This window comes from Henckelia pumila, unplaced genomic scaffold (genome assembly GCF_033568475.1).
Source record: "Henckelia pumila isolate YLH828 unplaced genomic scaffold, ASM3356847v2 CTG_461:::fragment_3, whole genome shotgun sequence".
NCBI lineage: Eukaryota > Viridiplantae > Streptophyta > Magnoliopsida > Lamiales > Gesneriaceae > Henckelia > Henckelia pumila.
The window spans coordinates 1,800,368-1,872,456 of NW_027331831.1; the positions used below are offsets into that span (position 1 = coordinate 1,800,368).

At 37.9% G+C, this 72,089-nt stretch overlaps 5 protein-coding genes across 8 annotated transcripts; 4 read left to right on the forward strand and 1 right to left on the reverse strand.

The window, feature by feature from the left end:
• Window positions 1-6,652: 6,652 nt before the first annotated feature.
• On the forward strand, window positions 6,653-13,372 carry LOC140871684 (uncharacterized). Its single transcript, XM_073274318.1, has 4 exons — window positions 6,653-6,678; window positions 7,262-7,303; window positions 7,386-9,919; window positions 10,027-13,372. Exons 2-4 carry the CDS (start codon window positions 7,280-7,282, stop codon window positions 11,384-11,386), a joined length of 3,918 nt encoding a protein of 1,305 aa, XP_073130419.1. The 5' UTR covers window positions 6,653-6,678; window positions 7,262-7,279; the 3' UTR covers window positions 11,387-13,372.
• Window positions 13,373-13,442: 70 nt separating this feature from the next.
• On the forward strand, window positions 13,443-33,519 carry LOC140871685 (phosphoinositide phospholipase C 6-like). Of its 3 annotated transcripts, none has more exons than XM_073274319.1 (14): window positions 13,443-13,558; window positions 26,744-27,203; window positions 28,439-28,635; window positions 29,154-29,289; window positions 29,401-29,652; window positions 29,815-30,090; window positions 30,290-30,574; window positions 30,724-31,002; window positions 31,091-31,336; window positions 31,686-31,906; window positions 32,045-32,162; window positions 32,525-32,677; window positions 32,751-32,837; window positions 33,010-33,519. In XM_073274319.1, the coding sequence occupies exons 2-14, from the start codon at window positions 26,880-26,882 to the stop codon at window positions 33,301-33,303; spliced, it is 2,868 nt and encodes a 955-aa protein (XP_073130420.1). In that variant the 5' UTR covers window positions 13,443-13,558; window positions 26,744-26,879; the 3' UTR covers window positions 33,304-33,519. The 3 variants fall into 3 exon arrangements, with proteins under 3 accessions (XP_073130420.1, XP_073130421.1, XP_073130422.1); XM_073274320.1 differs by having other exon boundaries at window positions 30,763-31,002; XM_073274321.1 differs by lacking the exons at window positions 13,443-13,558; window positions 26,744-27,203 and having other exon boundaries at window positions 28,519-28,640.
• A 1,350-nt stretch (window positions 33,520-34,869) lies between these two features.
• On the reverse strand, window positions 34,870-37,549 carry LOC140871644 (putative serine/threonine-protein kinase-like protein CCR3). Its single transcript, XM_073274252.1, has one exon. It carries the CDS (start codon window positions 37,423-37,425, stop codon window positions 35,059-35,061), a length of 2,367 nt encoding a protein of 788 aa, XP_073130353.1. The 5' UTR covers window positions 37,426-37,549; the 3' UTR covers window positions 34,870-35,058.
• Window positions 37,550-42,280: 4,731 nt separating this feature from the next.
• LOC140871478 (uncharacterized) lies at window positions 42,281-44,188 on the forward strand. Its single transcript, XM_073274010.1, has 3 exons — window positions 42,281-43,654; window positions 43,749-43,850; window positions 43,949-44,188. The coding sequence occupies exons 1-3, from the start codon at window positions 42,281-42,283 to the stop codon at window positions 44,186-44,188; spliced, it is 1,716 nt and encodes a 571-aa protein (XP_073130111.1).
• A 22,962-nt stretch (window positions 44,189-67,150) lies between these two features.
• Window positions 67,151-70,370, forward strand: LOC140871435 (zinc finger CCCH domain-containing protein 29-like). Of its 2 annotated transcripts, none has more exons than XM_073273942.1 (2): window positions 67,151-67,308; window positions 68,110-70,370. In XM_073273942.1, exon 2 carries the CDS (start codon window positions 68,116-68,118, stop codon window positions 70,099-70,101), a length of 1,986 nt encoding a protein of 661 aa, XP_073130043.1. In that variant the 5' UTR covers window positions 67,151-67,308; window positions 68,110-68,115; the 3' UTR covers window positions 70,102-70,370. The 2 variants fall into 2 exon arrangements, with proteins under 2 accessions (XP_073130043.1, XP_073130044.1); XM_073273943.1 differs by having other exon boundaries at window positions 67,218-67,308; window positions 68,124-70,370.
• Window positions 70,371-72,089: the final 1,719 nt, after the last annotated feature.

The window sequence follows — 72,089 nt, forward strand, 5'->3', positions numbered from 1 at the left end:
TTATTTTCTATCACCTGATGTCCAGCTCAAACTTCTTTCTTATTAGAAGAAACTAGTATTTCACCCGTGCGATGCACGGACTATATTTTGTGTATAATATAATTAATTTGGATTAAATTAAAATTTTGACTATGAAAGTAAAATATAAACAAATTTAATTTTACAATGAGTAATTAGAATAATGTTAAAAAAATTTAAAAAAGACAAAAACTCTTTAAACAAAAATATGTTATATGATGCACGTGATATTATTTGATACAGTTAATGATGAAAAATAATATTAAAAATAAACATTTGAATAAACAATCGAAACATGCATTATATAATTAGAAAACAAACAAATTATCTTATAAATTTTGAAAAACTTTTTTAAATACAACGTTTGTTGTTGAATTTTTCTGATTGGTCTTGTCATCACATTTCAAGATTTTGAGAATCTTAGGATTGGTAACTCTAGATACGGCGACATACAGCTGGCCATGACTAAACACGAAATTCCTCAAAAAAAAAGTCATACATGAGATAATGATTGACCCTGACTTTTGTTGATTGTCATTGCATATGATACAATCAAAGGATACTGTCTTCTTTGAAATTTAAAAAGAAGTCTTGGATCAGAAGGGTCAAAGACATTATTGAAATAAGTCAAAAGATTAATATCACGAATAATTCAAAACAATGGTGTCATTTTGTATATATTGAACGATGACTGATTGGTGATTCTACGTGACAATTTGAGGAAGAAATTAAACTCTTCACAATTTTGATGTTAAATATATGTTTATTTATACAATAATAATTGGGATCTAAACATAATTGGAATTGTATTCTTTTTTATTATTATTATTTTTGATTTTATTGTTTTAATTTGTCGATTGAAATATAATTAGTTATTTTGTTCCTTTTTTATTATGGAGATTACATAAATAAATTTATTCCTATTGTAGATAAATATTTGTAAATATTTATAAGGTTTATACATGTTTAAAAATTTATAAATTTTTGAATATCTAGAATAAAATAATTTGTTATAAATTTGGTTAATAATAATTCAAACTGAATATTTGAAACTTTGTATATGTCTGTTGTCAATAAATAATAATTTATTTATTTTTGTTCGAAATCTTTAATATTAGATTATATATATATATATATATATATATATATATATATTATCGCAAATTGAATATTTGATGTTTTATATATGCAATGATTATGGAAAATCGTCTTAATATATTTTTTTAAAATTTTAATCTTCATAAATATGATAAATATTACAAACTAAAAATGTATTGAACGTGATTATGTATACTGATTGATAATTCTGCATGAAAATTTGAAGAATAAATTAAACTCTTTACAATTTAAATGTTGAATTTATGTTTATTTATACAATAATAATTGGGATCTAATCAAAATTGGAAATGTATTCTATTGTTGTTATTATTTTTTATTTTATTCTTTTAATTACCGGTTAAAATATCATTAGTTATTTTGTTTCTTTTTTTATTACGAAGATTACATAAATAAATCTATTTTTATTATATATAAATATATATAAATATTTATACGGTTTATATTGTATATATATATATATATAGATGATCTTTTATTGTATTATAGCAAATTGAATATTTACAACTTTATATATGCAATGATTATGGAAAATCATTTTAATATATTATTTTAAAATTTGCACCTTCAAATATAATTACTGCAAGCTAAAAATTTTTTTGTTAATAATGTTCAATTTTCATTCATGGTCAAACTTTCATATTTTTAAATATAATCTTTGTATTTTATTAATGAAAAATCAACTTCCAAAATTAAAGACTTTTTAAATGTTAAAAAGAAATTAAGTGATTCTTTCACATTTTATATGTAATAATTATTAAATATTCTAATTTTATTGTATTGTTAATAAAATATATTAATTATTACAAATTTTATATATTAAAGCATTTAATGCATTTATGTAATATGTAAGGATTCCTAAAATTATTAAATTTGTGTAGAGTAATTAAGCAAATTTTAAAATTATAATTTATTTATTATTATATTTTTAGAATTTATTTATCTACATTTCAAAGTGAAAATTTTTAGCAAAACATAACGTTATAAAGTATGTAATTTTCGTAAATTATATGAGTTATCGTTATAAATTATATATATATATAATGTATGAAAAGAATGGAAAATTTCATTGCATATAGAACACAAATAGAAATAAGTTTTGTTTGTTTTCCTTTTTTAGCTAATTTTTTTGGCAGAATTTTACTATTTTTGGCAAAAAATCAGTTATTATATATATATAGATTTATGTCATTCTGTCACAATTAAAGTTCTCGATTAAGGTAAAGATTCAAAATTTTTGATAGAAAATTTTGGAGGACCGGTTTTTTTTTTTTAGGAGATTGCATTATCGAGAAACAAAATCACCTCTTACAATATTGGTAAAAAAAATAATGAAATTTCATCATTGGCAAAAAACAAAGTGCTAGGCCTAAGTAACAACTAATTGCATCTCCATGAGCTACTTGATTAGCACTCCGACGACAATGTTGAAATGAGACATCTCAGACGTGATAAAAGATAGATGAATGTCTTCAATTAGCAAAAAAAAAAAAAAACAAATAAAACAGAGTTAGTTGAAGTAAAGTTTAAATTAGCAAAGAACATCAAATCTCATAGTCGCTTTTTCTAAATAAATCAATATGATTTATTATGTATGTTAACAAAATCAAAAACGATAAGAAAAGCAAATTAAATTTTTTGATATATGGATATTGTCTAAATTGGATTTGAAAAATTTTAAAAAGTTGGATGAAAACGACGTTGCGTTACTTGGTCCATATTCAACTTGATGTAACATGTTATCGTAAAATGTTGATTATAATTTGATATAGATTGTGGACTAATACTAATAAATATATAAAAAATTCAATCACATCGTAATAAATATACAAAAATTTAAATAGTCTATATAATAATTATTTGATGGAGAAAAAGTCATCAACTACTCCGCGTAAAAACAAAGCAAGTGGACGAATATATCAGCATGATGTTTCCACTCAACGAGTTAATGTAATTTTGCAAAATATAATATGCAATATGATTAAAAAAACATAAAATTTATTTAGAATCATAAAATGTTGTATCAAAATACAATGTACGAGCTATTTTTTGGCATTAAAACACGGTTTAATAGAACTTTTATGAAGTTCTTAACAAAAATTTAATAAAATTTCTTTTTTTTGTTAAAAAATAATCGAAAATTATTTCCTAAAAATTCTCATGCACACATAACATGAAAAAATAGGAGATCGTGTCAATTAGCCGATGATAATTTAATTGGTTTTTTTTTTTTTTTTTTTAAGAGAAATGATGATTTCATTATCACCAAAATCGATTAAAGATTACAACATTTTTCTCTCCTCACATTATTGGAACACATGATTTATACTATTATATTGTAAATCACACATCTATATAAAAATAATAATAATAAAATTGAAGCATGTTGTACACATGAGTCTAGATATGTCAATTTGGGTTAAACTCGTCGGATTGGCTCGTCCCGTCATACAAAAAAGATGGGTTGAGTTGACAATTTTCCAACCCGCCTAAAAATTGGGTCGGCCCGCACTGCCCCGCTTAATGGTGGGTTGCGGTGGGTTGCGAGTTGGTCCGCTAAAACCCACCAATTTACACGTAAGGCCGCTGGGTTGGTCCGTCCCGCCACTTAAAATAGGTAGGTTGGCTTGGAGTTTTTCTAACCCGCCTTAAAGGTGGGTCGGATCGTCCCGCCCCGCTTAATGGTGGGTTACGACGGGTTGTGGGATGGCCCGCCCCGCCAACCCATTTTGACATCTCTTAACACATCTATGTATTATATACTTTTTGATTGTCTTTCGAATGAAGGAAACAACTTTATTTTAGAGCATAAAAATTCATCAATTGTTCACTGGAGCATAAGTGAGTTGGTAAGGTCTGAGGTGACTTTGAAGAAATCCCCCAGCGTTGCGGGTTCGATCCTCGTGTGGAGCATATTTTATGCTAAAATATATATTGTGTGGGTAGCTTTGGGGGTTGACCATGTTGCTCCCTTCTCAGGTCTTTGTCGCTCGTGTATATCCATCGATTTAACCTCATATGAGCCAATGGGCTTCTGACTCATGTGAGATGAGTCTCCTTGGGGATCAATTATGTAAAAATTCATCAATCGCCGAGCGGAGCGATTGCTTTGATGTTCTGTACTTCTACGATGGTGCAATTCTAATTGCATTGAGAGGAACATTAAAATAAACCTATTAACCAAAATCTAAAAATTTATTAATATTTCTACAGAATATTGATAGTTTGATACAAAATATAGTATATATCAATTTTCTGAATAATATTAATGCAAAATAGAAGATGCATAATATTTTTAAAAATATTGATTTAAGTTTTATCAATATTATTGAATAATATTGAACTAATATACAAAGTATATTAATATATATCATAAAAAATATTATATAATATGTAAGATTTGTCCATATCCCGGAAGATTGACATCACTCGAGAAAAAATAGGGGTGGAATCGGGCCGGGACCTGTCCCGTAACCCTCTTATCCGATTCTCGTTCCGATAGGAATTGAGATATTTTTTTATCTTCCGATCCCGCACCCGAGAAGTGTCGGGACCCGAATGTTCGGGATCCCGTCGGGTCGGGAGAGGGTAATCCCGAATAATATTTTTTTTAAAAAAAATTCTATGAAAATATTTTTTTAAAAAAAATTATGAAAAAATCAAACAATTTCTTAATACATTACAAATAAATTAAAATTTATTTATATATAACCATTAAAAAACTAAAACATTTTTTTAGTAAATTACAAATAAACTAAAACAACTACTTGATTAATAAAAAACCATATAATTATTCATAATAATAAAAAAAACAAAATAAAAAGTATAACTCAATGTTAATATTAAAAAAGATAAATAAATAAATAAATTATATGGTATATAATTATAAAACATTAATATTAAAACATATAATTAAAAAATTTTATTTTTTTAATTAAAAAATATTATTAAAAATATTATTTTTATATTCGGGTCGGATCGGAAATCCTGTCGGAAAGAGTTGCCTATCCCGATCCCGATCCCGAAATTGATCGAGTCGGGAAAAGTTCGGGACGGGAACGGGTTGGGAACGAGACGGGTCGGAATTTATGTAAAATTTGCCACCCCTAAGAAAAAATGTGTGCATCGAGATTTGTAAAGAATGATATTTTTATTTTAAATTTCGGTTATTTCAAAAAACACAAATAAACAAATAGCAGTTAATATTGAAAGTCGCTTGATTGATGAGATTCATTCTCTGAAATGTATGAACATAGTTGATAAAATGTATCATATGCAGATTAATTTTTCAAAGAAAATGATTTTTTTAAATTTTACTAGAAACAAAATATGTGTAGATTATAAAATATTGACATAGATATTTGAAAATTATATGTTACAAGTATTGTAAAAAAATATTCATTACATTTACAAAATTTTAATTAAATAAATCTTTAAAATTTTATATTTTCAATATAATTTTATTATAAAATTGATATCTATGAGTCAAATATATATCATTGTTTCAATAATTAGTTATATGCATTAATAAGAACAAGAAGAAAATATTACAAAGGATAAAAAAGAATCATATATATAATATAAATAAACTATATTTTGAGGGCAAAAAATTCTATGAGACGGTCTCAAGGGTCATATTTATGAGACGAATCTTTTATATGAGTTATCCATTAAAAAGTATTACAATTTATGTCAAAAGTATTACTTATTATTATAAATATGAGTAGAATTGACCCGTCTCACGGATGAGACCGTCTCACAAGAATGTTACTCTATTTTGAGATAACCGAAAAAACAAATGTAATTGAGATGAGTTAAACAGAAATATGGGTAATTTTTTATAAGATGACACAGATCTTATTCATAAGTGAGATTGATTTGACTTATTTTTAAAATAAAAATTAATATCTTTGACATAAAAAACAATAAACACATGTGACAATCTCATTTGAGTTTTTGTGTTGAAATATTTTAATCACAAATACTCTCGTCACACGATGTCACATATCAATTTTGTGAGACATATTTTATTTGACCTAATCCATTAAGACAATATTATTTTTTATATTAGTAGATAATAGTCGATTTAGCCTATATCATGAATTTAAATCGCGACATCTTCTCACAGGAGATATATTATAAATTAACATCACAAAAATCTCCCTTTAGACGATCTCACGGGTAAATTTCGTAACACAGATATCTTAATTGAGTCACTCATGATAAAGTACTACAGTGTTAAAATTATTACTATTTATTATAAATAAAAAAATATTTGATCCGAATTCGTGAGACCGTTCCACCATGAACGTCCATTTAACACATGTGTAGCAACGAGCAAGGGCCACGAGACAAGTTTATTATCATGGTGGGACCAGCAATAAGGTGGAGGGGGCAATTGACAAATTCATTGGCAATCACTTGGAAACCACCTCTAGCCTTTTAGTCAAGTCGTCCTTTTCTCCTTCCTCCATACAATTTCACACCATTATTCCTCCTCTTTCTCTCTACATTTCCCTCTCTGTCTTATTCCGCTCAATTTCTGTAGGTAAATTTCTTCCAGCTTTTCGGAAATATCTTGCATCTCCACAGATATTTTTGTTGAATTTGTTACCGACGGGAATCGCCGACTGCGTGTTATTTGGACCTGATCTGAATTTTATTGTTCTGTGTCTGTTTACTTTATTGATTCACACTTTTTTGGTGATTATTTGGACAGTATTTCCTGTTTTAAAGAAATTTTCCCTGTTTCTGTTGCTTCTGTGAAGAAATCAAGAAAACTTGCTGTGTATAACCGATTATAGGGGGTGGTTATTTATTTATTTAAATTTCTCGTTCTATTTTTTTTCCTGACGGAGGAGCGATCCTCGGAGGTGGTTTTTTTTTTTTTTTAGGTAATAAATTTTCTGCTCTGCTTGCCAGATTAGGTTAGAAAATTTTGTTATATTCGTATGTGATTTGTTTTTTCGTTCTGTTGGAGGAATTTGAATGTGGTTTCCATTGAAGAAATTGGAGTATGTAATAGAATACAGTTTAGATGTTCTTACTGGTTCGAACTTTGTTTCGATTAATTCTACTGTTTTGTATGTTGCGCACCTTTTTTATTCTACGGCTGCCCTGATTTCAGGGAATTGTTTCTAGGCTGATGCCGATTTCAGGAAATGAAGAGGTTTGTCGTCTGACTGTGATTAATATATAGTGCTTGATTATTTGTTTTTTTAAATTTTTATTTAGTCAAAATATATCTGCAGCCTGGGGTACTTTCCCCGCAACTGGAGCAGCAACAGCAATTTAGCAATTTCTCTGGGGCGATTCCTATTAAGAAAAGGAGATTTCCTGTCGTTCGGTCGCCATCTCCTTCCCCTGAAGAAAATACCTGTTGTTCCGAGGAGAATGTGTCCAAGGACAAAAATGATTATAACAGCCCAGATGGACGGCTATCAATTGGTACTTCTAAAGATATCGGTCATCCTTATAAAGTTGAAGAAAAAAAATCGTTTGAATTGATACTTAAAAAAGAACAAGTCACGGACACTGGGGTCGAATTGGTACAAGATAAAGTGGATACTAATTCCATGAAACTGCAGGAAGCAAATACGGGTTTTGGTTTGGGCTCTCTCGATGTTTTGAAAAATGAACAGAACATGCCGCAGAATGAAAAATCGGCCGAGCCTGACCTTTCTGGAAGTAGGGTTTGTCCCGAGATTTTGAATGTCAAACTGGAACTAGTTGGTGGAAAAATTGATGGACCTGACCAATTATCTACTTGTCTGAATAATGTTGGATTATTTTTAGGAGCAAATAAACCATCTATTTCGGCTTTGAAGCAGAAAATCAGTGAACGTATTGGTCAAACGCCTGGTAAGTCAGATATGTCATCCCTGAGTTTGGCTTCGAACCGAGAAATGCTTGTTTCACATGATAGAAATAATAGTACTATTAGTAATGTTAGCAGTCTGGCATGTGTTAATCGATCTAACTGGGATCTGAACACGACTATGGATGTTTGGGAGGGTTCTGTTGCTAACCAAGCATATGTGCGCAAGGCTCCTGGTATCGATGATGGATTTAGAAATTCTGAAGTTGGGCATGGTGTGAAAGCGTCTTTCAGCACATCACTGGTAGTTGGTGCCAATTTCAACAAGGGGAATCAAGTTTTCGATGAACATAGCCCTAATTCTTCCAGTACATCTGTACACCATAGCCAGCTGTACAAGCCCGAAGATATTCTTAGTCTTAGTCTTTCTATGCCTTGTAGAGAGTTGGATTTGTGTGGTGAGCATTCTTCTTTATCAGAAAATATGGGCTCTGAAAGTGTTGATTCGAGGGTGAACACGGGACGATCACAGCCAAATATGAATTTGACATTTACTAATGTTGGAAACGTCAAATCAGAACCTGTCGATGAGAATTTGAAACTTGATTGTAGCACTGGTAATAGCAGTAATATGGTTTTATCGAAATTTGCTTCTGTGAAAAAAGAATGTTTTGAAAAGCGCAGTGTGGAGTCTGTTATTCCCCATAAATCAGTGAAATCTGAACTGGTTCAGGAGGTTAAGAAGGACAGCTGCGAGTCCAAAGATTCTATACTATCTCAATCTGTTGCAAAAAATGTAAAGGTTATGCAGCATCAAGATAGCTCGGCATCTTCTTCCGCTTTATCAATTCCTTTGACACCTCAGAATTCATGTCCTTCAAGTAGTTTAACTTGTTTAGAGCTGCCTGTCGTTGGAGGTATATTAAATCAGTTTGAACACTCTTTACCGTCGAAAGAAGAAGTACTCGGCCGCAGGCATATACCAGATGAACATATTGATGGTCTGGTTTCTAAATATGTGAGCCAGCATGACAAACACTTAAAGTTGTACAAGACAGAGGAGTCAAGTGCTATTGATGCTGGTAAATGCCGGTTGGCTTCGGTTATCGAAAATTCTGATGAGTTGTGTGGAAATAATGAGCTAGTTGCAGACAATGAGGAAAAGATGAAAGTATCAACTAAATTTCCTGAAGAAATTACTTTTGAATCTGATTGTAAATCTTTTGGAAGCCATATTACCTGCATGGATATAGAAGAGAAGATACATGACAAGGAAGATGATGATTATGAGGATGGTGAGGTTCGGGAACCACTAAAAGATTCAGTTGGAGAAGATGCAAGGGTTGTTGAACCGAACTCAGAAAAAGAAGTACTTGTTGAATGTGATTCCAAGAATAATGATCAAAACACTAACACGCCTGTTTCTGATATAAAAGCCACCGCAACAGAAAATAATGATGAAACTATCTGTAATAAAATTAAAGAGGGTGCCATTTGTTTTGATGTGCTTAAAAGTGCGGATAAAATCTTGCAGAACCCACTATCAGACAATTTGAAGGAAGTTGATTCTTTTGGAAAGAAATTGGTCTGTGTTGTCACTCCGGAAAAGCCGCTTGATCTTCTGGGAGAAGATGTTAACAAAAGTAGTGAAAAAGAAATGTCCACAGCGACTAATGAAAGTCACTCAATGGGTGCTACAATTGATGGTGATGCTATTGATAAAGTTGTTGATATCTGTCCAGTAAATCATTCAGCTTCGTCAGAGGTGAAAGTATCTGCAGATGGCAACAAAGTTGTTCAAGATTCCGGTAGTGTGGCCAATAAAAGCCGGATCATAACTTTACCTCGTGCTTCTATTGTCAGCACTCCGTGTAAAACAAGATCGTTGTCGAGCAGGTTGTTAACACCACAAACTGGAAAAGAAAAATATTCTAATCTTGACGGGGATGCACGCCCACGATGGAATAGGTGATCATCTGTGACACTGCTGATTGACGTTCTTCTCAACTTGTATATTACTTTATTTTCTACACGAAATATTTATAATAATTCTGCTCCTGTTTTTCAATTTTCAGAGATGAACTTTATATTGATGATCCCAGCAAATGTGTGAAAGATAGGGCGCATGGGCAGTCATTTAGGAATTCAAGACACAGTTTCACGCTTGGAAAAGGGAGGGTGTTTGGTAGGTTTGGCCGCTTACATAATGAGTGGGACTCTGACCGTGATTACGAAGCAGAAACTTATAATGGTCGAGCTGATTACCGGGTCTTCAGGCATAAACAATCTTCTTCCATTGCAGGCGAACTTGAATTTAATGACTATGGTATCACACCTGATGGCACCTCGTGTAGTGGTAGGGAAAAGACAATAAATGATGAGTTGCCTTCATTACGCCGTCCATCCTTACGGAGGCTATCTCCTGGAGATATAGATGGCCAGATGACGAGGAACACTCAAATTCCTCGTAGATTTCCTAGAAACATCAGCCCAAGTAGATACGCTGTTGAAAATGGTTCAGACTTTATGGGACGTCGGCACGATGAAAAGTTTATGCGGCATTTGTCTGATGATATCAGAGATCCCGTTTTCCCTCGTCAACAAACTAGGTATGATGAACTTGATGGTCAGCTTCGAAGGAATAGGAATTTTTCTGCGGTGCATAGGAAAGGTTATCCTCGAATTTATTCAAAATCTCCAGTTAGATCCCGTACTCGCTCACCAGGGCCTTGGTCATCTCCTCGTCAAAGGTCACCCAATGGGCATCCCGACTCAACACAGCAAAGATCTCCTCCTCTATTTAGAATGGGAAGGATGAGATCTCCTGAACATGCTTCTTGTCATGATGAGATGGGTCCCAGAAGACGTGCATCTCCTTCATACATTTCCCAGCATATGAATGACTTGAAAGAATTTGATTTTGAGCGGGAGCATGTCCATCCAAGGCCTGTTAATTCAAATAGGAGAAGCCCCACTCGGCGGTTGTTTCCCCGTAGTACGGTGAGATCTGATGTGTTGGATTCTCGAGAGAGGACAGAGGGTGATGAGTACTCCAATAGGCCAGGGCATTCTGATAGATTTCAAGAGCTTTGTAATGATGGAAACATGGATGAGAGAAGAAACTTAAGTGAGAGACGGGGTTTTGTTCGCCCATTTCGATCTAATTATGACACTGATAATGGAAACTACCATTTACATCTGAATAATCGACCCAAGCCTTACAGATTCTATCAGGACGCAGATACAGAGTTTGTTGAGAGAAGTAACATGAGAGAAAGGGAGTTTGATGGGCGCATAAAGCATCCACCTCTTAGTGTGTCAAGGCGAATGAGGGATATAGAAGAGCAGCAAGATGGAAGTCACAGGCCTGGTGGACGGGGCTGGCATGATGATGGGTTCTCTGATGTCTCTGGAGTGAAAAGAAGAAGATTTTGACTTGCTGCTGAAAAACTTTGCAGCGGACCACAACTTTGGCCGGAAATGGGCTACTTTCTTCCGGTCACGTGGCACCAAATTTTCAGCAAACATCCAGCTATATATCTCAGTTTTTGAGATTAAGTGAATTGGTAATACCACAATTATTTTACATTTCTTGTTTGAGAGTACTGGATGCTCTCATCATAGAATTGTGGTATAATCTTTTAAATATTGTTCCTGATTAAAGACGGACGTGGTATTTGAATTGAAACTTGGCTCTTCATCTTGCACCGGTTGTTCCCAAAGGAAATATTGGATTGGCCAGCTCATTGGACTCAAGACTAGCCATGGATGCAACATTAGGAGTTTAACTTGTCAATATTGGTCGTTGTGAATAACTTTTTAGGAATTCCCTGACGGTCCTTAAATGACTTGTTTCACATTTCATCTTCAGTGACGAGTGAGATGGAGTTTTTATCCAAGATTTCTTCAAAGTTGCTCTTAACTTGATTCTGTATACATTTTTACCATGTGAAGGTGGAGAATTCCATCCATAAAGATCTCTTCCTGGCAAGATACTTGTGCTACGATGATTGGCACCAGCTGTTTAGCTTTTCACTCGGTTGAATGCATGCAATTATTTCAATGATTCAGTCGTCCTTTTTCTGGAAATGATTACATAGTCGGAGGACAGTCTCTTTAAAGGACCGTTATATTAAAAGCTGCTCTGGTATTTTATTTGTGAATTGTATTCTGTCCAGTGTTTTTGCCTGACGACTACTCTGACGGTGATCATGATTGTCCTAGTTTTCTTCCGTTGAATGTTGAGCTTTAGTGAACTACACCATGTCATTACATAACCTCCTCATCCAACCATACCTTTCAGGTGAGCCAAAACACTTGCTGATTTGGTCATTCGTGCATTTAAGTGTCTTGTTTTCAGCCCTCATGGTAGATGATCTCTTCATTGTTGAAGCTTGGAGCTCACATGATGCGATACCATAGACTTGAACTCAAGTTGTGAATTTAAGTTCGAACTCACATGACTGCCCATTCTTTTCACCTTTTTTACTGTGACATGGAAGTGTTTAAATGGAAGTTAAAACTACTTTTCTGGCAGCGACGACTTATCAATCACGCTACTGCTGCTGTTTTGATAATCCTCAGTCAGGAAGATAGTTGGAAATGTTGAAAATATGAATGCCTGGGATTAAGATGAAAGTTATTTGTTCAGAAGAAATTTTGTGCAATAGGAGTCTTAAGTTAATAGGTTCTAAACTTTGAGATTAGTAGCTGTGGCTACCCCTGAAACCAAATACTTTTGTTTAAACCGACAGGAACAGTTATATTTTTTGTCAACCTGTGTTGTGGGCTGAAATTTGAAGAATATTAAGAGGTATCCTGGATGGTGACCTTTTTTTGATATAGATAGAAACAGAGATGTAAAGGTCCCTTGGTAAAGAACTAGGGTTGTTTCCCTACCTTTGCAATAGGATATTATCAGGGGAAGTGCAGCTCTTTTGCACCAATGGATCCTCTTAGTCTTAGATAAGGAAGTGACTGGACTCTGTCTGCAATCTGAGAGAATAAAAGGGAGATACAAATTCATTGTCCTGAATCATGGATATGATTCATGAAAAAGCCAAATGAATGATCTCTTCCGGATATTATCGTACTGGACGACTCCTGGGTTGGAATTCGATTCAAATAATGGGGAGCCCCGTTATCTACTAAAAATGGTCCCAAAACCTAAAAGTTGGACGATATATGCGCCTTTTAGTGTTTGAATTGAATTGATAGCTGCCGTCTTCTGGAGAAGACATTCTTGCTTGCCTGTGAAATCTGGGCTCGGTCGCTACCCGGGCACTAACCTGTCTCAACTTATCCAATCTTTTACCAGGATGGTTATGAGTTATTGTTATTGTCCGACTGCCATATTTCTCACCAATCTCCATGAATTGTCAACCGAAAGTAAAATAAGAAAAACAAATCGATTTTTGATTATACGGTACGACACGAATAATTAACGAATAGCAATTAAAACATGAGTGGGTTTTGCGAGCGTTTGGAAGTGTAGCAAGCCAAGATTGGTACATAATGGAAACTAAAACATGCATGGATTTGGTTTGTTATTCAAGTGTGGTGAGTCTGGTGACTGGTGAAGTCGAGATTGGTACATAGTGGAAACAGGTACATTTCTACCGATCAGGCTTGTTATGTACGTTTTACTTGATGGTTTGGCAAAATCACATGGAAAGATTTGTTTCCTTCAAAATCATAGGCGGGATGCCTAAAAACTTGCATGCATGGGTTTGTGTTAATGTTGTATGAGTCAAACATATGGTTTACACTTTACACAAATAACATGCGCTGGAATCAATCTCTCGAGTTGACGGTTGCTTTCACCTCAAAGGAAATTATGGAAGATAGTATTTGGAAGTTGGTTATTGTTCTAGGAAAAAGCGAACAAACTCGGATCTGTGTAAAATAAACAAGTGGTTTGATTTAAGTTTGGTGCTTTATCATATATATATATATATATAGAGTAATTTTCAGCTGCCCAACCATTCCTGCCCATCTCGTCCCCGACCATTAAAATCCACTACCGGGTTTTAGTTGTTTTTTTTAAAAAAAATTTGTATCACTAAAACCCACTATGGTCGGGGATGAGTTGGGCATCATTGGTTGAGCAGCTGAAAATATATATATATATATATATGATCTATGTAAACCAACTCGATAAAACCTGATAATTTTTAGGTTCTATTTTGAACAGGTATTTTAAAAATATTCAGTGTTTTGTAAGCCGAATAAATTTAAAGTATGTGTTTGAGCAAAATTTTTATAAAAAAATTTTAAATTTTTTTAAAAAAAGGTATTTTCGAGGATAGTTTTTTAAGAACTTTGAGTTGTTTTTTTTAAAAAAATATTTTTAGAATTAAGAACAATGATTAAAAACATTAATTTTTAACTCTAAATGTTTAAACACATTTATTTTTAAAATGTTTTTATACAAATGTAAAAGTATTTTTTTCAAACGAAACTTTAGTGTCTTTGGTGTGGCGGACTTCCTCTTATCGTTTATCTCCTCTAACCGATTACTCAAATCAAAAAATTATTCTCGTTCATATTCTGGCGGCGACATGTCTTCTGTTATTTATTTATCTTATTCTTTTATCTAAAAATACTGCATATGAGTAATACCCAAATCATGCATCCAACAGTTCGTATTTTTACATATAGGCGTAATTAATTATATATTGTTGACGTGACAAATCATGAGACATTAGATCTATCATTGACATATTACTCATATGCTAGGTTGAAATCAATCATACCGGTCAAGGGAACTGGTTTTTAATTGAGTAAACTAAATTTCTTCTTTACGTATTTAATTACTTCATTCATTCAAAATGAGACTGGAGTTGTTAGAAAATTTATGTGACAGTTGAAAACGAACCAATTCAATGGAAGGGGTGAATATTATGTACTCGAGTGCAAGTGTCTGCATTTTTGTGACATACTTATCATAATAAGTCCCAAAGAATTGATTCTATTAACATATAGAACGAAAAATAAATATTTTTGACATAAAAAAAAATATTTTTGCATGAGTTGATCGATAATGAGATGTGTTTTATAAAATTAATCAGTGAGATGGTCTTTCATGAATATTTATTCGAAAAATCGATCGACTCGATATATATGTAGAGTGAAAAATAATTTTTTTTGCATAAAAACAATATATTTTTTGAGTTAGGTCGAGAAAAATATCTGTATCATAAAATTAATCGGTAAGATAATCTCACAAGTTTTTTCGAACTATTAAATGCATTCACGTTTTGGGAAAAAAATAATAATTAATTAAAAATTTAAAACTATAATTATTTCCAACTATAATTGGAGCCTAGAGGTTGTTTGGCTAAATTTTTTATTTGAAATGTATATATTTGGGTAAGGGTGTGCAATGGTCGGTTCAGTTCGGTTTTAACAAATTTCGGTTCGATGTTTCGGTTTACGAATTTTCAAATTCCTAATCCGAAACCAAACCATTTTATTTCGGTTTGGTTTGGTTATTTTTATTACGGTTTCGGTTATTACGGTCGATTATTACGGTTTGAGTAACAATTTGACTTATAAATGAAGTTGTATGTTAAATTATTTTAAAAAATATAATAAAAAAATAGTGATCAAAACAAGTTTTTAATTATCCTAAAACATCAAAATTAAGTAATAAAAATAGACACAAATATGATTTGTGTAACTAATTTGTTAGTTATTTTACAGAAATCAAAATAAAATAATAAAAAATATAGCGATTTACGGTTAACAAGTTTAGGGATTAATAGTGAAAACTCAAGAAGGGAGGAGGCAAATCTGTAAACCTAATGAAAATAACATATATTAATTATTTATTATATTTTAAATGGTCGGTTCGATTTTTTCGATTTTTTTTAAAATTCAAAACCGTAAACCGGACCGAAAAACCGACGATATCAAAAATTAAAACCAAAATCGACCAAAAAACCATTTAAACCAAACCAAAAAAATCGAAATTTACGGTCCAGTCGGTTTTTTCGGTTTGAACCGTTTATTGCACACCCCTATATTTGGCCATTTGGGTTCATGGATCAAACAAGATAATAAAACTGGAAGATGCATATAAGATATGTTTGCTGACAATTGAATTTTTTTTAAAAAAACTTATGAAAGTAATAAAATGGAAAATAAAAAATATATTAAGGTTTGCAAATATACAAATATTTAAAATTTTACATTTACAATTTGAAAAAAAATAAAACTGACGTTTGAACAAAGTAATTTAAATTTATATACAAATCAATTATATTATATTATATTATATTTGAAACGACCCTAACTCTCTAATAAATAAATATGCGGAATTTTTTTTTTTTTTTTTTTTATACTACTAAATAAAATATGTACATATATGCCCATACATATATGCACAGAATAAAATATTTAAAATAAATACATGACTAAATAAATAAACAGTTAAATACTTAAGAAAAATGCATTCTTTAAAATAAATAAACATCTGAGTCAACCCTAGAATTAAAAATATACTGCATAAATAAAATAATTAAAATATGTGCATGCACTAAAACATTTAATAAAATATTCCCATAAAACTCAACCACTAAAAATATAATAAAATGTTTCACATGACATCATGCACGGTGACTCAGAAGCTGTCACGGTCACGGGGCTACTGCAGCACAGCTCATAGATCCTCACCACCGGTAGGAGTAACCTGCTCCTCTACGTACTCACCTGCACCATATCAGTGTAGTGAGCCTAGAGGCCCAACATGCATACTAACAAGGGTTTAAAATAATTTAAATCAATTTACTACTAATACATACGTATACATGAATGAGCATGCTAAAAAAATTACATAACATAACTTACTTAAATAAACATAAATACATAATACATAACATACATACTTGAGTTGTTGAGCACTTATTTTCTTAACATCGAATGGTCCTATCCGTAAGTGTGACCCATACTTATAGTGCGACTGATCAGTCTAAGAAAACATCGTACGAGGCTGGTGGCGAACCACCCATACATAAATGGCAGAAACTGCCCATACATAAATGGCAGAAAACTGCCCATGAATGGCCACACTACTTCAATTTCCACCTAAAATATTTTATTTGCTCAACCATAGAAATTAAATCATAGCATAAAAATTGATTTCGTGAATGCATGTACTTAAATAAATTGTGTGTCCTTCATATATATTTAATTTAATTTTCTTATTAACATATAAATATTAAAATAACTTAAATGCATAAAAATAATTAAATATATAATCAGGACACATGCAATTTTCTCATGGATGGTTCTGGACTGCTGGCCCTACACTCAAGCCCATTAACTTAAGACTTGGCCCATAAATCAACCAAAGCCCATTAAGACTAACTTAGGCCCAATAACACTGTCCCTGACCCAATGGGCCCAAAAGCCCATTAACAGGCCCAATAACTTTCATGGGCTCCCAAGCCCATAAAAATTTCTGGCCAACTAAAAAAAAAAAATTTTAAATAAAATTATTAAAAGCCCAAAAATAGTTAACTTAACCCAAAATAATTTAATGGAGCCCAAATAAATTAAATAGTACTAATTAAATTTTTGGGAATTTAATTAGTCCATTTAACTCCTAATTAACTTAAAAACTTAAAAATAAAAAAATACCCGAGCCCAATTAACATAACCCGGACCCGGACCCACTTAACTTGACCCACATTATTTTAGACCCGACCCGGACCACTTGACCCGACCCGGATCCACCTAAAACCCTAGACCCGAACCCTATTTTCTTCCTCCCTCTCGGCCGCCTCGGCTGCGTGAGCAGCAGGCCATCCCGGCCTGCTGCAGCCTAGCTCCGGCCACCGTGGCCGGAGCCCCGCCGGCAGTACCTCCCCAGGGTTCTGCCGGACCGAACCATACCATGGTTCGCACCCCATGCTGCCTAACCACCGAACACGAAGCCACCTTCCAAGAACCCTAATCTGCGTACCTGCTGAACCCTTTTTCTGAAAAAGCTTCGGCCTTGGTTCCTAGCCCCCAAACCAACCATGGCCGACTCACCTAGACCACCTAGGGACCCCGTAGAACCTTAGCCAGCAGCCGTCCCAGCCATGGATAGCCAAAAACGGGAGCATGAATCAAACAAGTCAAAAAAAAATCGAAAGCATAAAAGATGGAAAAATCGAACTTGCTGTCAAAAAAATCTCAGGTTCTGATGATAAGCTCTCGCACTCATACATGCACTGATATAGATGTGAAAGATAGAAAGAAACATGCCTTAATACGGGTTTGTAGAGTTTGAAACGTGTACGACGGGCTTCGGGACGACGGGACAACGACCGGAGGACCTCGAGCTAGAAAGTTCACAGCTAAAACTCCTAGGATGGTGGTGGCCGATGATGAAGAAGAAGTATGGAGGGTGACGGCTGAGTGGGAGAGAAAGGAGGTCGGCTAGCTTAGGGTTTTGGGTAGAATAGGTTAAATTTTTGGTTTAATTAAAATATAAGCTAACTAATTAAATAAAGAGGTTTTAAAACTAAATAATAAACAACTTAAACTCTAAAAAAAAAATCTGATATCCTAATTAAAAATCTCGAAATATAATTTTAGGGGAATTTTAAAAATACTAAAAAGTCAATATTTTGACTAATTTTGGATAAAAAATGACGCCTAAAATTAACTAAAAATTAAATACTTAAAATTTTGGGGTAATAAAACTCAAAATAATATTTTAAGACTCTAAAAAGGCTCATAAAATAATTTGGCTAAAAAGTTGTCATCTCGTCCGTCCACGGTCCCGTCTACGCGATTAAATAATAAAAATACTAAAAATCATAAAATTCACTAATTATGGGTTAAATGCTTAAAAATAAATTAAATCATGCATAAATAATTCACATAATTATTTAACCCATAAATCATAAATTTAAATAATTAAATATCCTAATTATGCAGGCGGATTTATGTAATTAAAAATACCGGGTGTTACAATTCTCCCCCCCTTAAATTGAATTTCGTCCTCGAAATTAAAGTACTTACCCGAACATCTCTGGGTAGCGAGTCCTCATATCCTCCTCGGTCTCCCAAGTAGCTTCCTCCTCCGAGTGATTCAGCCACTGGACTCTGACCATCGGTATGACCCGCGTCCTAAGCCTCCGCTCCTCTCTAGCCAAGATCCGCACTGGTCTCTCCTCGTAAACAAGATCTGGTGGCAACTGTAAGGGCTCAAAATCCAATACATGCGACGGGTTGGAGACATATCTCCGAAGCATGGATACATGGAACACGTTGTGCACTGCCGCTAGCCCTGGAGGTAGAGCTAAACGATAGGCCAACGTGCCAACTCGCTCCAAGATCTCGAATGGCCCTATATATCTCGGATTAAGCTTGCCTCTCCGTCCAAAACGCGCTACTCCCTTCATAGGTGACACCTTCAAGAATACGTGATCACCTACTGCGAACTCCAAATCGCGTCGTCTGGCATCTGCATAACTCTTCTGCCGACTCTGCGCAGTCCTCATCCTCTCTCGAATCTGCGTCACGATGTCAGCTGTCTGCTGCACAATCTCCGGACCCAACAAAATCCGCTCACCAACCTCATCCCAATGCACCGGAGATCTGCATCTCCTCCCATAAAGTGCTGCATATGGAGCCATACCTATAGACGACTGAAAGCTGTTGTTATAGGTAAACTCCACCAATGGCAGTCTAGTCTCCCAAGAGCCCCGAAAATCAATGACACAAGCTCTCAGAAGATCCTCGAGAACCTGGATCACTCTCTCAGACTGACCATCTGTCTGGGGATGAAATGCTGTACTGAACAGAAGCCTAGTCCCCATAGCCGTGTGCAGACTCTTCCAAAACGCAGATGTGAATCTCGGATCTCTGTCTGACACAATAGACACTGGTATGCCATGCAGTCTAACAATCTCTCTAATGTAAAGCTCTGCATACTGTGTCAAAGTATAGTTAGTCCTCACCGGCAAGAAATGAGCTGACTTGGTGAGTCTATCCACAATCACCCAAATCGCTGTGCAACCTCTGGCACTCCTCGGCAAGCCAACCACAAAGTCCATCGTAATATTCTCCCATTTCCATTCCGGAATGGGAAGAGGTCTAAGAAGTCCTGCTGGACGCTGATGCTCTGCTTTGACTTGCTGACAAGTCAAGCACTCTGACACCACTCTCCCGATGTCACTCTTCATCCCAGGCCACCAATACAATAACTGCAAATCTCGGTACATCTTCGTACTTCCGGGGTGAATGGAGTACGGAGATGCATGAGCCTCTGCTAGAATCTCGGCTCTCAACTGATCAACGCTCGGTACCCACATCCTCCCACGGTACTGAACGATGCCATCCTCCACTGTATACAAGAGATTACCTCTGGCCTCATCTCTCTGTCTCCATCGCTGTAGCTCCTCATCAGTAGACTGTCCCTCTCTAATCCGATCTCGCAGAACTGGCTGCACTGTCAACACTGACAAGCTCGGTGCATGGCCACTCGGATAGCACTCCAAACCAAATCTCTGAATCTCGGTCTGTAGTGGTAGCTGTACAGTCAAACATGATATCACTGACGACTTCCGACTCAAAGCATCTGCCACTACATTAGCCTTACCCGGATGGTAGCTAATGTCACAGTCGTAGTCCTTAACAAGCTCAAGCCATCTGCGCTGCCTCATGTTCAACTCCTTCTGGGTGAAGAAGTACTTGAGGCTCTTGTGATCAGTGAAAATCTTGCACTTCTCGCCGTAAAGATAGTGCCTCCAGATTTTCAACGCAAATACCACTGCTGCAAGCTCCAAATCATGCGTCGGATAGTTCTGCTCATGAATCTTCAACTGTCGCGACGCATATGCGATAACTCTGCCACTCTGCATAAGTACTGCGCCCAAACCAAGCTTGGACGCGTCGGTGTACACCACTAACTCCTCATGTGGCACTGTCATAGCTAACACCGGTGCTGAAGTAAGTGCATCCTTCAGCTGATCAAAGCTCCTCTGACAATCTGGACTCCAACTATACTTCGCGTTCTTCTTGGTCAAGGAAGTCAAGGGTACTGCAATAGAGGAAAAACCCTTGATGAACTTCCTATAGTATCCTGCTAAACCCAAGAAGCTACGAATCTCCGAAGCATTCTTTGGAATCCCCCAATCCCTCACTGCCTGCACCTTGGACTGATCCACTGCAATCCCATCCCTAGAAATAATGTGGCCTAGAAACGCCACCTGCTCCAACCAAAACTCACACTTACTGAACTTTGCAAACAGTCGATGCTCCCTCAAAGTTTGCAAGGCTGTATGCAAATGCTGTGTATGCTCCTCAATACTCCTCGAGTAGATCAATATGTCATCAATGAATACAATGACAAACTGATCTAGATACGGCTGGAAAACACGATGCATGAGATCCATAAAAACTGCTGGAGCATTGGTCAACCCAAAGGGCATCACCAAAAACTCATAGTGCCCATACCGTGTCCTAAAGGCAGTCTTAGACACGTCTGAATCTCTGACTCTCAGCTGATGGTAACCAGATCGCAGATCGATCTTGGAGAATACCGAAGCTCCCTGCAACTGATCGAATAAATCCTCTATCCTCGGTAGCGGATACTTATTCTTCACTGTGACTCTGTTGAGCTCTCGGTAGTCAATGCACAATCTCATGCTGCCGTCCTTCTTCTTCACAAACAATACTGGAGCTCCCCATGGAGAAAAGCTAGGGCGAACAAAGCCCTTCTCCAACAACTCCTGAATCTGCTCCTTCAACTCTCTCATCTCTGTAGGAGCAAGTCGATATGGTGCCTTAGAGATAGGCACAGTATCCGGCAACAACTCAATACTGAACTCCACCTCCCTCACTGGTGGAACTCCTGCAACATCGTCAGGAAAAACATCTGGATAGTCACGTACCACCTCTATATCTGATAACGATCTGCTAGAAACATCTGAGGTAGTGACCACACTAGCCAGAAAACCCTGACATCCACTGCGCAACAGTTTCCTCGCACGGACAAGTGATATCATCTGAGGAATACTGCTAGACTGAGATGCAAAGAAAGTAAACATCTCACCTCCTGCTGGCTTCACTGATACTGTCCTACGTCGGAAATCAATCGAAGCTCCATTAACTGATAGCCAGTCCATACCCAAAATCAAGTCAAACCCAGTCAATGGAAGAACCACTAGATCTGCTCGAATGGAGTGTCCCTGCAACTCCAATGCCAGATCCCTGATGACACTAGTGGTAGTGATAATCTGTCCGGATGGCATGGTAACATCGTAACCACTGTCTACAACCTCCGGTGAAATGCCTATCCGTCTGATAAAATCTCGGGAGATAAACGAATGCGTGGCTCCTGAATCTAGCAACGCAAACGTGGAGTTGCCTCCAACTAGAATTCTCCCTGCACGCAGAAGATTCCCAACAATTCATACCACTATGCTCCCAAGGTTAAAACACTAAAATCCTTAATTCTAATCACAAAGAAACAAAATTCTTATTCTAGCATGCTGATAATTAAACTCATGTAACAGGCATTCAGATATAACCACAATTAAACAAAAGAAAAGAATTGAAAAAGTTCTAGGGGTTAGGTATACCGGTGATCAAGGAGGTATCTGGGTCTGCCTCCTCAGCCTGCATCACATAAACTCGCCCACTGACATTCTGCCTCTTCGGGTAGTTGGCAATCTGATGCCCTGGCTCCTTGCAACGATAGCAGACTCCTGCTCCCATAAGACACTGCCCGGAATGCATCTTCTGGCACTTCGGACACACTGGATATCTCCCTGGAGTAGGGGCCCCGCCCCTAGTCTGCTGCTGTGGCTTCCCCTGAGGCCTCTGCTGAATCGGGCCCTTAGATGGCCCTGTAGACTGCTTCTTCGCAGGTGGCTGCGAAGATGGTCGCTGATACCCTGTATGCGTAAACTGTCTCTTACTCTGTTGCTCTCTCTGGATCGCTGTCCGACCCTCCTCAGAACGCAAAGCTCGGCTGACTGCAGACTCATATGTGAAAACGTCTGCCATGCGTACGTCATGCCTGATCTCTGCCTTCAGGCCCTCAACAAACTGTCGCAGCTTCTCCTGCGGACTCTCAGCAATCATGGGCACAAAACGACAGCCCCTCTCAAACTGGCTCACGTAATCCACCACAGATCGGTCCCCCTGACGGAGACTCATGAACTCACGGATCATGCGGCTACGCACGTCCTCAGTAAAATACTTGGCGTAGAAGATACGCCTGAACTCAACCCACGTCAATGTCGGTAGATGGACCCCTCTAACTGCACCCTCCCACCATGAGGCGGCATCGCCTCGCATCATATATGTAGCACAGCTCACCCTGTCGGCGTCTGTGATCCCCATGTAGTCAAAGATGGACTCAAGTGAGCGAATCCATCCCTCCGCCACCAACGGATCGGTGGTCCCCAGAAACTCCTTAGGCCCCTTCTTCTGGAACCTCTCTGCGACGTCCTCCTCGTGGGACAGTCTGGGACGGGCAGCCCGCTGCTCCAACAGAGCAGTAATACCCGCCATCATCGTGGCACTGGCCTGCTCCAGTGCTGTCATGGGGTGCTGCTGAGGTGGCGGTGGAGGTGGAGGTGGAGGTCCCCCACGTCGGTTCACTGGTCTGGGAGGCATTCTGCACCACCACATATTTATTTACGTAAATCGCCTTGCATAACTAAGTGTTTAAAAATTAAGGCTAACTTAAATTCTAGAAATTTAAATCATACTATAAACATTAAAACTTACAGACCGGTAGCGTGGATTTCTGAGCTAGCATAGCAGTAGTGACCCCTCCAAGGACCGTGCTCTGATACCAACTGAAACGACCCTAACTCTCTAATAAATAAATATGCGGAATTTTTTTTTTTTTTTTTTTATACTACTAAATAAAATATGTACATATATGCCCATACATATATGCACAGAATAAAATATTTAAAATAAATACATGACTAAATAAATAAACAGTTAAATACTTAAGAAAAATGCATTCTTTAAAATAAATAAACATCTGAGTCAACCCTAGAATTAAAAATATACTGCTTAAATAAAATAATTAAAATATGTGCATGCACTAAAACATTTAATAAAATATTCCCATAAAACTCAACCACTAAAAATATAATAAAATGTTTCACATGACATCATGCACGGTGACTCAGAAGCTGTCACGGTCACGGGGCTACTGCAGCACAGCTCATAGATCCTCACCACCGGTAGGAGTAACCTGCTCCTCTACGTACTCACCTGCACCATATCAGTGTAGTGAGCCTAGAGGCCCAACATGCATACTAACAAGGGTTTAAAATAATTTAAATCAATTTACTACTAATACATACGTATACATGAATGAGCATGCTAAAAAAATTACATAACATAACTTACTTAAATAAACATAAATACATAATACATAACATACATACTTGAGTTGTTGAGCACTTATTTTCTTAACATCGAATGGTCCTATCCGTAAGTGTGACCCATACTTATAGTGCGACTGATCAGTCTAAGAAAACATCGTACGAGGCTGGTGGCGAACCACCCATACATAAATGGCAGAAACTGCCCATACATAAATGGCAGAAAACTGCCCATGAATGGCCACACTACTTCAATTTCCACCTAAAATATTTTATTTGCTCAACCATAGAAATTAAATCATAGCATAAAAATTGATTTCGTGAATGCATGTACTTAAATAAATTGTGTGTCCTTCATATATATTTAATTTAATTTTCTTATTAACATATAAATATTAAAATAACTTAAATGCATAAAAATAATTAAATATATAATCAGGACACATGCAATTTTCTCATGGATGGTTCTGGACTGCTGGCCCTACACTCAAGCCCATTAACTTAAGACTTGGCCCATAAATCAACCAAAGCCCATTAAGACTAACTTAGGCCCAATAACACTGTCCCTGACCCAATGGGCCCAAAAGCCCATTAACAGGCCCAATAACTTTCATGGGCTCCCAAGCCCATAAAAATTTCTGGCCAACTAAAAAAAAAAAATTTTAAATAAAATTATTAAAAGCCCAAAAATAGTTAACTTAACCCAAAATAATTTAATGGAGCCCAAATAAATTAAATAGTACTAATTAAATTTTTGGGAATTTAATTAGTCCATTTAACTCCTAATTAACTTAAAAACTTAAAAATAAAAAAATACCCGAGCCCAATTAACATAACCCGGACCCGGACCCACTTAACTTGACCCACATTATTTTAGACCCGACCCGGACCACTTGACCCGACCCGGATCCACCTAAAACCCTAGACCCGAACCCTATTTTCTTCCTCCCTCTCGGCCGCCTCGGCTGCGTGAGCAGCAGGCCATCCCGGCCTGCTGCAGCCTAGCTCCGGCCACCGTGGCCGGAGCCCCGCCGGCAGTACCTCCCCAGGGTTCTGCCGGACCGAACCATACCATGGTTCGCACCCCATGCTGCCTAACCACCGAACACGAAGCCACCTTCCAAGAACCCTAATCTGCGTACATGCTGAACCCTTTTTCTGAAAAAGCTTCGGCCTTGGTTCCTAGCCCCCAAACCAACCATGGCCGACTCACCTAGACCACCTAGGGACCCCGTAGAACCTTAGCCAGCAGCCGTCCCAGCCATGGATAGCCAAAAACGGGAGCATGAATCAAACAAGTCAAAAAAAAATCGAAAGCATAAAAGATGGAAAAATCGAACTTGCTGTCAAAAAAATCTCAGGTTCTGATGATAAGCTCTCGCACTCATACATGCACTGATATAGATGTGAAAGATAGAAAGAAACATGCCTTAATACGGGTTTGTAGAGTTTGAAACGTGTACGACGGGCTTCGGGACGACGGGACAACGACCGGAGGACCTCGAGCTAGAAAGTTCACGGCTAAAACTCCTAGGATGGTGGTGGCCGATGATGAAGAAGAAGTATGGAGGGTGACGGCTGAGTGGGAGAGAAAGGAGGTCGGCTAGCTTAGGGTTTTGGGTAGAATAGGTTAAATTTTTGGTTTAATTAAAATATAAGCTAACTAATTAAATAAAGAGGTTTTAAAACTAAATAATAAACAACTTAAACTCTAAAAAAAAATCTGATATCCTAATTAAAAATCTCGAAATATAATTTTAGGGGAATTTTAAAAATACTAAAAAGTCAATATTTTGACTAATTTTGGATAAAAAATGACGCCTAAAATTAACTAAAAATTAAATACTTAAAATTTTGGGGTAATAAAACTCAAAATAATATTTTAAGACTCTAAAAAGGCTCATAAAATAATTTGGCTAAAAAGTTGTCATCTCGTCCGTCCACGGTCCCGTCTACGCGATTAAATAATAAAAATACTAAAAATCATAAAATTCACTAATTATGGGTTAAATGCTTAAAAATAAATTAAATCATGCATAAATAATTCACATAATTATTTAACCCATAAATCATAAATTTAAATAATTAAATATCCTAATTATGCAGGCGGATTTATGTAATTAAAAATACCGGGTGTTACAATATTATTTAAAAAAGGGGTTGTTTTTTTTTTTTTTTTGAGGAAATAATAACAAAACGTGCATGTAATAATAATAATAATAATATATAAAAGAAATGGAATAAAGCCAAAGTAAAAGATTCGCAGCAACAAAAAGTATGAAACTCAACAACGATCCAGCTTCAAAAACTCCTTGAACGTAGATTTTCTTCCTTCCCCAAAAATCCTCCTCCAATTCCCATTTTCTCTTCCCCACCTTCGATTTTCATGCTGCATGTACATGTTTTCAATCCCAATCTTCCCCATTTTTCATCCGCACAGCTGATGGATCCGTCCAACCGACGCCATTAACGATGCTTCGTTGCACCAGCTTTTCAAACCATCACGATCGGATCACTTAATGACCCGCGGCCATTGATTTTCGCGTATATACATCCGGATTTGGCGGGGAAGCACAATGGGTAGCTACAATTATTACAAAATGTTTGGGTGTTTCAATCGGAAGTTCAAGATCAGCGAGGCCGAGCCGCCGCCGGACGTCAGAGCGGCGTTCGGACGGTACGCGGAGGGCGGGTCCCACATGAGGGCGGATCAGCTTTTGAAGTTTTTGGTTGAGTATCAGCAGGAGGTGAACTGCACGGCCGCGGATGCGGAGGCGATTATGCAGGGAGTGTTCCGTCACCGCCACCATTCGTCTAAACGCCCGCGCCCTGGCCTCACCCTTGATGACTTCTTCCATTTTCTATTCCAAGATGATCTTAACAATCCAATTCTCGATCAGGTTAATCTTATTTCATTCCTTTTATTTATTTATTATTATTTTTATTTTATTTTTTTTGAATGTATACAGGTGTATGTCGCGTATGTATCCACTCTGAATGGAACTATAAACGCATTCTAATTGTGAGGTCGTGACAATTCTAGTTAAAATCCATCCAAACAAGATGTTTGAACGGAATTTGGAATTTTATGCGGGATTATACGTATCTAGTAACTATGGATAATGTTTGAAATTCAGATGTTTTTATGATTTTGGACAAAAGTTTAGTGGTTGACTGCATATTCAGTGTTGCTTTTGAGTTGTAAGAATGTGTTAGATTTTAAGAGATTTACATTAACTTTTGTAAGTTACTACAGCTCATGGTTTTCATTGTTTGAGATTGTGTGTGAAGTGCGCTTGTTGTCTTTGGTTAAGGCTTGTTAAGTGGTGGGAAAAGATTATAATGCCACAATTAACTCTGCATAGAATTTTACTCAATTAGCATTTAGAGGCATTGAGATTCAGAGTAAGAAATGAACTGGTCATTGCCTAAGATATTTTGATTGTCTGGTGTGAACGGTTTCTCTGAAGAAGTATTATAGTGATGGAAAGCAAATTATACAAGACCATATGTTCTAACTGCAATAAGATTCAAATCAGTAACTTGTGGATATTGTCTAGCATTGTATCTTCTTTGAAAATCGAAGAACTTCTACTTTCTGTGAAACAGACAGTTTGTAAAGGTTTAAGGCGCAAGGATTTATCAGTGATAGAAGTACGGAAAAAAAATTAAGGGAAGCTGGAAAAGTATGGTTCTTGAATCAATATATTCTCCCTCTCTTTACCCATTCCATTTCTTTTGTCCTAGAATCAGGGGTAAGCCGTGGCATGATTCGGAATCTAAAGAATATATTCTCGCAAATTGTTCTGATTTAAGTGATCAATGAATTAATTGCATGAAAGCTGGCTCAATTTAATCGTATCATAATCTTATCACATGCATATGTGATAACATAGAGACATATGAGCTTGTCTTTCATTTTCAGCCTTATGCCTAATCATAAGCTTATGTTTACCCTTTTAAAATAAGATTTCATCGAGCAGGCAATTTCTTGAAAACACTTATACACAGTATTTTAATCAAACTAATAGATGTTAAGATGTGATGCCTTCATAAACATCGATGTAATGAGAACACAACAGGCATATGAAGTGGAATTATCTCACAATTACCTTGGCATTTTGTACAATTCCAGGTACACCAAGATATGACCGCGCCGTTGCAAAATTATTTCATATATACAGGTCACAATTCCTACTTAACTGGAAACCAATTAAGCAGTGACTGTAGTGAAATCCCAATCATTAAATCTCTGGAAAATGGTGTGAGGGGAATAGAACTCGACTTATGGCCTAATTCTGCAAAAGATAAAATTCATGTTCTTCATGGAAGGTATGGTAAGATCCTATATTCTTGTAATTCTGGTATTTCCATTTCCCTTGTCATTCAGCAGAAAGTGGCAAAACCTCCATGAACATTATTTCTAAAGCGAAATTTTGAGTAACCGAATCAAATCACACGTACTTCTGTAAGCATCTTTGTCGGCAATATACTTTTTTAATGTTAAATTCTTTACTAGATTGGGTGTGCAAACAGGTGATGTGCCTGAAACTCCGATAGAAGTTGGTTATACACCTGGTGTACGCAAGAGGTTTCTGTTACAAATACTTGAAAATGGTTTTTACAATTCATATGTCTCATTTCGAACCTTGATCAATTTTCGCTCCAAAAAAAATAAAATTGAACAGGCTTAAGTTCAGCTTAAGTTCCAATTTTTTTTACTCAAATTTAACTACTACTCAAGCAATTTGGTTTCTTCTCCCCTCAGTGTGGAAACTTACTGAATCTTCTCATGTTAATTTTTGTTGTTTCTTATTATCAAATAATTTTGACTCTGAATTGATCTGCAGAACCCTAACAACTCCTATACCACTCATGAAATGCTTGAAGTCCATTAAAGACCATGCTTTTGATAAATCCCCATACCCAGTAATAATCACATTAGAGGACCATCTAACACCGGAACTTCAAGCTAAAGTTGCAGAGGTAACATTTCTTCGACGTTGATGGTCTGTATTTTGGAGTGTTTCCAGTAACCAAAATGTGAACTTTTTTTATTGTGTTCTGATTGTGATCAGAATTAAATTTCATTCTTAGATGGTTATACAAATTTTTGGAGACTTGCTCTATTACCCTGAGTCAGGATGCTTGGACGAATTTCCATCCCCTGAAGAATTGAAGCATAAAATTATACTTTCAACCAAACCACCCAAAGAGTACCTAGAATCAAAGATTACCAAGGATCAAGATACCTTGTCGCCAAGGGAGAAAGATTCATCTGATGATGACTTGTCGGTGAGGGGGAGGGGGGTGTCAGAACCTACAGCGGAACCTGAAGCCGATGCTAAGGTAACATGAAGGCTCCTTTCATTGCACTTGATAAACATGTTATCTGTAATTAATGATGTTGGTGTCATGGTGTGTCCTTAAATGGATGGAGTGTGAAAATAAGGTATGTCCATCATATTCAACACAAGGTGCTAATGTGATTTTACTTCTTTTGACCATTAGAGTGACAGCAGTCAAGATGATGATATCAATTTGATTGAGAAAAAATCAGGCAATAATACTGCTGCTCCGGAATTTAAGCGCCTAACAGCTATTGATACCGAGAAAGTGAAACATGGTCTGATACCTGCAATACTTAATGACAGCGATCATGGTGATGAATCAGATAGTGCCATGGATCATGACATTCCATCACCAATTGGAAAAGATTTCTCCGGAGATGAATTATCGTTTAGGGAGATGTTTGATCCCTCAGCTAAACTTGAAACTGAAGTCAAGGTAAAAATGGGCTTCTTCTATGCCACGAAAGTCTCTAGGAACATTTATAACATTGACATGTGGGACCTACATGGCACCACATAATGTAATTTATGATCTTGATGTATCATTTGGAACAAAACTATGAAAGGAAAAAAAATGTTTTCTATATTTATTATACTATTTAGGTGCTAATGTGCTTACACTTTCTGAAAATCAGGGTGAAAGTTATCAAGATGATATCGATCACATTCAACAAAAATCAAGCAATATGTCCACGCCAGAATTCAAACGCCAGACTGCTATTAGTTCTGGGAATGTGCAAAAAGGCTTGAGGCACACACCAAGGACCGCTTGCGATATTTTTAATCCCAAAGAATACTGGGAAAGAAAAAATACCCTGGATCGAGATATTTCATCACCAAGGGGAACAGATTCCTTAGATGATGAAGTGTCGGTCAGGGAGGAGTTGGATCCTACATCTGTACTTTTAGCCAATAACAAGGTAACTAAAGGCTTCTTATATATTGCTCTTGATGAAAGCCAACAGGAGCATTTATAACACTGACACGTAGGACTTAAAAAAATCTGAAGTCGTCTCTATATTATTCTACTTTTTAGGTGCTCATGTACTTGTAATTTTCTGAAAATCAGAGTGATAGTAATCAAGATGACATCGATCCAATTCAGCAGAAACCAGGCAATGTGGCTGCACCAGAATTTAAACGTCTGACTGCTTTTAATACTGAAAAGGCGAAACAAGACCTGAGGTATATGCTGAGAAATGATTTTAGTTTTGATGATCCTGAAGTTGAAACAAAGGATGTGAAGGATCAATATATTTCATCACCAATGGAAAAGGATTCATATGAAGATGGATTATCATTGAGAGAGACGTCACATCCATCAGCTGAACTTGAAGCCTCTGTCAAGGTTCTTGTTCTGCTGTGTAAGAAACAAGTTAAATGCAAATTTTCATCAATTTAGGTGCTAATATACTCATATGTTTCTGAAATATCAGAGTGAGAGTGATCGAGACAATGTGGATTCCATGCAACATAAGTCAGGCCATATGGGTGTGCCGGAATTTAGGCGTTTGACTGCTATTCACACTGGGAACTCGAAGAAAGGATTGCGGCATGCACTGAGCAATGATAGTTACCTAGTTAATCCCAAGAATACCAAGTATCATCAAGATATTTCATTTGACGTTGAATTGTCATTGAGTACGTTACATCCTGCAGCTGAGCCCGAAGCTGGTGATAAGGTAAAAACAATCAACTGTGCAATATTTCTTGAATATGCAAAATCTGAAATAGAAAAAATATGTCTGGATATCTTTTAACTACCTAATAAATTTTCGGGTTACCCAGAATAAAACTCTTGATAATATGCCTGGCGTGGATAGTAAACAAGAATCAGGTTGAGCTTAACTTGGCCAGTTTTTCCTGTCTTGGCTGAGATATTAGGTTGTTGGGTATTTGTTTGCGTCACTGTGGGTCCTATACGACACTCATATTATCCAATGATAAAAAATGCACGAGTCTTATATATATATTTGTGTATATATATTCTACCATTTAGTTGATCATATGCTATTTGCTATGAAAAATCAGAGCGACAGTGATCAAGAAGACGAAGATATCGGTTTTGTTCGACAAAAATCAAGCAATATGTCAGCACCAGAATATAAGCGGTTGATCGCTATTCATGCCGGGAAGGTGAAAAAAGGCTTGAGGCATGCACTTAGAAATGTTAGTGGTAAAGTTAATCGACTTAGTTTGAGTGAACAAACACTTGAAAGGGCTGCAGCATCTTATCCAATGGATGTTGTCAGGTACACTTTTAAGTTATTTCCTAATTTGTAAAAGTTGTTGTCTGTTAAATTAATTTATTTTACACTGTCAGTTAACTGCTTCGGTGGACTATTTTCATGATTGTCCCATTCTTTTCTTATTTTTTTTACCTTTTTCAGGTTCTCTCAAAAAAATATTTTGAGGGTATTTCCAAAGGGAACACGAGTAACCTCATCAAATTTTGACCCGACTATTGGATGGATGCATGGAGCTCAGATGATTGCTTTTAATATGCAGGTTAGTTCTGTTTCAGCTTGAGGCGAATTTTACTCTACTAGTGTAGAAAAATCAAAACCATATTCATATGATCACGAATTAAGACAGACATGACTTTGGTACATAAAATCGCCATGACCATGAGCTTTTTTTTAGTTCAGTTGGTTTGCTGTGGAATGATGATATACTACAGAACATAACATTAACAATTTTCATGACCTTTACAAGTCACCTAAAAATCATTTTCTGAACTAAGAAGGGTAGATTAATCTATTTTACCATAAGTACTCCGTAATAGTTAGTTGATGTCAAATCACTTCTGTCATGTACGTAGCAGCACTGGCATTTAATGTTGGTTTTATTTTGTATCTTTGACCCAAAAGGGATATGGAAAATCTCTATGGACAATGCACGGAATGTTTAGATCTAATGGAGGTTGTGGATATGTGAAGAAACCCGATATACTCATGGAGAGAGGCCCAAACGACGTGGTCTTTGATCCCAAAATACAGTTGCCTGTGAAGAAAACCTTAAAGGTAAGTAAATTGTTTACAAGATAACTTTAGTTCCTCGAACAAAAAAAATGCATATGGTCATTGTATTTGATAGGTAAAAGTGTACATGGGCGATGGATGGCGTTTGGATTTCAGCCACACACACTTCGATTCATTTTCTCCACCAGACTTCTACACAAAGGTAACTAGTATATGTCAAGCCATATATGGCACTTTATCTCATTATCTTACGAGCACGAAATCATTTTTATTTCCCAAGTCTTGCAAGAAATTACAATAAAAAGCTGCCTAAAGTTGAGAAAACTGGTGTTAAAATTTCTTGACTTTTTCCCTTTACCATATGGTGATCTCAGGTTCAAATCATTGGAGTGCCAGCAGATGCAGCAAAACGAAAAACACGGATAATTGAGGACGATTGGGGGCCATATTGGGATGAAGAGTTTACATTCCCTTTAAGTGTTCCAGAGCTTGCATTGTTGAGAATCGAAGTACGGGAACATGACATATCAGATAAGGATGACTTTGGCGGGCAGACATGTTTGCCTATCCCGGAATTGAGACCAGGGATACGGGCTGTTCCACTGCATGACAAAAAGGGTCACAAACTCAAGTCCGTGAGGCTTCTTATGAGGTTTCAGTTTCAATGATTTTTTCCATATTCTTTTACCCCATTTTTCTCTGTGGATATGTTCATATCTTTTCCTAGATGGGATTAAACTGTGAAAATGCTCACAAGTTCATTACTCAATCACAAGATTTTGCCTTGCGTGCAAAATTCAACTGCATGAGTATCAACCTAAGTGAAAATCGTGCCAAAAAAATAATGGAATTCATGGCATCTGATCTGATGGAACTGTCACGACGGTATTTCTCTACGGATTTGTCCATTCTATTGTACATATTATTATTCTATGTATAATTTTCGTATTTTTCTCGTCATATTATTTATACATCTATTAATTATTTATTTTACATCAATCAAATCATTAAATATTTATCTTACATCAATCAAATATTGAATTTAAATTACTACATTACCCTTATAAATAATATTATTAATATTTTATTTATTATTAAAAAGACAAAATGGTGATTTATCATTTTTATATAAAATTTAATCTTTTAAATCAAATAAAATATAATATATCAATCAAATCAAATATTATATTAATTATAATTTTTTATTTATTTTTTATTATATTATATTATTTATTTATGAATTATTTATCCTACACTCAAACCAAACAAAACCTTAGTATTATTAATCCAAAAACTATAAAGAGACCAAGATTTTTTTTTTGGGTAATGATATACTACCACGAGAGTAATACTCACATGATAGATCCATGATTATTTTACACGTTGGGTTCATATTTTCCAGTGGAGCTGAACAATAATTTCTGCTCATTTGATGCAATGTAAGGACAAAAAACGTGCCATAACCCAAAAGCAAGCCAAATCAAACTCCACATACTCCAAATTCAAAGCCCTTCGGTTTCAATTGTAGATCCGGATTCTCCTCCAAAAATTGTTCTTCAGAATTAAATTATGAGTAACGTTTTCTTGAATATCTATTTTCACAAGAGATCGAGAATCATGAACCTATGGCAGAACGCCAAAGTTCTTATATTTATCAATATTAATGTCTGTCCAATAAATTTTGCAGCGGAAGAAATTCAATTTTCTCGAGAATGTAACCGAATAAATTAAATGCATTCATATGTTTTTTCTTCTCTATCTATATTTCATTTAGTTCGGAATTTAAGGTTTGATGGGTGACACATACCTCAAATCAGCTAAGGTTTGTTGTCCAAACAAGGTTTCCATTTCCGACTTGATAAATTTTAAATTAGTAGTAAGTACCATTTACTTTGGAAGCAACCTTTATTTCATTAATATTTAAAATTGAAATTTTTTAAGGGTGCAATCTCTGACCCTTTTTGCTACAAAAAAAATAAAAATAAAAATCTATAGTTTATTGATGAGTGGCATATAGCCATATACCAACAAAATTTTCCTTCACAATTTTGACATTATTTCAATATAATGTAAGCTCGGGATGAATTCAAAACTTTTCTCCACTCGACTCAAATTAAAATTCTATAGTTTGAACATGAATCGAATATTTATTCGATTCAGCTCGATTTACGCAGTCCAACATAATCTATATAAATGCAAATATGATCCATTTCAAGATTTTATTTCAATGGAGCCAATGTATTTCCTTGCCTTGTGTTTCATGTTGAACAATCTTTCAAGAAAATCATCGTAATGTACACAGCTCGAACAAACCTTTAACACCACAAATATGTGGCAACATTTAGCTGAAAAAATCATGGAATCAATGGAAAATAATACCAAAAGAAAAAAGAATGAGATTCTACAATTAGTTGGGTCTAATTTCAATCGGAAGCAATGGAGATCTGACCACTAGAAATGCTGCCGTGGCTATCATCACACAGAGCCAATGCTCGTTCCAAGTTAACGACAATGTCAGTCATGGTAGGCCTATCTTTTCCTTCCAAATGCACACAATGCATAGCCGTGTAAGCCACCAGCTCCACAGCCTCGGATTCGTTCGTCTCCGGTGGACCAACTCTTGGATCCAAAATCTTAGCCAATTCTCCGGCCATAATCAACGGCACTGCATAATCCACCACGCTGATCGGTGAACCTTCTCCATTCTTGAATATAGCCCTCTTCCCTGTCAAAAGTTCCAACAACACGACCCCTAAGCCGTAAACATCGCTCTTTGTTGTCAATACGTTTAATCCATAATATTCGGGATCAATGTATCCTACTGTGCCGGCAGCCTTCATCGGCCTATAGTCACTGTCATTTTCAGGCCCCATTAAAGATAATCCGAAATCAGACACTCTTGCTGTCCAGTTTGAGTCAAGTAATATGTTTGAAGACTTGATGTCACGATGAATAATGGGTGGCACGGCGTAGTTGTGGAGGTACTCGATCCCACGAGAGGCATCTAGTGCAATCTTGATCCTCATTTTCCAAGAATTCACGATGCTACTGCTCTTTTCAGCGTTGCTCTTGTCATGCAAATGATAATGAAGCGCCCCATTCTTCATATACTCATAAACCAACAGCCTTTCATCCCTTTCATCACAATAACCAACCAACCTAACCAAATGCTTGTGGTGTAGCCTTGATAAGAAGGAAATTTCCGACTCAAACGCGCTCTCCTTTTCTTGAAATTTCTTTGTTTTTGGCCCTGTTTCACTTCTTTTTATAGCAACTTCACGGCCATCATGCAATTTCCCTTTGTAAACGACCCCGAAACTCCCTTCACCAATCTTGTTCTCCAACGAAAAGTTATTAGTGGCAGCGACAAGGTCGGAAAACAAGAACTCCTCCCCCCTATCCATGTGTTTGGAAGACGGTCCACTCCTCTGGCGCCTCATAAGGATCGAGGCCTGGCGCCTAAGAGTGGATGATCTCGAAGGCGGACTACTACTAGATTGTTGAGCGCCATTAGCTACACCAATTGTTGGCTGCACAGAATTATGAATCTTCTTCTTGCCGAAACAGACTCCAGTCCACAAACAATAAATCACAGAACAAATGCCCCCAAGGCCCCCCACCGATCCAACAATAACGAGAACAAGTAAACCCGTTGTAAGCCCTTTAGAACGAGAAGATCTAATAACAATCACCGGTGGTTCTGGTGATGGAACTGGCGGTATCGAAACAGGAATATCACAAGGTCTACAAATATTGCCATTTCCGGAACAAAGTGTTTGAGATTCAGGATATACATTACATGGACAAGAAGTATCCACACATGGCCCTGGAAGAGTCTTTAGCAAAGGCAGTTCAACCCCTGAAGAATGGAACTGATTAGGCCAACCAGCACCCCAACAAATCACTGAAAAATTGCTAGTTGTTAATCCACATGTAAAATTCAACCCTGCAACTATGAATTCGAAAGAGACCCCATCAGTAATATTACTTGAATATTCACCATTCCCACCCCAACAAGTAACTGTTCTATTCAATCTTCTGATTGCACAACTGTGATTTGCCCCCAAAGCCAGGCCTCTGTATTGGTATGCCGAATTCGAGGGCACATCCAATTGACCATTATCATTATTACCTTTACAGATAACGAATCCTGAATCATCTATTCCACAAGCATGTCTTCCACCAACCTGAATGTTCAACATTGAGGAATTTGCAAATTGAGATTGAATTGAAGAAGAAATATCATTGCTCCCCCAGCAAAGAACCCGATTGCTGCTCTTCAAAACTCCACAAGAAAATCCAATCCCAGATGAAATTACATCAAATTGTAAATTCCCAGATGAAGAAACCATATTTCCCCGCCAGCAAACTGCGTTTTCCGATGCAGTGACATTCGTTAACGCGCAAATTTGAGTGTCACCAATGGTGAGAGAAGTCAATAAAGCCGTGGTGCTGTCGTAAATTCTCTTCGGGCTGAAGGTGGTGTTCCAGCATAGAAGACTAAAACCTCCTGAGCGAACGCCACAAAGGGTGTCTCTTCCACCGGCTACGGCGTCGAATGGGACGGTGGGTAGGATCGGCGGAAGAAGCTGGCCATCCCGCCAGCATTGGACTCTCTGGATGGGTTGCGACGCCACTATGCTGCAGATAGTGGTAGCGGAGCCGTAGACCACAGCAAGTGTGGAGCCAGAGCCGCCGAGTGCATGGGCCCATCGCGGCAGTGAGGAGACGGCGGCGAGGAGGAGAATTATGGTAGCGGCGGCGGTGACGGCTGTGGAAGGTGTCGTCATGAAAGGGGCGTTGTAATCTGAGGGTGGTGTTGCCCCCTCATCTCATCTGTAGAGAGAGAAAGGGAAATGTTGTAGAGAGAGAAATAAGAGTGTGTGAGGTTCGTGTACGTGTACATAAGCGGATAGTGTCAGTACGCATTCACATCTTCGTAGCTGTAGAATGGTCGCATGCTTTAACATTATATTTCCCTTTTTTTTTTTGGTAATAATGTCAACTTACTATTATTCAATTATGTAATATTTTATAGTCCTAAATACAAATAAAGAGAAGTAGATTCTGTGGGAGAGGATGTGACGAATTTAACACATCGATCGCTTCGACTGATAGTTTATAATAAAAAAAGTAATATTTTTGATATCACAAGTTTATTTGTTTGTAAATCATGTCAAGTAATAGATATGTCTCACAAAATTAATATGTTTCAATTTTATAGTCTCGTATGAGTTTTTGTGAATAAATAAAGACTCTGCATCCATAACTAAAATGAAAAAGAATACTTTTTGATATTGAAAAAAATACATTTCATGATTGTGTGACAGAGAATTTGGTTTGAATTTGTTTTACAAAAAATGGCAAAATCATACATACTATGATCACTTTTATTTGGGACGAATGAAAAAATAAATATTCTTCGTCTAAATCATTTAAGCTATATCTGAATAACTAAATTTTTATAATGAAATATTTTAAAATGCATGTGTATTATGTGTGCCTAATATACCGGTATGTGCAAGTGTAAAGGTAAGGAGAAGATTAGACTTTAGAGTATTTATTAGTATTAAATTAATTTGGAAAACATATATAGTGGGCACAATGCTGTTTAATTTTTGCCGCAATACAGTTGGGGGGGCTTTCTTTAAAAAAAAAAAGAAAAATTAATATAGAGCATGCGTAACCATAGCCTTGAATGTTGAATGTCGCCACGGTTGACTATCATGAATTAAGCTTTTTAAAAAATAAATAAATCTCTGTCAAATTAAATTAAATACATATGATGTTTAATCAATCAATAATAAAATTATGGGAATCATTCAAGCGTGATTGTGTTATATGTATATCATAGTTGATATCCTATTAAGATACCCCGGGTGGCTAGGACTCGGATGATGGTATAACCCGAAAGGTTTAAGTACCCGGCAGCGTTAACTCCTCGGGACAGCGGAGCAGGTCCTAGCCCGACTATCTTTAGGAAGTGTGGTGATATCCTATTAAGATACCCCGGGTGGCTAGGACCCGGATGATGGTATAACCCGAAAGGTTTAAGTACCCGGCAGCATTAACTCCTCGGGACAGCGGAACAGGTCCTAGCCCGACTATCTTTAGGAAGTGTGGTGATATCCTATTAAGATACCCCGGGTGGCTAGGCCCCGGATGATGGTATAAGCCGGAAGGTTTAAGTACCCGGCAGCATTAACTCCTCGGGACAGCGGAGCAGGTCCTAGCCCGACTATCTTTAGGAAGTGTGGTGATATCCTATTACGATACCCTGGGTGGCTAGGCCCCGGATGATGGTATAACCCGGAAGGTTTAAGTACCCGAAAACATTAACTCCTCGGGACAGCGAAGCAGGTCCTAGCCCGACTATCTTTAGGAAGTGTGGTGATATATCCCGGGTGGCTAGGACCCGGGGAATACCCCGGATGATGGTATAACCCGAAAGGTTTAGGTACCCGGGCCATAGGCCTGGGAAGCCCTGGAGATCCTGGGAAGACGAAAGAAGCCCGGATAAAAATAGGGGAGCCAGGAATCTAGGAATAACCCTTCGGAGGGTAGAAAAGGAAGGAAAGTTGGTGGGACCCGAGTTTTTCTATTCTTAGGGCCAGAAACAGCCACGTCTACTTAGAGTATGTCAGGTTCAAATCACAGACCAAATCATTACTAACCACGTTCCAACGGAGTGGGCTCTTTCCAGAAATTACGGGGTGTCTAAATCACACGTGGTAACCATATCATCCTCCTGCAGGCTGTCAGTGAGCCCATACCCGATAATCATTGAGGGCTCGGGCAGACGAGTATAAAAAACCTAGGGAGAATCTCTCGAGAGGCATCATCATAATTCCGCACGCACTCAATCACTCTCTCAAATATCTGTATAAACTTCTTTTCCAAACCAACAAGGCACTCGCCTATCTTCTCATCTGGGAATTTACCCATTTCCGGGTACTCATTTTATGATAAACGCATTATTGGCGCCGTCTGTGGGAAAGTGAGTTCAAGGCGTAGATATGACCATCATTGATGATCCAGAAAGCTCTCATCGAGCAGTGGCCGCAATTCAAGAACAAATGAATGCTATGGTGGATGCTGCTGTACAAAGAATCATGGCAATACAGCAAGAAGGAGGAAAGGATGGCCAAGGAAAGGAGAATGAAAAAGGATTAGAATGAGAAAAAGAACAGGAGTTGAGGCCCGAAAAAGAGAAGAGCAAAGGCATAAACTTGGAAGAGGAGGGAAACTCGCATGCTGGGTCTTCAAATATCACTATGGCGGGAGAGTTGGAGATGCTGAAACAAAAAATACAAAAGCTGGAGAACACAGACCCGCGGGAATCTTCGCGGGTCAAAAGCTTGGGCTACCCTTTTTCCCCGGAGATCATTGGGGAGCCACTGCCGGTCTATTTCAAGTCTGCCAAAATCAAGGAATATGATGGTAGCACCGATCCCGAGGAGCATGTGACTCGGTTTGAAAATGTGGCCATGTTACATTGTTATGGCGATCAAATTAAGTGCAAGGTATTTCTGACTACCTTGGTGGACTCTACTCAAAGGTGATTCAAAAACTTGGAAGAAGGTAGTATTAAGGCTTTCAAAGAATTCCGGGAAGTCTTTTTACAACACTTCAGCAGTAGCAAGCGATATAAAAAAACTACTCTTAGCCTTTTTGAGATAAAGCAGTCGAACGAGGAGTCTCTGAGAGCTTATATTAAAAAGTTCAATAGAGTGGCCTTGGAAGTACCTGCGTGTGCACCGAAAACCAAAATCACCTCTTTCACACAGGAACTTAAAGAGGGAGAATTCTTCCGGTCTTTAGTCAAGAGGGCTCCCCGATACTTTGAGGACCTCTTGGCTTGAGCTGAGAAATATATCAACATGGAGGAAGCCCAGCGGCAGAAGAGGGAGAAAGACAATAAGGAAGCACACAGGGAGAAGGGAAACCAGAGTAATCCGAAAAGAAGAAGGCCGGATCAACCAGGGAGGCTTGCCACCTATGCTCCTCACAGGATAACCCGGGATCGAGAGATTCATCTATGTGAGGAGAATGCCCAGTCGTTGCATCCAAAAAGGCCAGGAAAATATTGCTCGATACATCGGGTAAACACCCATGACACCAGTGAGTGCCGGAGGCTCATATCAGAGCCAGGACAGTCTATACCAGAGGAAGCAAGGCATTTGGAGAAAAATCAGCGGGGACGTCCCTGGGTGCCACGGCTCGACATCACACGGGCCAATAAGCCCGACCCTCCGAAAACCCGGGAGATGACACCTCGAAGGCCAGACAAAGAACCCCGAGAGGGATCTTCTAAAGGGGTGATCAACATGATTTCGGGAGGATCCACTGATGGGGACTCTAATAGGGCTCGAAAATCTTGGAGTAAAAAAGAAATCCTGGGAATCGAGGCCCGGAGGCTGGACCCCAGCCCAATCATTACATTTGGGCCGGGGGATTTGGAAGGAGTGTGTCTGCCTTACAACGACGCTTTACTTATCCGGGCTCAAGTTGCTAACTATGACGTGAGAAAGGTGTTTATGGATTCAGGGAGTTCTGTAAATGTCATCTTCCAAGAAGCATTCGAGCAAATGGACTTACAAGGGTGTGAGATCCATCCCGTGAAAACATCTCTGTATGGGTTCGCAGGACATACCGTTCGGCCCAAGGGAGAAGTGTGGCTACCAATCACCCTGGGATCGGGTGATATAAAGAAGACTGTCATGGCCCTCATTACTGTGGTGGAAGCCCCGTCTTCCTACAATATCATCCTAGGAAGACCGACCCTAAATTCTTTTATGGTTGTCGCTTCTGCATACCACCAGAAGAACAAATTCCCGGTGGAAAATCAAGTGGGCGAGGTAAAGGGAGGATCAGCATTCCTCTCGGTGATGTTATGCGGACACCATCCGGGTGGACAATAAGAGGGCCCAGGGGACGGAGAGAAAGGACGATCCCCAGCAGGAGGAGGTATGCGCAGTGGAAGAGTTAAAAGAGGAGTATGAGGAGGTGGAGATAATGCCCGGACAGCCGGGGAAGATTGCCCGGATGGCTCGGGGTCTGGAGCCTGCTTTGGCTGAGAAATTGAAAACTTGCCTGGCCCAGAATGCGGATGTGTTTGCCTGGTCTCCCAAAGAGCTAACTGGAGTCCCGGATCATCTGGCTGAGCACAAGCTGAATATCCTCCCAGGATCCCGGCCTGTCAAGCAAAAGAAGAGACACTTTGGGGCAGAGAAGGACAAGGTCATTGCCGAACAAGTCCGGGAGCTGCTGGAAGCAGGGCACGTCAAGGAGGTACAGTTTCCTACTTGGTTGTCTAACCTGGTGCTGGTATCCAAGAGTACAGGGAAATGGAGAATGTGTATGGATTTTCGAGACTTAAACAAAGCCTGCCCCAAGGACTGCTATCCCCTGCCCCGGATTGATCAATTGGTGGATTCTACCTCCGGTTGTGAGATGCTTTGCTTTATGGATGCTTACCAAGGATAACATCAGATTCCCCTGGCTAGGGAGGACCAGGATAAGGTCAGTTTTGTTACGTCAGAAGGAACATTTTGTTATGTGGTTATGCCTTTCGGGTTAAAAAATGCAGGAGCCACCTATCAAAGGATGATGGATAAAGTCTTCCAAAATCAATTGGGCCGGAATATGGAGGTGTATGTGGATGATATTCTGGTGAATTCCAGGACCCGTGACCATTTTATTCCTGACTTGGAAGAAACCTTTGGTACCTTGCAAAGGTACGGGGTGAAGCTTAACCCGGCTAAGTGCGTGTTCGGAGTGAAAAGCGGGAAGTTCTTGGGATTTGTAGTGACCGAGAGAGGAATAGAAGTAAATCGGGAGAAGGTAAAGATCCTGAAGGAGATGCCATCACCCTCCTCCATTAGGGAGGTGCAGCGGTTGACCGGAAGAGTCACTGCCCTGTCTCGTTTCATTGCTCGGTCTGCCCATCGGAGTCATCCTTTCTTTCAGGTGTTGAGGAAGGCTCAGAGGTTCGGATGGAGTGAGGATTGTGAACGGGCTTTCCAGGAGTTGAAGGAGCATCTGGAACATCTGCCTATCTTGGTTAAGCCTGAACCAGGGGAGAGGTTATGGGTTTATATTTCCACGATAGAGTTTGTTGTAAGCACGGTGCTGATAAAGGAAGAGGGAGGAGATCAAAAGCCAGTTTATTATGTAAGCCACGCTCTGAAAGGGCCTGAGATCCGATACAGTGAAATGGAAAAGATGGCCCTGGCCCTCATCTTGACTGCCCGAAAGCTCCGGCCTTACTTCTTATCTCATCCAGTCACTGTCTTAACCAATAGCCCCTTGGGCCGGGTGATGACTCATCCGGATGCTTCAGGCCAATTGGTCAAGTGGGCAATGGAGCTGGGAGAATACGATGTAGAATACAGGCCTCGGGCAGCTATTAAGGCACAAGCTTTGTCTGACTTCCTGACCGAGGTCATCACCTTTGGTCAGGAAGAGGTGTGGAGAGTCTTTGTAGATGGGGCTAGCAATTTGGAAGGAAGCGGGGTGGGAGTAATCCTAATTTTTCCCACTCAGGAAAAAACCAAAGTTGCGATAAGGTTATCATCTTTTAGATCTAACAATGAAGCGGAGTATGAGGCAGTAATCTCAGGTTTGAAATTGGCCCGGGAGGCGGGATCAGGGAACGTAATTATGTATTCTGATTCTCAAATGGTAGTGCAGCAAGTTCAGGGAACCTTTAGCATCAGGGAGAAGAGATTACAAGAATATGTGGGGCTTATCAAGCAGCAGGGAGAAGAATTTTCTAGCTGGAGCATTGAACAAATTCCCAGGGAGCATAATGCTGAGGCAGACGCCCTAGCCAGGATGGCATCATCTATGACTTATATTGATAGCCGGGAAGTGATACAACAGTCCGGATCGGTGATGTCCATAGAAGAAAGAGCAAAAGAGGCCTTGGAGAGATCCTGGATGTCTCCCCTCGTTGAGTACCTGCAGACAGGGATCCTTCATGAGGATGAAGCACATGCCCGGAAGCTCAAAAGACAGGTAACTCGATTTATCCTGGTTAATGAAAAATTGTACCGGCGATCTTTTCAGGGTCCTTTGTTAAAGTGCCTAGCCAAGGAATTATGTACTTCAGAAAATACATGAAGGCGGAGATCACGGAGGGTCTCTGAGCTTGGCCCGGCGTACCTTGTTAGCAGGATACTTGTGGCCCACCCTGCAGCAGGATGCCCGGCAGGTAGTCAAAACGTGCGAAGGGTGCCAAAGGTTTGGAACTTCTCTCATAAACCATCGGCAGAATTACAGACGGTGTGGGCATCTTGCCCTTTTGATCAGTGGGGCATGGATATCGTGGGACCGTTCCTTACGGGCCCCGGACAAAAGAAGTTCTTACTAGTGGCGGTTGATTATTTTTCTAAGTGGGTAGAGGTTGAGCCTTTGGAAAAGATCACTGAAGAGGCTGTGCTGGGGTTTATTTGGAAGAATATTGTCTGCCGATTTGGCCTACCCCGGAAGCTCGTCTCAGACAATGGGAGGCAATTCCAGGGAAAGAAGATAAAGGATTGGTGCACATAAATGAAGGTAAAGCAGACATTCACCTCTGTAGCCTACCCCCAGGGCAACGGGCAAGCGGAAGTAACTAACAGAACCATCATCCAATATTTACAGACTCGGCTCTTTGGCGCTGTTAAGAGTTGGGTGGAAGAGTTCCCTGGTGTGCTATGGGCTTATCGTACTACCCCCAGGATGACCATAGGAGAAACATCTTTCAGCCTGGTATATGGGTCTGAGGCTGTAATTCCAGTAGAAATTGGACAGATCTCTTCCCGGGTGAAAGCCTACTCGGAAGGAGAAACCATGGACCGGGCACAAGAGTTAGACCTGATTGATGAAAAAAGAGAACGGGCCGCTATACGAATGGAAGCTTATCGGAGCAGGATAGTGAAGGCGTTCAATCAAAAGATCAAGCCCCGAGACTTCCAGATAGGAGACCTGGTGTTGAAAAAGGTTAACCCGGCAGGAGAGGTAAAAAAGCTGGAAGCAAAATGGGAAGGACCTTACAAAATAATTCGGAGGGTAGGGAGGAACGCCTGGTACTTGGAAGACAACCGGGGCAAAGTCCTACAGAGGCCCTGGAACACTGTGCATCTTAAGTCTTATTATTCTTAAAAGTGCAAGCTGACCTGTAAATTATGTGTTTGCCGGTTGTATAAATAAAAAGTATGTTTGGATCTATTGTAAACACAGAATTTAAGTACATGTGATTCACCACCCTGGTACTTTAAGAGCCCGTGGTAATGCACGAGCAATGTAAACCCAGGTGATCTACCACCCTGGTACTTTAAAAGCCCGTGGTAATGCACGAGCAAGGTAAACCCAGGTGATCTACCACCCTGGTACTTTAAGATCCCGTGGTAATGCACGAGCAAGGTAAACACAGGTGATCTACCACCCTGGTACTTTAAAAGCTCGTGGTAATGCACAAGCAAGGTAAACCCAGGTGATCTACCAACCTGGTACTTTAAGAGCCCGTGGTAATGCACGAGCAATGTAAACCCAGGTGATCTACCACCCTGTTACTTTATGAGCCCGTGGTAATGCACGAGCAATGTAAACTCAGGTGATCTACCACCCTGGTACTTTAAGAGCCCGTGGTAATGCACGAGCAATGTAAACCCATGTGATCTACCACCCTGGTACTTTAAAAGCCCGTGGTAATGCACGAACAAGGTAAACCCAGGTGATCTACCACCCTGGTACTTTAAGAGCCCGTGGTAATGCACGAGCAATGTAAACCCAGGTGATCTACCACCCTGGTACTTTAAGAGCCCGTGGTAATGCACGAGCAATGTAAACCCAGGTGATCTACCATCTTGGTACTTTAAAAGCACGTGGTAATGCACGAACAAGGTAAACCCAGGTGATCTACCACCATGGTACTTTAAGAGCCCGTGGTAATGCACGAGCAATGTAAACCCAGGTAATCTACCACCCTGGTACTTTAAAAGCCCGTGGTAATGCACGGGCAATGTAAACCAAGGTGATCTACCACCCTGGTACTTTAAAAGCCCGTGGTAAGGCACGGGCAATGTAGACCTAAGTAATCTACCCCCCCCCCCCCTGGTACTCAGGCGGGATAAATCTCAAAGTATCTCGTTTTCCCTAACCCATGATAAAGTCAGGGTCGTTGGGACTCAAGTAAACTCGATATAGGAAATCAAAAGTATCTAATCGCAAATCTACAGGAGTAAAAGAGAAGACATAGAATCAAATACACAAAGAAGAAGGCGAAAAGGAGAAACATTCATTACAACTAGAAATAACAAATGTTTTCATTACATAGGCATACAGATTATCCCTAAGCCTACTCAAAGAAAGGGACTCACGCCCTGGGCACCAAGGTTTTCTTTTCCTCCTGAGGTGTCTCTTCCCCATTCCCGGAAGAGGAAGGCAGGGAAGCAATGGCTCGGTGGATATCAGGGACTCCTTCTCGAGTTAGCCCGGATTTGTCATATTGTGCGGAACAGAGGTCGAAGCCCTGAGCAAAAAAGTCAAAAGATTTGTCTATCACAATCTTCTTGAATTCTTTGGAGGCAAGGAAAGACTCTTGCCACTGAGACTCGGTCGTCAGATATTTCTCTAGGGCGGAGGTGGCATCTTCAGCTAGCAGGCGATACATGCCGCCTCTGTCCAAGCAGAAGATAGCCCTACCTGCATGTTCTCCACCACAGCTTGACATCTCTCTATTTCCGCTTTGGCAATATCCCTCTCAGCCATAGCCTTTTGAGTCTCCTCTTTGGCCTCCCTCATTTGGGTTTGGAAAACCCGGGACATTTGCACTTGTTCCCCCTGGGCATCAGCTAGCCTCTTCTTCCACTCCTTTTGCGCCTGAGTAGCCTCCGCCCGGGAGCTCTCTAAAGCAGAGCGCAGGGAACCCATCTCTGCTTCATGCATCTCCTGTATGCTTGCCGCTCTGTAGTGACCCGCGCCGTGATCATCTACTAATCAGAACTTAAGCATGCAATTAATCAATAAAATAATCTTGATCAGAGAAGCTGCGGAATTAAAGTAAGTCAAATACCAGGTAAGCAAAACCTAGTGGTCAACCCCACTATCCAGCCTTGGTCACCACCTAACCTCCCTGTATCCGGGAGAACTACCTGCATCTGCCCCATGGAATAGGGCATCCAGCCAACAGAAAATAACCGGAAGTGAGCCTAACATGCTCAGTACGAGAGTATGAGTATACACTATTATATGTGCATGAATGCAAATGAACTGGGTATCAAGACACGAGATCAAGAATATCTTATAGAGAATAACTTGGGCCTTGGTATGTACCACGCTGAGCTATCACTACAGGAGGTGACAGACATACCTAGATGCCCTGATGGTGACCTAACACATGCCCACGTGTCCAACCAAATATCAGTGACCTGACATATGCTCAAGTGTCCAACTAATATTGGTGACCTGACACGAGCCTATGTGTCCAACCATCTACTAACAAGGTAAATATCCCAATACCGGATATCACAAGGATACAAGCTCAATATGCTCATGTATGCAACATACAGTCATGACATGCTATATATAAAGGCATATAAAACATGCAATCACATAATCCATGCAAACACATAATACATGCATACTCAATCTGGATATCTCGAATAATACTTCCGTACCTTACTAAGGCAGACCCTAGAAGCACTCATCTAGGTTCAAGCCTACCATGCAACACTACAACATAAATACCCATGCATTACCTAGCATGCCAAACATCACCTACTAGGCTCTAAAAGTCTTAATTAAACTATAGTCTACTCCCTATTTACTATAGGGAACCAAAGCCATAACTTCTTCTGTCGTCAGTCCGCTGATGTTGCATGCCACAGAGCCTGGGCATAGCCTAGCTACGACCCCTGGACGCCTCGCCAGAGCTCCGCCGCCTGGCTGCTACTGCGGACACTGTCCGCTAAAAAATATACTATTTCCTACTCCAACTCTTAAAGAAAGAGTCCCGAAGCCCTTAAATAGAGCAATTACCGGTAAAGGAGAGGAAAATTGTGCCTTCAAAATGAGGATTTCGGACCCCTATTTACAGGCGAAGTTCGGACGGTCCGAACTGCCACTTGTCCGAGCCTTTAAGACATCTGTCTCTGCTGAGTTCGGACGGTCCGAACTCGGGTTTGGAGGGCCCGAACTGTTCAAAGGGCCCGAAGTGGTTCGGAGGGCCCGAAGTGGTCCGTGTGCTCCGAACTGTTTTGGTCCTTCCGAAGTCATTTTTGGACCCCCGGGACCTACCCCACCATTTTCGGACGTTTCGGATCTGATATTCCACTTATTTTCACCAAATAAGGACTCCTTAAACATGTTTTGACACTTTTAAAATTATATGTCATTTTATAACATGTTTAAAATCACTAAATCTTGTAAAATGGAACCAGGCTACTTCATTCTCCCCCTACTTAAGATATTTCGTCCTCGAATAATCTTAAGTACTGAATGCAGTAAAATACTGAATAAACATATTTTATTCAAACTGATTCATTTTATAAGTTACAATCTGAAAATACGACAATTCAGAATAACTCTGGATAATCTGTACGCATACGACTCTCAAGTTCCCAAGTGGTCTCCTCAGTGCCTCGGCGCTGCCACTGAACTAGAACAAGAGGAATGGTTTTGTTGCGTAACACCTTATCCTTATGACCTATGACACGCAAAGGTCTCTCTACATATGTCAAATCAGTATCCAACTGTACTTCAGACGGCTGTAAGATATGAGACTCATCTGTCACATACCGTCGTAACAGTGAAACATGGAACACGTCGTGAATACTTGACAAATACGACGGTAACGCCAACCTGTAAGCCAGATCTCCAACACTTTCCAGAATCTCAAATGGACCAATGTACCTAGGAGATGGCTTACCCTTGAGACCGAATCTCAAAATCCTGCGAAATGGTAAGACTTTCAGGAATAATTTTTTACTCTCCTCAAACTGTAAAGGTCTGCGCTTGACATTCGCATAGCTAGCCTGTCGATCCTGAGCAACCTCAATTCTCTTCTTGATTTTCCCAACAATATCAAAAATCTGTTGGACTAACTCTGGTCCCTCTATCTGTCGCTCCCCAACTTCTTTCCAGAACAGAGGAGTACGACAACGTCGCCCGTACAATGCCTTAAACGGAGGCATCCCAATACTGCGATGGTAACTGTTGTTGTACGTGAATTCAATCAATGACAACTGATCTTGCCATGCTGGACCAAAATCCACATAACATGCTCGCAACATGTCTTCAAGAGTACGGATCATGCGCCCTGACTGTCCGTCAGTCTCTGGGTGATATGTTGTACTCAAACTAAGAGTAGTACCAATAGCGCGATGAATACTCCCCCAAAACCTGGAAGTAAACCTGAGGTCTCGATCACTGACAATGCTCACAGGCACTCCGTGCAATCGAATAATCTCCTGGATGTACAACCGTGTCATTATGTCAAAACTAAAGTCCCGATTATAAGGAATGAAATGTGTTGACTTGGTGAGTTGGTCCACCACAACCCAGATAGCATCATAATTTCCTCGAGCTCACCGGTAAATGGGTCACGAAGTCCATCATGATTAACTCTCATTTCCACTCAGGAATGGATAAACTGTGAAACAATCTTCCAGGTCGTCGGTGCTCTGCCTTGACTTGCTGACACACCAAACATCTAGAAATATAGAGATACACACTCCTTTTCATTCCTTTCCACTAGAAAGAACCTCGTACGCAAATCTTTGTATACCAAAAGGGTTCTCATGCTTTATGACTAACACTTGTCATAACACCTGTGACAACATCGTTGTCCAAAATTCTTGATTTCCTGAATCCCTCAGGTTCTTTTCTTGGAAATATTAATACAAATATTCTTATTGACTCAAAAGTCGATTAGTACTATATCTAGTACTAAGATAATGACATCTATCTCATAACTTGAGATAACATCTGAAAATGAGAATATTGATTATCCTACCACGGATAACAATTCCTTGCTGAATTCTGACTTACGCTTTTAGATGAACAAAATTGTTTCATCATTCTTTGGCAAAGTCCTTAAAACAAAACAATCTAGCTAACCCCTGATTCAATCTCATTGAATCAGACTTATAAATGACCTAACGCATCCAATAGACATCCCAAAAAATTGGTGATAACAATCCCGCTGGATCTGATAACCTTAGATCTAAGCTGCTATACTTTTTCCATGTCTAAAGACTTGATGCTATCATGTTAGTATTCATTAAAATTCAAACACTTGCTAGATCAATTTCTGACACTGAAGTCCGAGAATTACTGCAAATCATTCTTGAGAACTAAATATCTGAGTACTATACTCATCTTATCAGTCTACCAAAAAGTGAACAATTTCAATCGTTCTTTATGCAAAAGAATATTTAGCTCCCCCATCACGGGGTTATAACATCTTTATCTACCTCAGACAAATAATTGAAAATAGTCATTGGGCACCAAACTTGCACCAATTTAACTAACCATTTCAAAACATACATGAACACCTAAGTGCTCAGCTTTCACTATCCAAGTGAATTCTCATAATGACGAATCCATGCTGTAACTTAGCAGGCTCATGACATCTGTCAATAGAATCGAGTATCTTTTCAAGGTTATCAAACTGACACCAAATTATATTTTAACGTAACTGTTGCAATGATCTTCAGACTGAGTAAATTTTTCATCCCCTTCTGAAGTACAAAAGACTTCCAGAATATCAATGGAATTATACTCTCTCATGTCTATCGTTGATCACAGTTCACGTCTCTCAGTATAAGTCATCACAGTGCCCTGATAAAATTCTTCTTTGCTTGACAATCCATTAGTCGAATTCCAATTCTTATAAGAAAACTTACCTAAGTAAACTCATCACTTAGAATTTTCTGTTCATTTCGTAATCAAGATCCTGATTACTAATATACCTCTGATAGAATCAGACAATAATGGTAAAACCTCCTGGTTCTCCCCAAGTATCACGTGCGAGAACTACCCGTCCAAAATATTCATCGTCAAGGAATCATTTCCAAGACTATTCTGTCCACGGAAACCAAAGTCTGTATCTCTGATGAAGTCAGACGATAACTCAAATCCATTGGAACTAATCCAGTACCAAGTATAATTCCAGAAGACTCAAATAAATTCTGAATATTTTCCTGATAGTTATATCCATTTCTATGACTGTACATACAACGAGACTGAGGTAAGTCTTCCTATAATGCCAAACTGGAACAAAAGAATCCTTCCAGAATACACCGACATAAGGTCGCACTTACTATACCATCTCGAAACCCGACAGTCAAGAGCACCCTGACATAACTCATCCCTGAGTCTCTGATATTATGCAACATTCCTATCTGGACCAAAATCATTGGTCAAGGAAAAATTCTCTGTAGAGGCACAACTCAAATCCCGAGTCTGCAAGCATCTGATAATTAATTCCTGTTAAATATCAATTCAACTAATCTCCTGGATTAAATCTCGAAATCACAAATCAAGATTAAAACTTGTCTACTCAGAACAATTACTTGTCAAGGAAAAATCCATTCCAAGACTGTTCTGACAACGGAACATCTTTATCTCAAACAGACGATAACTAAACCTTGGTACCACACCTGGTATCTGTCCTATCCAAAGCCACACCCTGTTGTGATTGTTGCCAAATTTCCAGACTAAGTAACATTTCCTATATAGTCCCTGGAGTACAAGGCCTCCAAAACAACCTCTGAAGTATGAAAACTTCCAGAGTAATACCGACTAAGGTCGCGCTTTCTCACGTCTAGTACTGGTCACAATCCACAACTCTTGGTATTACTTAGTATGTCCTCCTGATGAAAATTCCATCACCTCTGGAAAACACTTGGTTTACTAGAATATTCTAGGTAAAATATCTAAAACTATTCATTGAAAACATGCAAAATCCCAAGTACTTATTAAAACAATGATCAGTCTTTTATTCAAAATAACTAAGTTAATCTCAAAGATAACAACACTTGAACCATAAATCCAGGTTCTAATATAATCTTTATTACAATCCCATATAATACATAACTTAATCAAAAGATTACACTGAAAGATGTACAATACAACAATAACTGAGTACATCAAATACTTAAATCTTTAATACATCTGATTACAACTGAAATACTATTTACAACAAAATACAGTATTTAAATTCCTGCGGAAGTCTTTCATTCCGTCTACTGATCTTAAACATGAAGTTTCCCATCTGCTACTCATGTCAGCAGAACTTCTTCATCTCAAGATCTAAAAGATAAAATCTAGCTAATCTACCGGATCCTTCCAATATTGTTGGGTTCCTTATCTGGTAGATGAGACAAGCTTTTCCCGTCAGTCTCTCCAACTACTAGTGGAGAGTCTTCCGGGGTGGCTTCCTTGGTCGACTCAGAATGGATGACTACATGTCACACATTCCGTTCAACCTGGAGAAGTGTCTGGCGTTGAAAACTGGATCTTCTTTTCCATCTCCATCCTGCTGAGATCCACATAATACGATCCTCTGTTGCTAACCATGGCAATGACGATCTTGGAAAAGCCTAGACATCCTGCTATTCCAATTCCTGATACTGCTATCGTCATTGAAACCAAATTGTAATCCTACAAAGGATAACCCAAAATCAATATTATGTCCCAATGAATGTTATTGCATGCTCTGATACCATAAATGTAGTGACCCGCGCCGTGATCACATACTAATCAGAACTTAAGCATGAAATTAATCAATAAAATAATCTTGATCAGAGAAGCTGCGGAATTAAAGTAAGTCAAATACCAGATAAGCAAAACCTAGTGGTCAACCCTGCTATCCAGCCTTGGTCACCACCTAACCTCCCTGTATCCGGGAGAACTACCTGCATCTGCCCCATGGAATAGGGCATCCAGCCAACATAAAATAACCGAAAGTGAGCCTAACATGCTCAGTACGAGAGTATGAGTATACACTATTATATGTGCATGAATGCAAATGAACTGGGTATCAAGACACGAGGTCAAGAATATCTGATAGAGAATAACTTGGGCCTTTGTATGAACCACGCTGAGCTATCACTACAGGAGGTGACAGACATACCTAGATGCCCTGATGGTGACCTAACACATGCCCACGTGTCCAACCAAATATCAGTGACCTGACACGAGCCCATGTGTCCAACTAATATTGGTGACCTGACACGAGCCTATGTGTCCAACCATCTACTGACAAGGTAAATATCCCAATACCGGATTTCACAAGGATACAGGCTCAATATGCTCATGTATACAACATACAGTCATGACATGCTGTATATAAAGGCATATAAAACATGCAATCACATAATACATGCATACTCAATCTGGATATCTCAAATAATACTTCCGTACCTTACTAAGGCAGATCCTAGAAGCTCCCATCTAGGTCCAAGTCTACCATGCAACACTACAACATAAATACTCATGCATTATCTAGCATGCCAAACATCACCTACTAGGCTCTAAAAACCTTAATTAAACTATAGCCCACTCCCTATTTACTATAGGAAACCAAAGTCATGCCTTCGTCCGTCGTCAGCCCGCTGATGTTGCATGCCCCAGAGCCTGGGCATAGCCTAGCTACAACCCCTGGACGCCTCGCCAGAGCTCCGCCGCCTGGCTGCTACTGCGGACACTGTCCGCTAAAAAATATACTATTTCCTACTCCAACTCTTAAAGAAAGAGTCCCGAAGCCTTTAAATAGAGCAATTACCGGGATAGGAGAGGAAAATTGTGCCTTCAAAATAAGGATTTCGGACCCCTATTTATAGGCGAAGTTCGGACGGTCCGAACTGGGTTCGGACGGTCCGAACTGTCACTTGTTCGAGCCTTTAAGACATCTGTCTCTGCTGAGTTCGGACGGTCCGAACTCGGGTTCGGAGGGCCCGAAGTGGTCCGTGTGCTCCGAACTGTTTTGGTCATTCCGAAGTCATTTTTGGACCCCCGGGACCTACCCCACCATTTTCAGACGTTCCAGATCTGATTTTCTACTTATTTTCACCAAATAAGGACTCCTTAAACATGTTTTGACACTTTTAAAATTATATGTCATTTTCTAACATGTTTAAAATCACTAAATCTTGTAAAATGGAACCGGGATACTACAGCTCGAAGGCAGAGTTGGGCCATATGCTCTTCAAAAGAGTAGGTTTTTTCTCTTTCCTGGTTGAGGGTGGAGTTCGTCTCCTCTAGGGAACTGGCCAGCATGCATAAACCCTGTAAAAAATAATATATTAAAAAAAAAACCAAAGGAAGAGAAAGGTGGTGATAGAACACGAGACCTAGACTCACCGTATATGCATGGGAGATGCCTTCCGAGACCTTGGAGGTAACGCCCCTCACCGACAGTGACGTTCGCTCCTCTGGGGAAATCAAACTCTGGACCGCGGCAGCCTTGGAGGAGGTGGTCCCTGTCAGGAATAGGGGAAACTGAGAATTCCAGGTAGAAGAGTCTATCCGATTTCCCCAAGCACAGCCCAAGTGCTCCATACTGGCCGACTGGGTATCCCAGTTCGATACCAGGGACCTGTCTTGCTTGGCTGGGAGAGTTAGAGAGGAAGGGCCAGGGGCAACAGCGTCCTCCGGATCACTTAAAATGATCATATCTGGTTCCCGGATATCTTTCCTCTTGCGCTGGGAAAGTGGTATCTCGTCCTCCAAGTCCTCTGCTGACAAAGACAGTTGAGATTCTGATTCCAACTGAGGGTAAGTCAATGCCATAGCTCGGCTTTCTGGGACTCCGTCGTTGGTAAGTAGAGGCAGAGCAACAGGAAGGGTGGGTTGAATAGGAGGAAGGGTTGCAGTGGTTGGCGGACGCTGAGGGCCGGGGAGGATAGTACGGCTCTCCTCCTCCTCCCTGGCCTTTTTCCTCCTTTTAGCCAAAGCCTGGGCTTTCTCTTTAGTGGTTTGCCTCTCCGCTGCCCGTCTAGCAAACTCCTCCCTCATTATATCAGATGGATCTGCAGCAAAAGCGGCACATTAATATCAAGATATCTAAAATTGATCAAGACAAATAGAAGTAGAAGAACCATAAATTACCAGGTTGAGCTCCCGGGGCACCGTATGCGTCGATCACCTGGTTAAGAGATCTTCCACCCGGGTACTCAGTCCGTAAGCTATCATATTCTCGTTTGTTAAAAAGACAGGAGAAGAAAAGTTTTTATTGACAACTAAAGCCAGGCTGCGAACATAAGGCTCCTTGACTTTATAATGGTCTGGGAGCTCAGGTTGAGGAGGAAGACTGGACAAGAACCCGGTCCTAAAAGTAAAAGGGGCCGGAGGACGGATGAAAAAATACCTTTTTTTCCATCCCTTCAAGGAAGAGGGGATATCGGAAAGAAAGCGGGTGTTCAGCCGGGCAGCTAAGGAAAAGGCCCCTTCGTTAAATCGACAGGTAAAAAAATAGTGAAGAACGAGAGGGGTGATAGCTAAATTGTGCATTTTAAAAAGAATATAAGTGGAGGCCATAATTCGGAAAGAGTTCGGGTAGAACTGGTTAACAGGAACTCTAAAGAAATTGGCAACTGCCAGGTAGAAGGGAGGAATAGAAAATCGAAGACCGCTGCGGATTTGGTCTCGAAAAAAGGTATAACAACCCGCCGGAGGGGTGTCGGGGGTACTCCTTGGTAAAGGGCGGAATAAAGAGTGAGACAAAGGGATTTCCCCCGAGCCGCGCAGTTCCTCCGCAGCCCCTTGCGACAGGGTGTTGGAAGATAGGTGTACCAACCTAGGGCTGGAGGAGCAGAAGCGAGGGGTGTAGGGTTCTTCACTTTCTTTTTTCCTTTTCCCTTCATATGGAAAGACGAGGTCGCAGAGGTTTTAGTGCGAGAAGTTTTTCTAGAAAAGCGGGGTCGGGAAGGAAGAGCAGAGGCGGAGCGAGCATCGCTCGAGCTACCGCTTCGAACTTCGTCTCTAGGCGAGCCTTTGGAATTCGCCCCAGAGGTAGAAGATGTACCTGTAGACATAAGGGAGGGAAACACTTACAGGTTAAGCATCAAATAAGAGAGTGCAAGGAACGAGTGACGGAAGCTGGAGAAAAGTGCAAGAAACCAGAGAACAATCACGCAAGGGGGGAAGACGGTGAGAAAAAGAATGAAAGGTCGCAAGGATTAAATACTAGAAAGGCCAAAACAATCTGAGCCGTGTATTTTGAATTGAATGGCAGAGATACGCAAAGCATGCTCAAGAAGCTGAAGCGACCTCTGACAGAATCTCTGACATGCGCACTTAGGGATGTAAACGAGCCGAGCCGAGCCGAACAGTATCAGGCTCGGGCTCGGGCTCGGCTCGTTTGGAATATGTGGAGGCTTGGGCTCGGCTCGAGCTCCAGCCGAGCTTTTGTAATAAAGCTCGGCTCGGCTCGTTTATTGAATTTGTAAGCTCGGGCTCGGGCTCGACTCATTTATCATATGAAACGAGTCTGGCTCGAGTTTGGCTCGTTAAACGAGCTCGTTTTCAAGCTCGTTGGCTCGTTTAACTGGCTCGTTAAGCAAGCTCGTATTATGGCTCGAGTTTGGCTCGTTAAATGAGCTCGTTTTCAAGCTCGTTGACTCGTTTAACTGGCTCGTTAAGCAACTCGTATTTTGGCTCGTTAAGTGGGCTTGGGCTCGAGCTCGTTTTCGAGCTCGTGAAGCTTAAATACAAAATATAAATCTCTATATAAACTAAAATTAATTTTTTTTAAAAAAAATAAAAATGACAAACATTAATAAAACTATAAAATTAATTATCAAATGTATGTCATATGCAACAGTCCACTACAACGATACACAATAACAATATAACATCATTACATTGTACATAAAAAACCCAAATTAGAAAAACATTAGAAAAGTGCAAACTGCATCTCCAATAAAAATTAAATACATCCTGCAACCAACATTCTTCGCAACATCATCTCTAATAAAAATTAAAAATCATCATGCAATATAAAAAATAAAGTTAGTATTACAAAGTAATATAAGCAAGCAGAAAATTGAATGCGACGACCATTTTTTAAAATACGTTTGTAATTTTAATTAGTTGTTATAAATATCGGTAATTTTAATTAGTTGTTATAATTATCGGTAATTTTAAATTACGACACGTTTATAATTTTGTATGTATCTAACGTATCGATAATTATTATAATTATGAAAAACAATTTCTGAAAATAAGTTGTTGTTTTTGAAGAGTTATTCCATTCGCAAATGATGTATTAAGTCGTTGTTTGCAACTAAATTTTTGAAAATATTAAATTAAGTTTTGAAAATATTTTAACAAAAACTTCAGCCTACCACAAATTTATGGACACCTATATGGTGACATAGTTTTAAAACATCATTCTATATAATAATTCTAATGATCACATATAAACACCATATTATTTAACAAGAATGAATTCATAGTTTTAACTTTTAAGTTTTAATCATAATAAAATTTGGTTTTATAATTTGTTTGATAATTGATAAGCTTATTTTTATTACCTATACCAATGAAATGATATTATTATTGCACAAATTCTTTTAATTATATATAATGATTTAATTATACCAATGTGTGATATGATTTATATCATAATCTTTTCATCTCAATTATATATACCTAATTTTTTCTTCACATAGATAATAATATCATTAAAAAAAAATGTATAAAATGAATGAAAAAAATTGTTCTTGTATTTTCATGGCTATATACATGCATGTATTTTTGTAAACAAAATTACTAAATACAATATAAATTATAAACCTATATATCTTCCATTTGATTAGGGTTGTATTATTTTGTTAATATAACCCGAAGTATGTCATAAAATTATAATCTAAAATAAAAAAAATATTATTTAATAATAAAATTTAAGATATTTTGTGTTCTACCTTAAACTTTTACTTGACAATCATAGACACCTAGTTGGTTAACAACTCATGTAACAATAACTGATTGAATGTACAAAGTGTTACATCAGTTGTTGTCCATGTAAGTGCTTAAGATTGTTGTCCGTACGATACCAAATTTATATATATATATAATTATTACTAAAACGTAATTACCAATAAAATAAATAAACATAATCAAATATATGTTTTTTGGTTCAAAATTTGATATAATATTGTCACTATTTTTTATTTTAACTAGTTTTTGTGTGCAAAAATATTCAAAAACGATATAGATGCATAATAATATATCTATTTTTTCTATAAAAATTTTAAATTTGATTAAATGTTATCATTATTTTTTAATTATACTTAACTTTTTTGTATCCATATATATGTGAAAATATCCATAAATTCTATCTGTAATGAAATTATGAATTTGGTTTCACAATTTGAAATTTGATCAAATATTATAACTAATTTGTTATTTCAGTTAATTTTGTGTCTCCATATCGTGAACATTTATATAAATGAAATATATGCTAATATAAAAATTTTATTTTATATTTGATTAGATGTTCACTTATCAGCAATTTTCTATTTATTACAATATACTAATTTTTGTTTTAAAATTGAAAATTTGATATGATGTTATCACAATTTTATAATTTCAAACAAATGTTTCGTGTGCATATATATGTAAAAACAATATTAATAATTTTTACAATAATATTTTAAAAACAAATAAATTTATTATATCATATCAATACTTTGATATAAATTTCAAATACAAATCAAAATTTTATTATTTAAAAAAAACAAGTTTTTTCTAGCAATATTTAATTTAATTTTTAAAATATTATAGATTTAAAATTACTCAATGATCATATAAATAATTAACCAGCCGAGTTCGAGAAACTATATAAATTAATATATTTTCACAAGCCAAAAAATAAGTCGAGCTCGATCCAAAACCTGAGCTCAAGCTGACGAGCCACTAAACGATCCAATCCCAAGTCCAAGCCCGAGCTCGCAAGCCACTAAACGAGCCGAGCTCGAGCCCGATCTGACGAGCCACTAAACGAGCCGAGCTAACAAGCCATTAAACGAGCCGAGCTAACGAGCCATTAAACGATCCGAGCCCAAGCCCGAGCTAACGAGCCACCTAAACGAGCCGAGCTCGAGCTCGAGCTTCCGAGCCTATTAACGAACATGTTCGCGAGCTAACAAGCCGAACATCCTTAAGTTCGGGCTCGGCTCGTTAAAATTTTCGAGCTCAAAATTGAGCTCGGTCTCGGCTTAATAAGCTTAACGAACGAGCCCGAACGAGCTTTTTCACGAGCCGAGCTCCGAATAGCTCGCGAACAGTTCGGTTCATTTACATCCCTATGCGCACTACGAAGCGTTTAGGGCTGACGTAAGGCTAGTGTCACCACCCGGGGTGGGGGGGGGATCGCATCCCGGGCGACCCGGAAGGTTTAAATACCCGACAGCATTAACTCCTCGGGACAGCGGAGCAGGTCCTAGTCCGACTATCTTTAGGAAGTGTGGTGATATCCTATTAAGATACCCCGGGTGGCTAGGACCCGGATGATGGTATAACCCGAAAGGTTTAAGTACCCGACAACATTAACTCCTCGGGACAGCGGAGCAGGTCCTAGCCCGACTATCTTTAGGAAGTGTGGTGATATCCTATTAAGATACCCCGAGTGGCTAGGACCCGGATGATGGTATAACCCGAAAGGTTTAAGTACCCGACAACATTAACTCCTCGGGACAGCGGAGCAGGTCCTAGCCCGACTATATTTAGGAAGTGTGGTGATATCCTATTAAGATACCCCGGGTGGCTAGGCCCCGGATGATGGTATAACCCGGAAGGTTTAAGTACCCGACATCATTAACTCCTCGGGACAGCGGAGCAGGTCCTAGCCCGACTATCTTTAGGAAGTTTGGTGATATCCTATTAAGATACCCCGGGTGGCTAGGCCCCGGATGATGGTATAACCCGGAAGGTTTAAGTACCCGGTAGCATTAACTCCTCGGGACAGCGGAGCAGGTCCTAGCCCGACTATCTTTAGGAAGTATGGTGATATACCCCGGGTGGCTGGGACCCGGGGAATACCCCAGATGATGGTATAACCCGAAAGGTTTAGGTACCCGGGCCAGAGGCCCGGGAAACCCTGGAGATCCCGGGAAGACGAAAGAAGCCCGGATAAAAACAGGGGAGCCAGGAATCTAGGAATAACCCTTCGGAGGGTAGAAAAGGAAGGAAAGTTGGTGGGACCCGAGCTTTTCTATTCTTAGGGCCAGGAAACAGCCACGTCTACTTAGAGTATGTCAGGTTCAAATCACAGACCAAATCATTACTAACCACGTTCCAACGGAGTGGGCTCTTTCCGAAAATTACGGGGTGTCTAAATCACACGTGGTAACCATCTCATCCTCCTGCAGGCTGTCAGTGAGCCCATACCCGATAATCATTGAGGGGCCTGACGAACGAGTATAAAAAACCTAGGGAGAATCTCTCGAGAGGCATCATCATAATTCCGCACGCACTCACTCACTCTCTCAAATATCCGTATAAACTTCTTTTCCAAACCAACAAGGCACTCGCCTATCTTCTCATCTGGGAATTTACCCACTTCCGGGTACTCATTTTATGATAAACGCATCAATAGTCATATTATCAACTTGAAATTACATTACACGAACCAAAATTATAAGATATAATGGTTCGTAAACAAAGCCATAAAATAGCAATTTCAAAAACACAATAAGCTAGCCTAAGTAGCTGCACTTACCCTTTTGATATTATGACAAAAAATATGGTTTCATTAATATCAAAGACAAGTATTTTTAAAAAAAATCTTTTTTAAAGGCGCTTCAATTATAAAATAACCAGTATTCGAGGCATAAAAAAATTACGTGATGTAACATCATATATGAATATTAATTAATATATTTAAATACATCAATTCTCTCATGTATTTAAATACAAAATTTTAACGGTGATGCCAATTATTTTTTAAAATGTCTCCCATTATATAATATAGTAATAGATAATGATAATTAAAGTATAAATTGCTCAAAAATCCTCAATGCAAACATGTTTTGCTCTGCACTTTCTAGCCAGTTTTTTTTACCACAATTTTTGTTAAGTTGTACCACATCTTGTATGGTTTTGTACCACATCTTGTATTGTTTTGTACCATATTTTATGACTAGGAACCCCAAAACAAAATATGTTTGCATTTGGAGATTTTTGAGCAAATTACACATAATTAAACTTTTAAAAAAAGGGACAAAAAGTAAGAAGGGGAGAGACATCACTGTGTGGGGTATAAAATGGCCGAGATAAAGTGGTACACTGGTCCAACACATGAAACCATTCTTTTTGTTGTTTGAGACTTTAAATAGCCAATAGAAATATAGTTTCCATTTGCATAAAAAAATTAATAAATAAAGTTTTCATAAAGACGAACTTGACCAATTCAATCGAAGTAGTCGCATTATTATTTGGACTTCCACAATTTTGACTATTTCTCACCAAGTTTTTATGTTTGAATCCATATTTTGTGTCAATCATATGATGAAAGCAACATATTTATAAATTTTAAAATATGTTTTAACATCATTTTTTTGTCTTAAAATGCAAGTTCAGTCAAGTTTTGCATTTTGACTGGGAGAAATGGACCCCTTCGCTTTACATGACTACTCATTTGAAGTAACAACTATTCCAGTCTTTCTAGATTAGAGAATATTGTGACATCTACTTTTCCTTTCTTTAATTTTTTTTTTTTAAAAAAATTGTTTTCCCTAAAAAAACTATTTTGATTTAGAGACATTGTGTGTGTTGCGATAGAGTTCGTTTCGCATAAGAAGTATTTTAGTTGAAAAAGTGTTTTTTTTTTTTAATTTGGATTTTTACGAGTGTTCTTAATTAAAGTTGTAATGATTTTGTGTTTGTATAGACAAATAATAAAATATGTTCTTAACTTTCTTTTTTATGTTTCTAGGTTTTATTAATTGAGAAATCAATTTGAAATTTTATAAATGTGGGATTTAAAAATACTTATTTTAGCTTACCTAAGTGGTTTTAAAAAGCACTAGAACGTAAAAAACTCATGCAAATACATATAAAATAATAAGAACATCTTTTTTATGACTTGGAAATCTGCGGCCGTTATCTTTCGATGGACGATGTGTATTGGATAAACCCTTGAAATAATATAACAACCTGCAAATTACGCTAGTCGGATAAAGTGCACTGGACAAATCTTATGCGACAACCTAGTCCAAGAAGGTGTTGGCAGGAAAATCGAACTTCGAACTTCTGACCAAACGCTCACTCCACCAACTTAAACACCCCCTCGAAAGCTATAAAAACAATTTTTAGTTTCCAGCTTTTTAATCCAACCATATTCAAAATCCTCTGAATCGCGAGATATTGTACCTAATGAGAACAAACCCCCTCGCCTTCAGTTGTAATGAAAATTTTATATCGTTTCAGTTCTTAATTTAAGAAATTGAGGTGGACAATTTTTGGTGACCTCTTAATCCAATTTCTTATATCATATTGAATTTAGCACTTTCTCGTTATATATTTATACTTCTGGAGATCAATATTTATTTGGTAATAATTTATTGAACACAAAAAACTTGCTAGATAATTTTATGGATCAATTTTATGATACATGTTACATATTTGGTGATTTATAAATATGTATTACTTTCCATACTTTAAAAAAAGCTTTTTTAATTATTATAAATCTATACTATATTATAATACTTGAGATTCTTATAAAAACTGTTTTTGGTATGGTGTGAGGACACCAAAATTTTCTTCCAATTTTGCCCCTTAATTGCAGCCAAATTTTCAGGTTTTCGTTTCTCCCATTTTCTTTTCAACTGAAAATCTAACTACTCACTTACATATATTTTCAAAACACAAAATTTTAATATTATATATTATATTCCACTCACAACACATGTGCTACGTAACTAGTATAAATAATCGACCGTTCTGAGAAACAAAATTCCGTGGAATTGTATTACAAGTTACTGACGTTTTCGAAACGCGGAAAGATTACAATCGCACAATTGAAGCCAATTTAATAACCACGTGGACAAAATGTGTGACAGATTTGGTACAATTTAAATATTTTGTTGTTGCCCCATCATATATGTGGGCTCCTAAGTCCTAAATTAACCGGTTGGGCCTCATTTCCCGAAACATTGAATCTATGGGCCTCGTGTCCGACAATTGTTTAGGTCCAGTATCGTTAGATATGACCCAAGTTACCTATACGATAACACGAGTCCTCGTCCATATTTTAGCCATTTTTATGACCTACTTACTCCAAGCCCATATTCTTCACAGTTAAATGATTTTATTTATTCAACCAGCCAGTCAGTGCCAATGATTTATAACTAATATTGATTTTAAAGTCTCAATTTTCAAACGAAGTTATAAAAAAATTAGACAAATTCCTTCTAATAAAAAAAATTAAAACATTTGTCCTCTTAAGATATCGTTTGGAGCAGATGATAAAATATTTATTCGTTAATCATACTTGTTTTGTCTGATGTTTGGATGAAATTCTATAAAAGATTAGTGACATGCATTATTATCTTATCCAAATATATTGCTATGATATTTATATTATGCATAATGTATCATCTTATCCACGAGCCAAGTCGTGCATAGTAGATTAAAAATCACATATTCCCAATTAAAACTCTAGTTTAATTTCCCCAGTTTACGTTTGGATTATGGATCTCAAATCCATTGATTTTGATTATAATTTTATTGTTTTTAAAAAAATCAAATCTTAAATTTACACCTTATTTATTTACTCGCTAGCTAATAATACAAAATAAAATAAATTTCAAATAACACCATTACTGGATGAACTTACAATCTTATCTAATCATTATGAATGTTTTTAATTCTCTAAACAATAAAATAAATTTAAAATACATTAATCCAAACGCGACTTTACATTTTCACACTACCTCGTGTTTACTTTAATGTTTTTCCGTGAGAGTTGAAACACATCATCATAATAATTCGAGGGTGCCTTTATAGATGAGTGGGGACGTCCAACTTGGCGTTTAAATAAGTCAAATTTTTGACTGCTTAGAGTGTAATTTTGTCATTTAATTTTGATAAATAAGGAGTTTGAAAAAAAAAACATAGAGATCGTAATAAATTTTATGAGTATATTATTACTTAAATGAAATGGAAAAGATCAAAGACAGTCAACTCATTGAACTCAAACACATTTCCTCAAAGTCGTAAGAAATCAATGATCCTTCCCGATTTTATTAGCCTTTCCGATAAACTAAATGTCTATCTATTTAAAAACTATATAAAATAAACATAAAATCAAATTTCATTAGAAGATATATGACATATTGTAAGGCCCGAAAAATATTAAATTATTAATTACAAAATTTAAAATTTAAATTCCGAATATGAGAAAATATTAATTTGAAGAAATCAAGAAATTAGAAATTTCGGGTTGAAAATATTTAATTTGAGGATTTTCGGATTTTCAGATCTTAATATCCAGAATTCTTAACTTAAAAGAATAAATATTTGAATTAAATATTTACATATTTTGGGTAAGGGTATGTGTACCCTACTGTTTCAGAATGTGTTTAGACTAATGAAGACACAGACCCCGTGCATGCCCCGTGCCAAGGTCCGTGTAGCCTACTGTTTTGGCAACCTCTTTATTGTTGATTTCAGCCTTGGGCACGGACCCGTGTCCAGAAAATGCACGGACCCCGGCATGGTCCGAACCAAGGTCCGTGTGGGTGGCTGTTCTAAAAAAAATATTATTAAGCAGACGTGTTTTTGCGTCGCCAAATGTAAGGTTTTGCGTCGCCAAATATTCTGATGTATGTTTTTATTATTAAGCAGACTAGTATTCATATTGAATATTTATAGTTATTAATCGCTACATTAATGATGTGTAATGTATACTTTGCCTTAAAATAAAATTAGCAACCCGATGTCTCCACACATATTCTCTTGAATTATTTATTTCCATCGTTTTTTAAATCCAAGTTTTGACAAGGTAAGGTCTCACTCATTTTAAGTATATAGGAAAAGTTTTTGTATAATTTTCTAAGTTTTTATTTTGAAAGTTTTTATGTATTTATTTTTTAAATGTGCCAAAAATTGATTTTTTTTATAACATTGAAATTGATCGGAAGATTTTTTTTTATATAAAGTTGAAATGTCAAAGACTAGCTTATCTTATTGTCCTTGGGGATAATTTAGAAAGAGACATAGGTGATTATTTAGTTTAAATGGAACAATTCAATATAACATTTTGAGTTGTCAATTAATGGAGCAATTACTCATCTCCACACAAGCTTAGTCAACTCGCAGCGGACGCTTCTTATCTAAAACTAAAACAAAAGAAAAATGGTATTTTATTTTTGGGCAACATCGAATTGTTTATAAATAATTAAATACACACAATTATATCACTTTCAAATATATATATTTTTCTTAATTCTTATACATGCATCGAGTGACATGCATTTTTACCAGAAAACTGCTTGATATGATACAACTCTTTGTTAATTGTTATTAATAATAGTCACGATTCAGTATAATGTACTGTTTTTTTTATCACTCGTATTACATATTTATATTATTTGATTATCTTATCCAATGTATCAATCAATATTTTATTTTTTTCTCATTATTAACAATTTTTTAAATTTACTGAAATATAATTTGTGGCTGTATTACATTCACGTATGCAAACTTTTATAAATTACATGAAATTACTCTACCATTTTATTTCGTATAAAAAAAACCATAATAAACATTTCATATTAATGCACTTACATCGAGTACGAGTCTACGGCCATCGTTTAATACTGTTTTATCATGTTTTGGACTTTTTATTCGGTAAATTGCTGAAAAATCCTCAATCCAAACATGCTTTGCTTTGCACTTTTTAACCACTTTTTTGTACCACAATTTTTGTTAATTTGTACCACATCTTATATGGTTTTGTACCACATGATGTATGATTGTGTACCACATTTTATGACTAGGGACCCCAAAGCAAAATATATTTGCATTTGGGGATTTTCAGCAAATTGCCCCTTTTTATTTGCTGTAGTAATCGCTTTCCAATCAAAATTTTATTATTATTACATTATAATAATTTTAATATTTTTTTTTGACGGAAAATCCCTTGTAATTTATTGAAAAGAGAAGTCATTCAATACAAGGTCATTCAGCCAATTAGAAAAATTTTCCGGCTCCCAAATAAATTGAAATAAGAAAGAAATGACAAAAGTAGCGATCGAATGAGCTACCGAATTAGCTGATCTCCTTACATGAGTAATAATAATTTTAATATTAATCACACTAATTACAAAACATATTGCACATAGACATGATAACATGTGTCAAAATTGTTGTTGTATTGTGAATCAATATTTTTAGGCAGAACCAGTCGAGCAATTAATAATTGCACTCGTTGCAATGAGAATCGAACTTATGACTTTGACTCTGATGTTAATGATAGGATCGAACGTTTGTCGATTTATCAAAAGATATTGCTGGTGGTAATTGTGTAACTCAAATCTTTTAAACAGCACAACAATTCAAACGCAATGATTCGATCGTTCTACCCATAATAGACAATTATTGTACTTAAGCAATTGCTAATGCCTTGATCGATATATTTTCATTTCTTAAAATTATATAGCTCTGATAATAATATTAATCAAAATTTTAATTTATGAAAAAATATATATAAAAAAACAGCTACTACTATTATGTTTTTTAATGACGTAAAAATACAGTCATTCCGCCGTCTTTCACCGTACATTGCATAAACTTTCGAAAATGTGCAAATTAAGTTAATCAAACAAATTGTAATATTCGAAAAATTATTGATAGAAAAAATCAAATTTGTCGCACCAAAATAAAAATGTATGACCTACGTGGGATTATTCTATCTACACCTTGAGTACTTCTTCCCCCATGACGTGATCAAATATCAACCATTGGATCATCAACACATATGTCAATTTTCATAAAAATATATGAGTCCCACATGATCTAATAATATCGAAATAAGGGAAAAAAAACTCCCGATTTAATATAGACTAATCCACCTACGTGCTATGGGTAAAAAATGGCAGAAAAAGGAGCGTAGATATACAAGGCCACGCCGCCCCACTTGACCCCACGGTGGATGGAAAATCTGGTCAGTGTGGCGGTTTGAAATTCGATTCTCAAGCCCAAAATTTCTGTATCCGAAAAATCTTCATTTGAAGTTTAATTCAAATTTCAATTACATTTGCATTTGCATTTCAAATTGGAACCAGTAAGAAACAGAAGGGGTGTGAAGCTGGTCCCCACATATTATGGAGATTGACTTTGACGCAGTTCAAATATGATTTTATTATAGAAAAAAAAAAAGAGAAGATAATGCTCATACCCAAACAAACCAAAAAATAAAAAAATGAAAAATGAAAAAGCAAGAAAGAAAAGTTAAAAAGAAAATAAAAGAAAGGATCAAGAAGAAAAGTCACACTTTCCTTCTCCCTTCCTCTCATCACACTCGTGCCTTCAGTACTCTATTGAACAATATATATACACCTCTTAGACTTGGCCTTTCCCAAAAATATACTGACAAAAAAATCATTATATATTATTTCAATTTGTTTAGGTCTTTGCGAATTCAAAGAGTTTGCAAAGCACTCATCTTTTCATCGCAGGTATGCTTGTTTGTTTGTTTGTTTGTTTTTTTTTTATGGCTGGACTTAAATCAGGAATGTTTTTTGTTTGGGAAGGATTTGTGGGTATTCGTATGTTATTTTTGTGTCAAAGATTTGGTTTTTATGTCACAGTCTGTGATTTGTGACCTTCTTTTGTGTGTGTGTGTGTGTGTGTGTGTTTTTTTTTTTGAAAAAAATTAAAATCTAATAAAGGGTTTTATTCACTTCTGTTTGTAGCGCTTTTTGGTGGTGTGGTTTTTGAGAGGCTCTAAGCTTTTGATGGGTTTTTTGGTTTGGATGCTTTACATCTCAAAGATTCATTTTTTTTAAGATGAGGGTCGGGATTTGTGAGGGATGAGCCTTTTTCTTTGATATCTTGAACTAAACACTAGTTTTTTGTATGTTCTATTCACTTCTTTTGGTCATATCTGGCGGTATTTGAGGTGTTTTTACAAGTTTGACAATCGGTCTCGATGTTTCATAGCTCGAAGAGCTTTTATGTCGTGAGGATTTTAACCTAGTTTTGATTGATGATTTAGGTTTCTTGTTTTAATGTTGTTCTAAACTTTGTTCAAATTGTTACTTTTGATGACACGGTGTCTATGGTGGAATCATTCATCGATTTTTTAAGACAAAAAAATTTCTTAGGAGATTCCGGCAAAGACAGCTGTACTATTGGGGGAATTAATAGAATTAATAAATTATTCTGAAGAGTTGTTTATAGTTTTACTTGTATGTAATGATGCGTGGAGCTTATCATTGATTCATGAATCTAATTTTCTTTCTTTTCTTATGCTCTAGGGTGTTATGTGCAGTGGTTCGAAGGACAATCTTTCCCCTTTTGATCTGAAAATGGAGTCCAAGTCCCAGGAGAATAACAGAGGGGTTGGTTTCAAAAATTGCTCAAAGTTGCTCGAACTAGCTGCTACAGATGATTTGGCTGGTTTTATTCATGAGGTAGAAGAGATGGGCTGTGATATTGATGAGGCTAGCTTTTGGTATGGTAGAAGCTTTGGTTCAAAGAAGATGGGTTTCGAGGAGAGAACTCCGGTTATGATTGCTTCTTTATATGGAAGCATAGAGGTTTTGAGGTATATTATTGGGACTGGAAAAGTTGATGTCAATAGAGCATGTGGGCATGATGGCGCTACGCCCCTTCATTGTGCTTCTGCTGGGGGTTCATGGACCTCGGTTGAGGTTGTCGGGATTTTGATAGATGCCTCAGGCGATGTTAATGCTGTGGATGTTGAAGGGAAGAAGCCAAGTGATTTGATTGCTCATTGTGTTAAGTCTTCAAGAAATTCGAAGAGGAAGATGTTGGAGATGATGTTGAAAGGATTTAGAGTTGAGGCAAGCGACGATGAGTGGCAAGAAGGGAGCAAGATGCCTCTAGTGGGGAAAGAAAGTGTGGAAAGGAAGGAGTATCCAATCGACGTGCCTTTACCAGATATAAACAATGGGATTTATGGGAGTGATGAGTTTAGGATGTATAGTTTCAAGGTGAAACCATGCTCAAGGGCGTATTCTCATGACTGGACGGAGTGCCCTTTTGTACACCCGGGTGAGAATGCCAGGCGGCGTGATCTGAGGAAGTTTAACTACACTTGTGTCCCATGCCCCGAGTTCAAGAAAGGAAGCTGTGTGAAGGGCGACACATGTGAATATGCCCATGGAGTTTTTGAATCTTGGCTACATCCTGCTCAATATAAGACTCGCCTTTGCAAGGAAGAGATGGCTTGCGTGAGGAAAGTGTGCTTCTTTGCACACAAACCTGAAGAGTTGCGCCCCGTGTATCATTCTACTGGTTCAGCAATGCCTTCTCCCAAGTCTGGTTCTGTTAATCCGATGGATGTGACAAACTTGAGCTCGTTGTCGCCTTCTGTGACTTGTTCATCTCCAATGGGTGGAAGCGCGTGGCAGAACAAGATGAATCTTTTGACACCTCCTGCTCTGCAGCTTCCTGGAAGCCGGCTCAAGACCACGTTCAGTGCACGAGATGTTGACTTGGAAATGGAATTTCTAGGATTGGAGCAAATCCGAACTCAGAAGCAGCAGCAGCAGCGGCAGCAGTTAGTCGAGGAGATGGCTAGCTTGTCATCTCCGTATCCAAGAATTGGTGATCTAAAGCCTACCAACCTCGAAGACATTTTTGGATCACACGACTCTAAGTTATTATCTCAGCTGCAGGCTCTCTCGCCTAATATTAACAACACCAGCAGCAGCTCCCAACTGCTGCACTCGCCTACGAGTCACCAAATTCGCCAAAACACGAGCCAACTCCGAGCCAGCTACCCTTCGAACTTCTCATCGTCACCAGCAAGAAAGCCCTCTTCTTATGGGTTCGACTCTTCTGCTGCAGTTGCTGCAGCAATGATGAATTCACGATCAGCTGCCTTCGCGAAACGTAGTCAAAGCTTTATTGACCGCACTGGAGTCAGCTATCAACCCAGCCTTTCGGGTTCTGCCAATTTCGCAGGCCAAACACAATCAAAAGGTCTTGATTGGAGCTCGCCAGATGGGAAGCTTGACTGGGGATTCAACGTCGACGAGGCGAACAAACTTAGAAAGTCTGCCTCTTTTGGTTTCCGCAGCAACAATGGCAATGCATCGGCGGCTCTGACTCCATCTTATGTAGATGAACCAGATGTTTCTTGGGTCGGTTCATTGGTGAAAGACGTACCTTCCGGTACTGTTGGGCTACACAGTTCAGCTCAGCTCAACGGCGGATTCCACGACGCCACACCGTACTGGGCCGATCATATGTACATAGAGCAGGAGCAGGTGGTGGCTTGATCAGTTCACCTTGGCAATTTAGTTGAGATCATTCTTTAAGATTTTTATCTATACGTTATGTCTTTTTAGGAGTATTTTCTAACAAAATGGTTGGTAGCATATATGTTACTTCATGATCTTAAAGATTAGATAAGAGGCAGAAATTTTTTAATTTTTAATTTTTTTTTTGGCTCGCATTTAGTATTCTTCCTTTGCGGTTGTGTATGTGGGATCCGAGAACTTGTTGTAATGAGCTTTAATAAATTGGAATTGTTTATTGTTATTTTCCATATTATTGGGAATTTGGGATTGTTGATTCTTCTATCCTTGGTGGCCTCTTGTTCGTGAAAGATATATTATATTGTTCGTTTTGGGAGTTGGCCACTTGGGTAGTGGCATGGAATCATGGAACTTTACGATCTTAGAAAATATGCCTACCAAAAGCGTGCAAGCAGATTTTGGTAATGTTTGGAAAAACTTATTGAAATTATTTTTTAATTTTTTCTTAACAAAATTTTAAAATTTTGTTAAGAAAAAATTGAAAAATGCTTCTTGTAATTTTTTTTCAAACACTACCTTTGCATTTATTTTAGTAGTTTTCAATATAAAAACTTGTTATTCACTATAATGCTGGTTAAGTTAGTTAAAGGGAATGGCGACCTAAAATTTGTGGTGTTTGAATTGAAAGAAACCTAATAAAATCATTATGCCCGTGTGTGGTGCTAGATATTTTTGGAACGAATCCGAAGTGTTCGATTCTTTAGTGGATGCCATTTGTTTGATTTTAACGAAATTTTGAGGCTATAGTCGAATATCTTAGATATTTAAATCCCCTAATTGGCACGTTATGCGTGTACCTGAATTCGTCGTGTTAGCGGATGATTTTTAATTAATAGTGCATCTGATATTCTGACATGGAGGTTCTAAATCTGTAACAAATAAGTTGAAAAAAAAATTAAATTGTAACGAACTACTTTTCTAACTCAAAAGTTTTAAAAATAAAAAAGATTTATGTTAGGTCGCAATCTTATAGCCCAAGTGTGACCTCCGAGATTGATAAGAGAGTGTGACACTCGAGTTTGATAAGAGAAAATGATCGTCGGTATCAAGAGATTGTACAGATAATGAGCTCTTTCTGACAGGTTTTTAGACGAAGTTAAACATGAATGAACCGATTTTATATCGGAATGAAAGAGATTTCAAGACTGTGCAGACTTAATAATTGAGGATGTCTAAAATGTTTGATAGATATTACGTATATCAACATGTTGCATATTCGTTTTGGGATCTCATCACATGAGTACTGGAAAGTTAACTATATTTGATTTGGGACATAATTGTGGGATAAGTTAGTTTGGGATCTCACTACATCATTGATGGGCATGGTAGTGGGCATGATAGGTGGACACTTGAAAGAAACTCTATATATATTTGAGCACAAGTAAATCGGATATCAAATTATATCAAATTGTAACACTAAACACGCTAAAAATCCATATGATTAGTACAATAAAAACAATCGTTGAATATACAATCTTACATCGAGTAACACCTATATTATATTTGAAGAGAGAGTTCACGTGTTCAAGACATTCTAAGTTTCTAACCCCTCCCATGTCCTAAAGGAAAAAATAAATAACAAAAAAAAAATCATGGTAGAATATTATTTGCCGTTATTGTTAGAATAATGATTGTTTTTGTTACTTTATTTTATTTTATTAAGCAACGGCAATACTTTTGCTTTTACCCTTGCATGTATAAAACTATTTTTTTTTTTGGGTTGAGTTCAACTATTTTCTCCTTTTGTTGGCTTTGTATTATGGTGAAGATTTCTCAGAGTAAAGATTGTCGAAAGGGACTTTTCACCTTGCGAACTGTGTGGAAACTGACGATTATCATATGTGAATGATAAAAAAAAATATTTCCACGAAGATTATATAAAAAAGGCTTGTGATAATAACGGTGAATTGTTTTGGAAACAATATAAGCACGTGAGTATTTAAAACAAT

What these genes read in the sequence shown, in the direction of transcription:
- LOC140871684 (XM_073274318.1), top strand. Translation starts at nt 7,280, where the DNA reads ATGCCGATTTCAGGAAATGAAGAG. An exon ending in CGATTTCAGGAAATGAAGAG is followed by an intron (nt 7,304 to 7,385) that starts GTTTGTCGTCTG and finishes ATATATCTGCAG; the next exon opens with CCTGGGGTACTTTCCCCGCA. An exon ending in GCACGCCCACGATGGAATAG is followed by an intron (nt 9,920 to 10,026) that starts GTGATCATCTGT and finishes TTCAATTTTCAG; the next exon opens with AGATGAACTTTATATTGATG.
- LOC140871685 (XM_073274319.1), top strand. Translation starts at nt 26,880, where the DNA reads ATGGGTAGCTACAATTATTACAAAATGTTTGGGTGTTTCAATCGGAAG. An exon ending in AACTTGAAACTGAAGTCAAG is followed by an intron (nt 30,091 to 30,289) that starts GTAAAAATGGGC and finishes TCTGAAAATCAG; the next exon opens with GGTGAAAGTTATCAAGATGA. An exon ending in AGCCCGAAGCTGGTGATAAG is followed by an intron (nt 31,337 to 31,685) that starts GTAAAAACAATC and finishes ATGAAAAATCAG; the next exon opens with AGCGACAGTGATCAAGAAGA.
- LOC140871644 (XM_073274252.1), bottom strand. Translation starts at nt 37,425, where the DNA reads ATGACGACACCTTCCACAGCCGTCACCGCCGCCGCTACCATAATTCTC.
- LOC140871478 (XM_073274010.1), top strand. Translation starts at nt 42,281, where the DNA reads ATGGAGGTGTATGTGGATGATATTCTGGTGAATTCCAGGACCCGTGAC. An exon ending in CCCGGAAGCTCAAAAGACAG is followed by an intron (nt 43,655 to 43,748) that starts GTAACTCGATTT and finishes TATGTACTTCAG; the next exon opens with AAAATACATGAAGGCGGAGA. An exon ending in TGCAGCAGGATGCCCGGCAG is followed by an intron (nt 43,851 to 43,948) that starts GTAGTCAAAACG and finishes CCTTTTGATCAG; the next exon opens with TGGGGCATGGATATCGTGGG.
- LOC140871435 (XM_073273942.1), top strand. Translation starts at nt 68,116, where the DNA reads ATGTGCAGTGGTTCGAAGGACAATCTTTCCCCTTTTGATCTGAAAATG.